A 72,089-nucleotide genomic window follows, 5' to 3' on the forward strand; every position below is an offset into this window, starting at 1 on the left:
CGAAAGCCAATGCTTCAAGAAGCGGTACATCTTGCTCAGCAGGAAGCTTAACCTCCTGTTCTGCTCTTACTTCAGGAAGATCTACTACTGCTGGCTGCAGTTAGTGTTGTCCACTTTGCTCAGTTTCCAGTGATGATTAGGTGCTAGTTTTTGGCTGAGACAACCCCAATTCAGACTCACTGCTCATCACAATGATTGCAGTAGCTGCCTCACTTAGAGACATATTTTAGAGCTTAGGTTGGGGTGATGCCATTGATGCAGGAGTGCTGCTTGCAGGAAGTAGGATGGTGCAACAAGCACACATTTATTGAAAAAGGTTTGGGGTGTCACGCCGATCATGGAAGTCTGATTCTTCTTTTTCTCCTCACTGGCCACTTTCTTGGCAGCACCTTGGGCCATCTTCAAGCTCTGTCAGTTGGCAGTGGCACTTAGCTGCACAGTTGGAAGAGACTGGAGAACTCATGTGTTGTGGTGGCATCACTTTGTGCCGCCCTTCTTTCTAGCAGTACTCTGTGGGTGATGTCTCTTGTGCACCTAAAAACAAACAAGCAAAAAAAAAAACAGTTAGTGAAACGTGTCATTTTTGCAGTTTTAGTTATTCATAGTAAAGACAATATAATTTATTATGATTAGTGTTTCCATTTCAAAGTCAAACCATACCACCATAACATAATATTTCATTTTCAATCAGGATAGCAACATGCAGTGGTGGGTGTTTGCATTAGGTGCATCTAAGGGGAGACATCTGTGGCAGGCATAGGGTTCCAGGGGAAATCGAATAGGCCTTAAAAATGAATGCTGGTATACCTCTATTGAAGGCAGGGAGTCTGTAGAAAATGGAATAATACTTAAAGAATAAATACTGGTGTGCACCTATTGCAGGCAGGGTGGTCCAGGGGAAAATGGAACAATCCTTTAAAAAATGAATGCTGTTGTGTGTACAGCTGTGCACCTACAGTAGGCAATAGGTCCAGAGGAAAATGAGTAAAGACAATCCATAAAAGAATGCTGGTCTGCGGCAAGCACCTATGGTAAGCAGGGGGTGAATGGAAGAAAAATGTAAAAAAAATAAATTACGTTTTTTTTTTAAAGGTGAATAAATAAATAATAAGCACAGAAATTAATTAATTACTTGCTGGTGTACCATGCAACTACGAGGAACCCATTGGGATTTGAGAAGCAAGGAGACACAGGTGAAAAATGAAATAAAATACATAAAGTATTAAACATTGTTTATATATATACTACAGTGGTCCTCAAGCATATTAAACTGATATCAGCAAAAAGTAAACAAAATGAACAGAAACAAAAAGTTACAGCCCTCTCCTATCAATCTCCCTAGAAAATCAATTTGAAAACTGGAAAAAAGATTTACACACTGGCTGGCTGCACAACATGGCCACTGGCCACATGGTCAACCAACGGCAACAACAAGCAAGGAGGCATGGGCACAACAAAGAACACATGCAGGAATATGGTAAAAGCACACTGGCTGCTACACAAATTGGCCACCGGCCACATGGTCAAGCAAATAGGAAGGAGGTATAGACAACAAAGAAGAACACATGCAGGCCTATGGCAAAAGCACAATGGCTGGCCGCACAAGCAAGGAGGCATGAATAACAAAGAACACATGCAGCATTTGGAATGGAGAGCAAAAAAGTTAAATGGTGGCCTATGGCAAACATTCACACACTGGCCAAACAAAGGAGGCATGGTAACAATGAAGAAAAACAGTACCATTGATGCCAAAGATGAAAACTAAGTGAGCTATAAAAGTTTTTACAACAAAACACATAAAAATATACTTTTTTGCAGAGAAAAGTGAAACACAAACAAACCCACATTTTTGGTCCAATCCAATTCCATCCCTGGCCGAAATGATATTTTAAAACAACAGATACCAAAGAAACACTTTTTTCATGTACCCTTGACTAATACTGCCTGGATGGCCTGTGGGCAAACTAATCCACATAGTAAAATAAATGAATAGTGTAAATTTAACAAACATGGAGAAATGCACTGAACTGTGCAACCTTTTTCCCTTACAAAAGATAAAAATGTAAACACATAGGAGGTCATTCCAACCCTGGCGGTCATCGACCGCCAGGGTGGATGACCACGGAAGCACCGCCAACAGGCTGGCGGTGCTTCCCTGCCCATTCTGACTGCGGCGGTAAAGCCGGGGTCAGAAAAGGGGATCCGACGGTTTCCCGCCGGATTTCCCCTGACTGGGCTGAATCTCCATGGCGGCGCTGCAAGCAGCGCCGCCATGGAGATTCCGACCCCCTTCCCGCCACCCTGTTTCTGGCGGTTTTTACCGCCAGGAACAGGATGGTGGGAACGGGTGTCGTGGGGCCCCTGGGGGCCCCTGCACTTCCCATGCCACTGGCATGGGCAGTGCAGGGGCCCCCTGACAGGGCCCCAGCATGATTTTCACTGTGTGCTTAGCAGACAGTGAAAATCGCGACGGGTGCAACTGCACCCGTCGCACCCCTGCAACACCGCCAGCTCCATTCGGAGCCGGCTTCTATGTTGCAGGGCCTTTCCCGCTGGGCTGGCGGGCGCTCCTTTGGCGGGCGCCCGCCGGCCCAGCGGGAAAGCCAGAATGGCCTCCGCGGTCTTTTGACCACGGAGCGGCCAAATGGCGGTGACCGCATGGCGGGCGGCGGTAACCGCCATAATAACTAAACCCCTATTGAAACTCCAGGCAATCCACCACAACCACAATCAAATTTAAAAGTTGAATATAAGTACAAATACATTTTGGGGTGTGCCCTCTATCAAACAAACAGCACCCTTATGGAAGGATTTTTCCACATACTTGCGATGTCACAAAATCAAGTCCTTAAGAACCAATGGTATATATTGAGTAGGTTTAGCTGCTTCTGGAGTAGAACATCTGCTCAAGAAGCAGCCGTGGCCTCTTGCACTTGCCAGAAATAATAGCAGAAGGCTCTGTGGCAACCGGAAGCTGTGCAAGCCATCAGCAAATCTTGTGTGTGTTAGCTAGTTGCTGGCAAAGTTTGTCAGGCTCACGAGCACACTAAAAAGCAAGTATTGTGCCTGCCATAATAAGTGTCGCTTGTGTGAATGGAAACATAATTCCACCAGACTCTGGAAGGTGGAATTAAGGAGGAATTCTGTGTTACATGCATAGTGCGGAGATCCAGAATTCCACCAACTCTGCAAGTGGAATTATACTTCTGTCCTGACCTAGTAGACAACAACTACTGGATCTTCTTGAAATCTTCTTCCTAATCATTAAATCATTACACATCATTTTCCCTTTTCTTTATCAGAAAAGCATTAGGCAGTATGAGCCAGGTTGTGCTTTCATGTCGGAATGCACTTGTTGTTCCCAAATATAGGAGAGAATGTATGGGCTGACTGAGCTTCTTATTTTGTAATCTTTAATCTTTAAACCTTTAATCTTGAACTCCCTCTTCCTGTGTCTAGAAAACAATTTTATCAAATTGAGGAAAGCCTTAAACACATGGAGGTTTTAAGCTATAACTCATTTTCAAATAATACGTCTAGTACATTTTGGAGGAGAGATCAGCAATTACTTAATTCTAACCCTGGTTAAGGTGACTAGACATTAGAATATGTACACATGCTTTTAGCAATGAATTTAATGGATGTTAGATAACAATGGCCATCATACACCAGTTGTACTAAAAGCTACAGTTTATGTGGTTGTGTGCACTTACACCTCCTTATTTGCCGAATGTAGAAAATGTTGGCCAGCTGCAGTACCCCTAAAAATATCTTACCAGAATAATCCATCTCCTGCTATAACGAATGGACAAATATAAATTAGCGATTGAACATCTGGAGACTAAAGTTCTACAGAAAGAGATAAATTGGCCTGCAATGTATGAGAGGATCATAGGAGCCTAAAAATCAATACATGCATGTTATCAGAGGCTGATGCAGATGAGCAGGCAGTATAGTGGAGTTTAGGACCCTGCAAAAGATGACTTTAGTGGATTTGTCACAGCATTCGTGTTGGCTTAGCGTCCCAAAATTAGTTCTCAAAGTCAGCAGAATGTAACATGTTGGCAGACAAAATCCATTGACAAAATACTTAAATATTGGAAGTATTTTAGTGATTGTTTTGTTGCGAAACAGAGGAAAAGTAAGGAACATTTGAAGGTAGAACATATTCAAAAAGGTGGGAACCTTTCTCAAATGTCAGAACATGTTTTTTTTCTCATTTTCATATGAGTGCAAATTTGGGTATGGATGAGGTTAATATGTGGAGTGATGTTATCAATTTATGCAAACTGAAAATGTTTTTCCACAGGGTAGAGGCAGAGGTTTTGTGAATATCTAGACCACGGTCAATTCTAACAAAAACATGCAGAAAAAAGCAGTATCCTGTCACATTTGTGAGAAGGTTAGGCATGGGAATGGAGACTATATTTAATTGAAAAGTAACACACCATGAGTGGCAAATGGTTCAACATGAATCAAATAACACAGAATGGGGTGCCATCAAAATCAATAACCCCAGCTGAAATGGCTTCCGTGCAGAACATGCAGAATCAAAGGTCATTCAATGAAAACTTACCTTTAGCCCCAATGATGCAACATAATATGCAAAAAAATGCAGAAGAATCACCAGAACCCTCATGTTCAACAAACCTCTTCAGTAGTGTTGTGGGGAAAATTAAGATTAAAAAAAAGACAAGACTCCTCTTGGAAATACAAACACAGTTTGTACTGTTATAGCAGGGAAAACAGCTATCTCTATACAGGTAAAGAGCTGGTCTCAATTTGCTGCTTCACAGTCAGCCACTTAAATAGCAACATGAACAATGCTTATTACAGAAGGTCAAATAGCACTTAGCAGTTACATGTTTGTTGCAAAGTGCCACATCACAGGTGTCACTAAATATTTAACCTATTTGTTACACATTTTTATTGGAGTTCTAATAATGTTTATCAAACTAAGGGGAAGATTTAAGAGCTGCTACCACCACCTTAGCGCTGGCATAGCGAAATTTTTGAGCGAGCGATATGGTCAAGCTAAAGTAGCATTTTCCCCACACCATATTTACAAAGTGGTGTTATGCTTGCATTGGGCCACTTTGTAAACCCTTGCACCACATTGTGCCTGTGCCAGGCATGGTGTATGCAAGGGGGGCGTTCCCCCTTTAGGGGGGTTAAACAAAATGGGGCAAGGAAATCTGAGAGATTTCCTTGCACCAATTTTTTCAGCTCTTTTAATGCCTACTTAGAGCAGACATTAAATGGGGGCTTCCATTATTTATACTGGACCCCTATGTACTCTGCAGGAGTAGCTCCAACATTTTGGCGCTTCTCATGCAGAGTACATCAATAGCGTAAAAATAAGTATTCTATTACCCACTACCCTGCACCATGGTGCGCTGTATTTTAAATACAGCACACACATGGTGGAGACGGGGGGCTAAGGGACGCAAGGAAATTGGCGCTGCACTTTTCATAAATCTGCCCCTAACTATTCAGCACTGTGCATGTGTATTAGTGTGTGTGTTTTATTGCTCTGCTCCCAAGACCTCTTATCAGATTCTGTGTACCTTTGCTAATTTAATCTCCTGCTACTATTCTTCAATCATGCTTTTAATTTACTGGGACAACAGAATGTGTCCCTGTGTGCTAAGGCCATAAATTCCTTCAAGCTCACAAACAAGGGTTTTCCTTCAACTAAGATCTCGCTGGTCATGCAATCTATTTTCAAGTGAACTCTTCACCTCTGTCTTATGAGCACAGATTTTAAGACCTGCACTGCTCTTTCACAACATATAATTTTATATTGTCTACCAATTTATGATATAGCGTAATTTCTCCACTTTTTGTTTCCTCTCGAACAGTAGATAGAGGCAATTTTTCACAAATTGCTGCAACACTCAGAGTTCATAATAGGTTGGGCCAATGACGGTGCCTGAAGGAGTGGAATATTGCATGTTTGTGGCAGTCCTTAGAGGTAGACCAGAATGGCCCATATGTAAATGGTGTGTTGAATGGCCACCCAGCTTTATCTCTGGTCCATACAGGTGCTCCCTGCTCTCTGGTTAGACTTATGAAGGTTTACAGCCTACCCCCGCTGGAATAGAAGCCCACAATGTTGACATTTGTAACAAAAATATTGATAATAAAGTGTCAATAAAGGTTCCAGTAAAAATTATCTCAAAAGAGAATGAGCATCAGTTCAGAATACATGACGAGTCATGTTAATTGGGTCATGAGCTGTTGTGTAAAATGAACTATGTAAGTGATTGTATACCTGATGGGGTAGCAATTCAAACACAACATGAAAATTTGTATTTCAGATTAAAATCACAAAAGTGAATCTGTTCCCTGTGCACACAAAAGAGGGCTTGCCTCTTCATTTAAACCATGTGAAAGAAGAGATTGAAGATTTTCCAGGAAAATAAATCGGGTCAGTACAAAGGTGCAGAGTCAGTGCAGATCAAAGTCAAACCAAATGTACTCCTCAGTGCAAACTTACTTGTGAAGCAGAGGAAGGCATGGCACTTGCCATTGAGAAAATGATTGAGCAATGCATTTTAAAAGAAGTGTTAGGAAGGCCTTGTAACTTCCTGATTACGGTAATTAAAAAACAAGCAGAAAGTAGTGAATAGTACATGACCAAATAAATTATGACACAGTGATAACCTGTCCTGTGGTACCAAACCATGCTGCCCTTTTGTTCCAAATCCTTTGAAGGTGGAGGGATTTACTATGATAGACTTGTGTGAAGCATTTTTCTTCATTCCTCCTCATGAAGATAGCCAGTGTGAGAAACTGGGTAACTATTTGAGGGGAATCAAACACAGCTCTGGTAGAAACCACAATCCTTGTCGGAGTGAGGCATAAGCAACCTCTGGTAGCTTGGCACAGAGCAGTCAGGCATAACTTAGAGACAATGTGTGAAGTATTTACGCATCACTTCAAACAGAATTAAAGTTAAAACACAACACAAGAAAAAGAAACACATCAATTTAGAAAAGTAAAGCTAATTTTAATAAATAAATCAAGACCAAAATGACAAAAAACAATCAGGTGAACTGGAGATAGACAATTTTAAAGATGTAAGTGAAATTAGCACCAATAAACCCTAATGCCACTCGTGGCTATCTGGTCATGTGAGACCAGGAGAGAGTCATAAATTCAAGCCAACCTTGATGGAGAGGGTTGGATACAGTGACCAGGTTAGTCTCACTGTAAAGTTACCTTCTCAATCCAGCGCAGAGTCCCATTCATGGTGAAGGGGACCCCGAAGGCCCGTGAAGAGTCATGGATGGTCATTGATGTAGTGCGAAGAGCAGGCCTGGGGTTGCAGATGGATGCTGCTGTAGTGCGGAGATCCTTTTTTTGCCATAAACATTTGGGTCAGAGCTATGCAGTGACCTCCCCATGAGCAATCACTGCTGTAGTGTGACGGGTCGGGTTGATGGAACTATGGCCCTCATTATGACCCTGGCGGTAAGTGGCAGTAATACCACCAACAGGCAGTTGGTAAGTACTGCCAAATTATGACCATGGCGGAAAGATCTCCGAAAGACAGCCAATGTACCACACCGACCTCCAGGGCGGAAACAACAGCCACCTCAGTGGTAGCCGCCTATAGCCAGGTGGAAGTCAATGTTCCGCCCACCATATTATGACCCTGCTAACTGTCACCTTTTCCGGGGTGGTACCAAGAACATCAAAAGCGTGGCAGAAACACTGCACAGAAGTGAAAGGACTCCCATTGGAGATAGGGAAGAACCACACCGCCATAGAACCAGAACTGCATGTGATTCTGATGACATTCTACGTTCTGCTCCACCACGAACACCAACGCCGGCGAAGATGACAACGGTGAGTACAGCTGCCTAGCACACAAGGGAGGGGGGAGGAAAACAACAGTGACACACACTCGCAACACACACACACCATACACACAACCAGCTGCCCAAGAAAACAAGTTACCCCCCTAAATCGGCTAAAAAATGCAAGGACAAAATGAATTCGCCAAGGTGTTTGTAATAAGATCAACACAGTAGAAATTAAAGGTTAGGCAATATAACATATATATACAAATTTACAGAAAAAGGGGCACAGCCCAGTCCTCAATTTGCGTGGGCCTCATGGCCACAGGTCAAAGTCCAAGGCCCCAGTTGTCACCTGCTACAACACAGAGAGAACACTGCAGGGGCATCAGTTGGTAAATAGGCAGGCACCCCAGGGGGATGGGGGAGGCACCTCAGCCGGGAGATGAAACCAGACCACTGGTTCTGGAGGGGGCAACCTGCCCTGTGCTTAATCCTGGGGAGTGATGGGCCACAGTCTGTTGAGTGAGTGTCTTGCCCACTGGTTCTGGAGGATGCAACCTACCCTGTGCTTGATCCTGGGGAGTGATGGGCCACAGTCTGTCAAGTGGGTGTCTTGCCCACTGATTCTGGGGGGGGCAACATGCTCTGTGCTTGATCCTGGGGAGTGATGGGCTACAGTTTGTCCAGTAGTGACTTGCCGACTGGTTCTAGAGGAGACAACATGCCCTGTGCTTGATCCTGGGGAGTGATGGGCCACAGTCTGTAGAGTGGGTGTCTTGCCCACTGGTTCTGGGGGGGCAACCGGCACAGCAGCCCATGAAGGCAGGCTTTCATTGAGCCCACCGGCGGTGATGGCTGCACAATGGTGGTGCTGCTGGTGGGGGGAGGCTCCTGCACATCCCCTGCACCCTCGGACGGCTGCATAATGGTGGTGCTGCTTTTGGGGGGGGGCTCCTGCACATCCCCTGCAACCTTGGACGGATGCACAACCATGGTTGGTGGTGTCACAGCTGATGGTCCAGGCTCCCTGCCCTTCCTGCCTGCTGGTGCAGGCTCCTTGACCTTTCGGGTGGCAGGTGCAGGCTCCTTGGCCTTTCAGGCTCATTTCCCTTTAGGCTGGCTGGTGCAGGCTCCTTCCCCTTTGGTACATTTGGCCTGGATCCCTTTCCACCACAAGTGGGTGCGGTTAGGACTGGGCCCATGTACTGTGTGGCTGAGGTGCTTGGCTGGGTTCATGATACCCTGGCCATACATGCAGGACAGGGGGAGGGTAGGGAAGAGGTCAATGGTGGATAGGAACAGTTTTTAGGGTCATTTGGGCGGGAAGAGGGAACAGGGAGAAGGAATGCAAGTGGCGGATGGGAGAGTGGTTGTTGGAGGTGTCTGCTGGATTTGGGTGCAGGTGCATGAGCTGTATGCTGTTGTGAGGTGGATGGCTGTTGGGTGTCTGAGTGCTTGTGTTTGTGTATTTTAGGAGGGGGCAGACACAGTGGGTGAGGACAAAGGGGACATGTGCATGGATGTTGTGGAGGTGTCTGGCAGTGAGGTGTGTGTTTTGTTTGGTGTGGTGATGATGCTGATAGTGGATATTAATGCAGTGCATGAAGGTGAGAGTGTGGACGTGGTTGAGAGGGATGTGGTGGAGGAGGAGGAGGGGAGACAGTGGAAATAGTGGATGTTGTTGTGTCTGCAACTGGATGGTGTTTGAGTGAGTGCCTGTGGGATGAAGTGTGGTGCTTGTGTTTGCCTGTGACCCTCATGGTCGTTATCTTGTGTGCATGCTCATCTGTATGTGTGCCTGGGATAGGTTGGGGTTGAGGAGAATGGGACTGGGCAGTGGAAGTTGCAGGGGGACGGTAGAAACAGGGACAATTGCTGCCATCAGAGAGGAGGCAAGAGCCTGGATCGATCTCTTTGGGCCACCAATCCAGTGTGAATGCCCTCTAGGAATGCATTAGATTGTTTCATCTGGGCTGCCAGCCCCTGGATGGCATTCACAATGGTTGACTGTCCTACAGAGATGGATCTCAGGAGGTCAATAGCCTCCACACTCAGGGCAGCAGGGCTAACTAGGGCAGATCCTGAGGTGCCTGGGGCGAAGGAGATACCCACCCTCCTGGGAGAGTCGGCATGGGCAACTCGATGAGGGACTGCTGGGTCAGCGGTGCTGGTACGGGGGTGGCAGCTCTACCTGTTGCTGGGGTGGTCACAGAAGTCCAGGGAGCATTCATTAGAGGAGGTATCTGTGTCTGAAGTGTCTCTTCCAGTCTCCACCATGGTGCTCCCCTCGCCCTCGGTCCCACTGGTGCCCTCACCGTTGATAGACTCCGCCTCCTGGGTACTGTGGGATGCAGCTCCCTCCATTGCGGTGCCTCTGCTCCTCTGCCAGATGATGCTAATGCACATAAGGACAGAATGACAAAACAAGAAAGTGGGGAAGAGACAAAGGATACACTGGGTCAATGGCAGAACCAACACCACCGTTGGCGTCCACAGCATACTCACACACAGTGAACAGCCCTACGCACTATGCATTGCACTACCAGAGGAATAGCTTACCACCAAGGCATGGGGAGGGGCACACACCACCAAATGCAGCACACATGAGACCCATGCAGCCCTGACCAGTAGTGGATGCCTGCGAGCTAGGTAGCAGGACTATCTCTTCAGAACCCTAGCCACCAGAGGACCTATGCTGCAATGTCAGGCCTGGCCTAGGGGCACCCACTGACACACATCCACCTCCCAGATACCACCCTACCACGTGTAAGTTGTAATGATGGACACTGTACACACCGTCTTGTGGCTGCTGTGATGCCCTCCAGCACCCATCCAGCTCTGGATAAGCCACCACCAGTATGCAGGCCATCAGTGGGTTGTCAGGGTTCGATGGGCACCTCTTCCTCGTTGGGAGGCCATCCCCAGCAGGGTCTTTACTGTCTTTCATGCTCACTGTCTCAGGTCCTCCCACCGTTTGCGACAGTCAGTGCTCTGCCTGCCATAGACCCCCAGGGTCCGCACCTCCTTGGCGATGGCATGCCATATACCCTTCTTTTGATAGGCGCTGACCTGAAGAGGCAATACAAATAGGAAAATAACATTAGACAAACAGTCCTGCCTGTTACACATTTGGCTTACCATACCTGTTCCCATCACCATTGCCACACACATGGCCCAGCACACAACCTGTACACCGCCAAGAGGACATCCACCCACTCCCTTTACATGAGGCCTTTGCCCACACCTCCATGCATTCATGCCACATGCATCGTGCCCACAGTGTATTCACCTGTTTGTCTGGAGGTTCATACAGCGGTCCGTACTGGGGTAGGACCCCATCCACCAGTCTCTCCAACTTCTCTGATGTGAAGGCTGGGGCCCTTTCCCCAGTCACACGGGCCTTGGTAGGTTCCAGATACAGGTCACAGCAGCATATGCAGTGTAGGTCCTCTCCTATGGAAGGTCAGGTAGCAAGTGAGGATTCTGATAGAAAATGGAAGTCACGTCTGCGGTGGTGCATACCGTCATCGTCTGCATAGATCATCATTGGCCACTGTACCCCATAGAGCCCAATGTTAACCAATGAGGAGTTGCACGGCGGTTCCCGACCGCCTTCCGCAAAGGCGCACAATGTCAGCGGAATTACCTCACTTTCACCTGTCCCTCCACACAGAACTGGCAGACGCCATTTCAGGGGGGCGGCAGGCCCTGGAATAATGCTGCGTCACAAGAGGTAGCAGTACATACTGGACAAATCACACTGACCATTACATGTTTACAGGATTCAAACTACTGTTGTAGCTCCTTTGTTCAGTTTGTGACCGGCTCCTCACTCTTTTGTCCCTTAAATTCCTACAGCTGTGGATGAATAGGAGATGGAGACATACCCCTGTGTACAGACCCCTGGTGGACTTGGCAGCAAAAGAAGATAGGCACATTATCCTCACCTATAGGCTTGACAGGGCCAAAATCACAGACCTGTGTGCCCATTTGGAACCTGACCTGATATCTGCTATCCGTCACCCCACTGGGATCCCCCCTCTTGTGCAAGTGCTATCTGTACTCCATTTCCTGGCAACTGGTTCTTTCCAAGTGACAGTGGGCTTGGCAGCAGGAATGTCACAGCCAATGTTCTCAGACGTTCTGACAAGAGTGTTGACTGCCCTCATAAAACACATGTGCAGCAACATTGTTTTCCCACAGGTTGAGGATTTGGCCACAGTGAAGGCCGAGTTTTATGCAATGGGACATATCCCCAACATAATTGGGGCAATTGATGGAACACATTTTCCATTTGTCCTCCCCGTCAGAATAAACAGGTGTTCAGAAATCATAAGAGTTTCCACTCCATGAATGTTCAGATGGTGTGCTTGGCAGACCAGTACATCTCCCACGTCAATGCTAAGTATCACGGATCAGTGCATGATGTCTTTGTCCTGAGGAATAGCAGCATCCCAAATGTAATGGGCCAACTTCAGAGGAACAGGGTGTGGCTAATAGGTGAGCTCTGGTTCCCACCCAGTAGATGCTGGTGTATGGGTATGATGTTGGCCATATAGGATAGTGTGTGGCTAAATGTTGTCCCTCAAAATTTGCAGGTGACTCTGGTTACCCAAACCTATCAAGCTGCTGACCCCTGTGAGGAATGCCAGGACAAGGGCACAAAAGTTTTATAATGAGGCACATGGGCCAACCAGAAGGATCATTGAAAGGACCTTTGGCCTCCTGAAGGCCAGGTTCCTGTGCCTCCATCAAACAGGTGGTTCCCTGTGCCCTCACCCAAGAAGGTCTGACAGATAATGGTGGTATGCTGCATGTTGCATAACCTGGCACTCAGACGCCAAGTCCCATTCCTGCAGGAGGAGGAGGCTGGTGATGCACGTGTGGCAGCAGTAGACCCTGTGGACAGTGAGGATGAAGAGGCAGAGGATGACGACAACAGAACATTTGTGATCCGGCTATACTTCCAGTGACACACAGGTAAGACAGTGTAAGTTTACATTTCAATGACTTTGGTTGTAATCTGTGTGGCAATGGCATGATGATTTTTCCCACTTCTATGCCCACTTACTGTTACTTTTTGCAATTCATTTGGAAATGTTAGTGACCTGACATAAACTCCTGGTGTGATCACTACATCCAGCTACAGGTCATTAATCTATGCTCATTCTCTGTACAGTTGATTTGCAATGTTTGTACCTGTTTCAATGAATACATATTTGAGATACATGACATACTCCAAATGTTTTTTTCAAAGGGTGTTTATTGAAGTGCTGATATATAGAGGGACATGTGCAATGGGATGGAGTGATGATGGAGGAAATTCCAGGGTATTGTTCCAGTCTATTTATAGCACAGGTGCATTGTCCAAGAGGACATAGGAATGGGAGCAATGGCAGTTCAAGGTGAACAGGGTGACTGAGTGGGACACAAGGGTGACAATCAGGAAAGTCTCTTTTCCTGGCGAGGGTCTTGGCAAGTGTCTCTGGCTTCTGTCTGGATAGCAGGGAATGTTTGCAGGGTGGTTCACCTTCTGCAGGGGGAGGGGTGCTGGTGGCCTGTGAGTCCTGTGGCGTGGCCTCCTGGTCATTAGCGGCGGAGGAAGTGGAATGCTGTTCAGATGTCTGGCTAGTGGCAGGGGCCTGCTGGTGTGAGACTGCCTCCCTCATAATGTTGGCCATGTCTGCCAGAACCCCTGCTATGGAGATCAGGGTGTTGTTGATGACCTGCAAGTCCTCCCTGATCCCCTGGTACTGTCCCTCCTGCAGCCAACTGTTCTCCTGCACGTTGTCCAGGATCTGGACCATCATGTCTTGAGAATGTTGATAGGCTCCCAGGATCTCGGAGAGTGCCTCCTGTAGAGTCGGTTCCCTGGGCTTGTCCTTCCCCTGGCGCACAACAGTCCTCCCAGTGTCCCTGTTGGCCTGTGTCTCTGTCCCCTGAACCGTGTGCCCACTGCTACTGACCCTAAGTCCCTGATTGTCTTGGGGCCGAGGTGTGCCCTGGGTTCCCTGTAGAGGTGGACACACTGCTGATTGACATGTCCTAGGGACAGCGGCATGGGTACGCTGGGTGGGTGCTGTGGTGGTGTTTCCTGAATGGGGAGGCTCTGTGGTGGAATTTGACTTGGCTTGGGGAACCGGACGTCCAGTGGTCCCTGATGGGCCAGGTAGGTCATCCAGATCCTGACGACCAGAAGTACTCTTGTGACTGGATAGTGCTGGCACCTCCTCTCCACTGACATTGGCTGAGGTACCTGTGGGGATGTAAATGATGTGTTATGGTTGAAATGTGACATATTGGACATCCGTGGCTTCCCTTCTATGGTTGGATTTGCCCTACCAGCTTTCACTTGTGTATGTTAGTGTATGGTGGGATAGTTAATTCTCTATGGTGTGCATGCTTCATTGATAAGTGCCCATGAAAGACTGTGAGGGTTGTCCATGAATTGGTGCAGCATGCAGGGCTTGGCATTGGGATGAGTGGGGTGTGTGTGGGATGTAGTGGAGTAATGGGGGTGAGGGTGATGGAATGTGATGGTATGCAGGATAGGAGGGTGATAATAGTGGAGAGTTGACTTACCAGTCTTCCTCCAACTCCGGCAAGGGACTCAGGATGCAGTATTGCCAAGAGTTGCTCTTCCCATGCTGTGAGTTGTGGGGGAGGAGGTAGAGGTCCACCGCAAGAACAGCGAGCTGGTGTCTTGCTGCTACGGAACGTGCCTTCCCGCATAGGTCGGTCCATCTCTTCCTGATGTCATCCCTAGTTCTTGGGTGCTGTCCCACGGCATTGGCCCTGTCCATGATTCTCCACCATAGCTCCATCTTCCTAGCCATTGATATCTGCTACACCTGTGCTCCAAATAGCTCTGGCTTTACCCTGACTATTTCCTCCACCATGACCCTTTTCTCCTCCTCTGTGAAACGGTGGTGTCTTTGTGGTGCCATGGTTGTTGTGTGATATGTGTTGGTGAGCGTGTGTTGGGTAATGTGTTGGGGTGTGTGATGTGGAGTGCGTGAGTGGTGTATAGGTGTGAATAGTGTGTGACTCTTGTGGTGTTAGTGGTCTTGGTGTCAATCTCCTGGCAGTAATTGTTGTTTGTAAAGGGTTGTGGGTAATGTGGGTGTGTGTTTTATAGTGGTGTGGATGTGTGGGTGTGTGGGTGTGGTGTCTGTATGGGTGTCAGGTTTGTGTTGTTTGATTTGTCCAACATGGTTTTGTTTTGTCTGTGAGTATCTATTCTGTGCGCAGCAGTATGTACCGCCAATGGTTTACCGCCGTTGAATGTTCGCCGTGGTGATTCGTGGGTCATAATGTGGTGGGTGTTGTTCTGTTGGTGTAACGGTGTGGGTTTTGATACCTCCAGTTTAACACTGACCTTTGGGCTGGCGGATTTGTATATGTGGCTGAATCCTGACGGATTGGTGTGTGTCATAAAATGGTGAATGGATATCCACTGCGCAGCGGTAAGTTGGCGGCCGTCAGAAAGTTGGCAGCCGTCAGCGTGGCGGTAAGTGGGATTTACCTTCAATGTCATAATAAGGGCCTATGTTTTGGTGAGAAGTCTGAGTGACAAGGTTTTGATGCCAATGGATCCATTTGCAGTCGCAAATAGCCCAAAAACCTCAGTTAAGCTCCACTGAAGTCACACCAAGGGCCCAGGACATGAGAAACACCACTTAGGGGTCAGGAACCTACTCAAGCATGCCTGGATCTGGGTGTTGATTTGGGTGGTTGGGAGCCAGTTATGTCACTGTATATCTGAACAGGAGGTAAGCAGAAGAGCCCTTGAATTCACTCTGGGAGTCCTGGGTTCAGGCACAGTCCAAATCCCTGAGATTCAGGCAGGCGGGTAGCAGGGTGTAAATATAGCTAGGCAGAAGTTCAGCAAGAGAGTAGTCCAGGAGGACAACAGTTCGGCACAGTGGCAATCCTTTCAGCAGCACAGCAGCCCTTCTTCCTAGCAGAGTCCCTGCAGGTCTAGAAGTATACTAAAGAATTTGTGTCTGACAGGTCCTGGGTACAGATAGTAGGGCTAACATGTAAGTTAAATGTGATAATTATATATAAACCATTTCTACCATGTTTTAAGGAGGGGGCACAAGCATTTTAGCACTGATTAGCAGTGGTAACATGTGCAGAGTCCTAAGGCCAGCAAACCAGTGTCAGCAAAACAGAACATTAAAAGGCAAAACATTAGGGGGCATACCACACCAAGGATGCCACACCATGGATGCAAGACCTAACAGCCAGTATTTCTGTGTGTTCAAATTTGACAAATAGAGTAATGGTCTTTTCTTGAATCCCACAGGGCTATACTGAAAGTCTGTTGACATTCTCATAAATTCTAAAGAAACTTTGCATGTACCCTGTTTTCAGTGCTAGTGCGCAAAACATTGACAGTCTGATGGTCACACCTAAAAAAAGGTGGTTTGCAAGCTTAACAAAACAGAACTGCTAAACCAACTTGCAGAAAATGGTCATAAATGTCTGAAGCAAAGCCAAAAGGAGGTGGTAATTTGGGTCTCAAAACCAAAAAAAAAGAGTGATGAAGGTTTACAAAGGATGCCTCTCTGTGATTCTGAAAATGTACCCGCCATTGACCCAAAAGGAAGTGAACACGTTTTTGGGAATGGTTCGCTACTTTTGTAGGTAGATTTCAAACTGTTACCTGACAGCAAACCCTTTCTAGAAGCTTGCTGACAGTGATATAAGTGATCTGGTGCCTTAAGGCAATCAATGTATGAATACCTTGCTAGAGCTCAGAGATTGCCTCTATACTGCACCCACTTTTAGAATGGAAAACTGCAAAAACTGCATTCATTTATTTTGTCATAAGAGAGAAGAGTGATCACTTTCAGTACTCGCTCAGCAACATGATGGAGCAAAGAAGCCATTAGCATACTAATCAGCTACATTAGATCTAATAGCCTCCACATTTTCTGGCTGAGGAACATTGCAGCTATCAGTCTTGCCATTTAGCAAAAAACGAGGAATTTGATGTGCAATACACTGATTGAGCTAATCCAACATTCATTTGAGATTTTAGTTACTCATACTTATTCTCTAACCCAGCATATGAGATGCAGTGGCTTGCAGCTGAGAACCTTTCAGTTAGACTCTGAAACACCCTGTCTCCTGCAACAATTTTGCCAATGCCTGATGGAAAAGATGCCAGTGATGGAGGCAATAATTTTGACCATGGCTTAATTGAGGTCACAGGTTGTATACCAAACCAAAACCAGACATTCAAGATGTTTCTCTTGAATTGGCCCATTTGAATTTCTTTCTAGATGGTTGTTGTCTGAGAGTCCATCTAGGAACACTGACAGCAGCATATGCGGTTTAGACAATACCATGTATTGTTGAAGCACCATACTTGTGTAATGTAACCTCACCACAAGTGGCAGAAGTGATTGCCATTACTAGAGCACGCTTTGTGATTAATGGATTCAGTGTTACAATCTACACTGATGGGCAATATGGTTTTGGAGTTGTCCACAATTTTGGGCAGCTGTGGTCAGAGAGGGGGTTCATGACTTTATCTTGCTCGCCCATAAATATAGGCCAATAGTTTTGGGTTATTTGATGCTTTGCAGTTACCAAAAGAGAATGTGGTCATGAAATGTGCCGCACATAACTGGGGAGATAATATGGTTACACTTGGGAACCGATATGTAGATAAAGCAGCAAAATACCGTGCTCTTGTTTCTGATACATTAAACTCAAACAAAAACTGTATTTCTGAGAAAGAAAGTGCAAATTGTTTCTCATCTACATCAATAGCGACTTTGGAAGAACTGAAAGCCTTGCAAAATAATATGCAAAAGTAGGTTACAGCAGGTTTTACAGAGGACAAAAGTCAATTATGGAAGTCTGTTAATGGGAGATTTGTTTTGGTGAATTGTGTTTTATACCAGTTGGACAGATACATACATGAATCTACTCATGTTGGATCTGATCGTTTTGGTTTAATGCTCATTTCAGAGCTTTAGCCAAATGTCTTTGTCACTGCTGTGTTACTTGTAAACAGTAAAATGTTTTAAAAAAGACACAAGAGGCCTGAAGTCACATTGGTAAGTCTAGGGATCCATTTACTAGACTGCAGATTTATCTTGTGGATTAGCCTCAGTGCAATGGACTAAAATGCATTTTAGCCATTGCCTTTTTTGCAATTAAGTCAAAGGTTACTCAACAAGAGGGTCTGTTAGCTTAACTGTAGCCAAGCTCTTTTGAGGGAGGTAAAGCCTAAGGGGCATATTTATCATTGAGTTGCATCGCACTTGAACTATGCAAGGGGGTGCAAGGGCAACACAACTGCTAAGTCAGATTTATCTAGCCATGCAAGGCCATCTTGCATTTCCCTGCATGGCTTCTTTTGTTTCTTCTAATTTGCTCTATTTTTCTAAACTGATGTGGATCTTTTTTGTGCTGTTTTCAACCTATTGCTATTTGAAGTGCTGCACAAACACTTTAAATATTACCTCTTAGTTAAGCCTAACTGCTCTCTGCCAACCTACAAGAAGGGTGAGCACGGGTTAATTTGGGGGTTATTTGTGCATACCCTGACTAGGATTGTTGTTACTGCTTGACCAGGGCTTACACCCCAATCAACCAACAACTCAATTTCTAACACAGTGGTTTGACATTCTTTTCAAATCCCAGTACCTCCACTTGATCTTCAAAGCAAATGTAATACAAATTCTAATGATCTGTAAAGACATCACTGATGTCAGAGCTATTGTAAACGAATATGGAAATTAATACTGTCCACAACTGTTGTGTAAGTGTAGACCATTGTACTTTATTTAACTTTCAATTCAGAAATATTTAAGGCACGTTTGATCTTAGACTCTGCCTGACATAATGCGCATGTTTAATTCAAATTAACATCTGCATTAGTTCTGGGCAAGCTTATATTAAAGTTTTCTGCCATCTCCATTATCACCAACTAAAAACTGTAACATGATGAGTCCTTTGGAGACTCCCTCACTTAGAATTTTTTTTCAGCCACTTTAGTACTCCAGTGATCCATTGCTGGGTCATTTCTCAGAGGGATTAATACAGTTCACTATAATCTTAGTATAGAATACCAAACACCCTTAACAGTCTGCAAATGTGCATGCTGTTGGGCCATTCCTCAAATTTTCTCTCTGTCCTACCTGCATGACTTCAAACTTATTTCAGAGATTTGGGAGTTATATTCCTCAATGCTGCAAAAAAGTGGACTTTTGGCTGTTCACCTGGACACTGTTACCACAGGGTCCATCTCTCAACCTGCAGCTTAGGCACTGAGGTAGTGAGTTTACTCACTGGCACATCCTCTGGCCATCTGAAGCCTAAGATATTTCTAAAGATAAGCAATAAGGCGGCTCTGGATAGTGTTCTAAATCAATGTGCTATCTAGGGGGATAAATGTCTGAAGGCATAATTAAGTACACTGAAAATGATACAGCTCCTAGTTTCAGCCTCTATGCACTGGTAAAATACATCCTCATATCTTAACGTTTCTCCCCCAGCTGACATGCATTGTCCTTCACTTCTGCACAAGCCTGACATGATAGGATGCTCTGGATAAATATGGAACAATTACCACAAGAGAGGCTCAGCATTAAGTAAACAACGCAATGTGGCCTTGGTACCCTCCTTTAACCGGTTAAAATCTGTCATACTTTAGAACACTAACTTCAACCCTGCAAAACAGCAATCCTATGCAAAAAATTTAGACCATAACGAGCATGAGGGTTTACATATCCTCCTCCTAGAATATTGCATATATGGAATCCTTCAATGAGACTTAGGGGGTCATTACAACCCTGGCGGTCCAAGACCGCCAGGGCTGTGCTGACGGAAGCACTGCCAACAGGCTGGCGGTGCTTCCCATGGTATCATGACCACAGCGGAAGTGCCGCGGTCGCACCGCCGGGACTGGCGGTTTACGGCCACGTTTGTCCCGACGGATTTAATCCGCCAGGGCAGCGCTGCTGGCAGCGCTGCCCAGGGGATTACGAGTCCCCCTACTGCCAGCCTTTTCCTAGCGGTTTTCACTGCCAGGAAAAGGCTGGCGGTACGGGGAGTCGCGGGGCAGTGCAGGAGCCCCCTGACATGGCCATGTGAAGCTGAAAAGCGCGACGGGTGCAACTGCACTTGTCGCACGGCCGCAACACCGCCGCCTCCATTTGGAGCCGGCTCCTGTGTTGCGGCCGAGATCCCCGCTGGGCCGGCGGGCGGAAACTAGGTTTCCGCCCGCCGGCCCAGCGGGGATCTCCTAATGGCCGCGGCGGGAGTGCGGCTGCATTGGCGGCCGCCAGCGGTCCGATCTTGGCGGGCAGCTTCCGCCACCCGCCAAGGTCGTAATGAGGGCCTTAATGTTGGCTATACAGTAGGTAGCACATGCAGTCTCATCATATAATTACCAATAATATCCCACTTTTATTGCCTTTCATTATCGTCATTGATAAACAACCAGTTTATCCACAATATTTATTTCATCCAGCATCAACAGAGGCTTTATCACAAGTTTTATAATGTAAAGTCAACCATCGCTTACCTACTAGTTCATTGGGACCTTAAACTGACAATATAATTATAGCTTCATTTCCATGCTGTTTAATCGTATTTGTTTCTTACTTACATCGTTGGTGTTCTGTGAACCTATAAATGTTTGTAGAATTAAAATGTCTGGCATTAATGTCGTGTGTTGTTTTAAAGAGAATATCCATAAGGTATCTTTTATCTGTGTTTCTAATGCCACTTAGGTGTTCTGCTATTGTGGCTTTTAATTGATGGATAGTACTTTCCACAACTAATGAAGAGCATTCACGTAAACTACATAAGTACTCTGACAATTTATTAATAGAAACTTAAAGAGTTTGACATTCAAATATATTATCTGTTTTCATTTTTGTAGCCCACAACATTAACAGTCAGATTTGGCTATGAGGTTGGCATTTCAAACAATACAAGGTTAACACAACTGTCCTCAGATGCACATGAAGACAAGTAGACAGCTAGCTTTAGTAGAATCAAAATGTTGCTGCAATTTTTCAGTGCTTCACATCCCTGACGAGGCACTAATGCACTTTTGTTGGATGGATAACACACTGCTGCTTGAATATTGAATTTTATTCTCTGCCCTTATTGTGTAACTTTTAAGAAGTAGGGCCCAGATTTAAGAGGGCCTAGTGCCAGTCCAATGCGATATTAGCATAATTATTTTCATGGTAATGTGGTGCTGGAAGGCCAAAAACACTGTGCCATGTTTACAAAGTGGCTCAATGCTTGCATTGTGACACTTTGCAACCCCTTTGCATCACAATGTGCCTTCCCAGGCATGATGTATGCAATGGGGGTGTTCCTACAAACAAAATGGCGCAAAGAAACGGAAAAAAAAATTATGCATCATTTTTATCAGCATTTTTATCTCCTGCTAAGAGCAAGTGTTAAAGGGAGGCTCCCATTGTTTTCAATGGGCCTCTGGGTGCTTTGCAGGATTAGCGTCAACATTTTTTATGTTAATCCTGCAAAACGCTGGACTAACATAAAATATTATGACGCTAGTACCCCTGACTACTGCCATTGTGCGCCGTATTTTAAATATGGCGCTCACATGGTAGCATTAGGGGGGCATTAATGGGTGCAAGAAAAGTGGCGCTGCACTAGTTGTAGCACCAATTTTCATAAATCTGCTCCTATTTTTTTTTTTATGAAGCATGCTCAATCCTACATCTCTTTTAAATATATGTAGGAAAGTAACTGCTTTTTAGGGTCAAGCGCACAAGCTCTCTAGCCTACTGTAATCTCTCTGTAGGCTTTTAACCTTGCACACCGCATGCCCATCAGTTTTGTTGGTTCGTGAGCTTGCCTTTTAAAATTCACTTGATTTCATAAGTGAAAGGCATGCATATGTCATGCCTTTTCCTGGTGTTTAGCCCTTCTCGAGTGCACCAACCAACTACTGAAAACATACAAGGCGCCATGTTTTCCTCATGGCTTCTGGCCTACTTTTTCTTTTCATTTCCTATGTAGCCAATCTCACTGGGCTGGATAATTGCATAGCTGCCGATAGGTTTGACTGTGAGCGAACTTCTGTTTCCTTTTCTGTCTCTCCTTTGTGCTTCATGCTCATACGGTGGCGCTTTAAATCAACTCGCATACGTGGTACTGTTTTACTTTTCATTTTCAATTTATGTGGCAAGAAAAGTCCGGTTAGGTCTTTAGAACACTAAAATTCTAAGTCGAGCAAATGCGAGGCCCACTGTATTGCAAATGCTTGTTACTATTTGGTGCAATTATTACTCCATGATCCCTGAAGACAGTAGATGGCTATAAAAATAAACAATGCATAAAAAATAATTCCTAACCACTAACTCGGTAACATATTCATAACACTCTGCTTCTTGGCCCAGGGGGATTCATTAAACATATTCTGCTCTTTTTACTGCTTGTTTTATTTTTAGCTAAATAACTCACTCACAGTGAGGACAAAGCCTTCTTCTACATCAGAAGACTGAGGCTTCAAATACGGAAATGCAGTATGTCTCTAACAAGGTACTGTTTCAAGGCCAGTCACCACTTTTTGAAATACAGTAGGATGCAAGATGCCTTGCTATGCTGCCTACAAAAAAAACGGAACGTAAAAAAAAGGGAGAGGGATTTACCTTTTACATATTCAAAATGTGCTCTACTCTGCAAGCCTCTGGTGAAACATTTTATCTTCCATGACTTGGAGATAAAGCATGAAATGTGCTTTATCTTGTTCCCATGTATCATATAAGACATCAGGATATGGATATGACAAACTGAGAGATAATGTCAACAGTCCAATTCATACCTCATGTATTACTTGGCATGCCTTTCCACAATTGTGCTTTTTCTTAAAATATATGTCCCATAAAAAAGCCTTGCTCAGTTCATATTTCAAATATAACATCACTGTTTTCTCTCCATTCGATCTTTCTGGGACTGTCTGGCAACATGAGTTCTTCGGGGTTTTATGTCAACAGGCAGTTTGTGGTTAAAATAACAACGAATCTGCAGAGAGCTCCATCCCTTCGTCATGTGTAATAAATTCCGTCGTGCCCCTAATTTTATCATCTGATAAAAGTCAACATCTAACATGCACCAGGAAGGGCTCCCACAAGAGAAACAGCCTCGCACTGACACCTTCTCTCTGTCACCTTCAATTGTCTGCCATAACAAGGACAGTTCCATACGATATGGATCATTCACTTCAAATCTGCTCAACTCATTTATGGCAAACACAACTAGCGGAGCATGGGAACTGCTGAATTGGTTTTCATTACAGTAGCACATCGGCTCCAGAGTACAATGGTTATGATCATCGGTGGCTCTCCATACAGAGCACTTCTAATGAGCAGTGTCGGAGGGAAGCTCCAGTCATGCATGTTAGATACTTGCCAGCTCAAGAAGCAAATGGCAGCACATTTCTATATAGCTTTCTGTGAGCTCTTGCATATTGTCCCTGCACTCGGGTTGCCTAAACATGTGCAGCAAGTAAAGCACATGAACAAACTTCTGTTAGCATCAGCCAACTTAATATAACACACACTCGTACACAGTTAGCTTTCTTTATAAACATAGATGGAACCCACACGTGCTAGGTCTCAGTCTGCAATTTCTGTAGATTTTAAACGTTTCGAGATTCAAAGAAACCCAAAGAGTTTGTCCTGAAATCTACAGAAGACATTGATTTCTTCGATTTCCTGCAGGAATCCTACTCCTCAACACTTATGTCCGTGTCATGTGCATATTGCAGGTAGGCATAGTGCAGGCGTAACTATGGCAGAATTGTCCATTTGTATATATTCGTTCCTCAGTAGGAAAATAATCTCTCCCTAGTCACCTTCCTTGACAGCTCCTGAACATATGGTAGCTTCAGTCGTGGCTCGCTGCGCTCTAAAGGGCAGAGCAGCGTGCAGAGGGGGGGAATACAAATATTTAATTAAAAAAAAATAAAAAAAACGAACCTGCTCTGCCACTGCACCACTCCTCTTTTCCTCATCACTGCAGGTACATGCTCCAGACCTGCTCTGCAGCCAATCCTGAGGCTACTCAGAGCAGCAGTAGGATTGGCTGGAGAGCCGATCACAGTGCTGGGCTGCACAGAGCACAGTGCGCATGTGTGTTTGGCCGGCCCGAGATGGCTGTCCAAACACACATACGCACTGAGGGAAGTGCACAGTGCACTCCCCTTGTACCCGTCATCCCCCATGGCCCACCCCTTTAACAACAAAACGATAATAAACAAAGTTATTTTATCATTTCAATATTAAAAGCTCACAGCTGCTGCTGATTGCGTGGATAGGGAGTGACGCTGACAGAAGAGCCCCCGCTGGTTAGCTTACAGGAGATTTTCATACGCACTTGAACACTTACTGATAAAACATAAGTACGACGTTTAGCTAAATGGAGGTTACGAGCAGTTTACTTTCAACAAGCAAAATCCCATAAAGAAAGGAGCAATCAGGATGTAATGCTGCACAAGTGATGTAGTGTGCCCTGCGTCTTCCAACTAGCCCTCCATCTGCTTACCACACCAATTCCACTCCATCATTCCCATTCTATCCTTTCATCATTATGGTGGTCATTACAACCTTGACGGACGGTGTTAAAGGTGCGGTAATACCGCAAACAGGCCGGCGGACAAAAAAAGGGAACCATGACCCTGGCGGAAACCGCCAACAAAGACAGCCACTTTAACACACCACCCGCCACGGCGGTACAGACAAGCAGCGCGGCGGTTACCGCCAACAGACAGGCGGGAGACAATGTACCGCCCACACTATTACAACCCGCCAATCCGCCACCTTTTCTGGGGCGGATTCACCACGGATAAAAACACGGCAGAAACAGCTTTTGCTATGGGAAAACGCTCACCTGAACACATCCCACGAGGAAGGAGGACACCATGGAGCCGGAATTACAAATCCTACCTGCCCTTGTTTTTCTGCTCCTTTACGACCAACAGCTACGTAGGCGCAGAAGATACCGGTGAGTACTGCACCTACGACACGGGGGAGGGGGAGGCAAAAGTTAGGGGGACACCCACCAAACACCCCCACCCTCGCATATCACAACATACACACCAATGCAGTCACAAAAATCACAGTAACAACCCACAATCCCCCCGGAAGAATGCAAAGACAATGCGAAATTCGGGCAAACATTGTAATGTGCCAATATACATGTCATAAAAAAAGATACAGATATATATATCTCAAAATCACTCTTATTTACACATACAATCCGAGAAGTAGTGCAGATATGTACACAACAATGTCCGTGCACCAACAGTCCAAAAATGCATGGGCGAGGCCCACAATAGATACCTGACCAAAATCGGAGAGAACACTGCCGGGGCATCAGATAGAAACACTACAGGCACCTCAGGGGGAAGGGAAGGGGGGGGCACATCAGCCAGATGAATGCGAAGCCAGATCCACGACGGGGCTCCATGCCCATTGATGTATCCTGGGGAATGCAAAGCCACAGTCTCTCAAGTCACTACAGTGGGTGGGTTGCCCACTGCTTTATCCTGGGGAGTGCAAAGCCACAGTTTCTCAAGTCTCTACAGTGGGTGGTTTGCCCACTGTGCCATGCTGGGGAGTACAAAGCCACAGTCTCTCAAGTCTCTACAGTGGGTGGTTTGCCCACTGTGCCATCCTGGGTCGTGCAAAGCCACAGTCTCTCAAGTAGATGCAGGTCTCCACTGGTTCTGGAGGGGGACTGGTGCCCAGACTGGATGAGTCTCCACGTGAAAGTACCTGTCCTGTCACTGTCCCAGCTGCACATGGGATAAGGATGCCTGATGTGGCGGCCCATTCATTCCTACACGGTGCATGCCCTGTTCAGCGGTGCTTTGGCATGGTGGTCTTTGCCCTGTTCAGCGGTGCTTTGACAAGGCGGTTCTGGACTGTTCAACGGTGCTTTGCCATGGCGGTTCTGGACTGTTCAGCGGTGCTTTGACATGGCGGTCTTTGCCCTGTTCAGCGGTGCTTTGCTATGGCGGTTCTGTACTGTTCAGCTGTGCTTTGCCATGGCGGTCTTTGCCCTGTTCAGCGGTGCTTTGACATGGCGGTCTTTGCCCTGTTCAGCGGTGCTTTGCCATGGCGGTTCTGTACTGTTCAGCGGTGCTTTGCCATGGCGGTCTTTGCCCTGTTCAGCGGTGCTTTGCCATGGCGGTCTTTGCCCTGTTCAGCAGTGCTTTGACATGGCAATTCTGGACTGTTCAGTGGTGCTTTGACATGGCGGTCTTTGCCCTGTTCAGCGGTGCTTTGCCAAGGTGGTCTTTGCCCTGTTCAGTGGTGCTTTGACATGGCGGTCTTTGCCCTGTTCAGCGGTGCTTTGACATGGCGGTCTTTGCCCTGTTCAGCGGTGCTTTGCCATGGTGGTTCTGGACTGTTCAGCGGTGCTTTGACATGGCGGTCTTAGCCCTGTTCAGCGGTGCTTTGACATGGCGGTCTTTGCCCTGTTCAGCGGTGCTTTGCCATTGTGGTTCTGTACTGTTCAGCGGTGCTTTGCCATGGCGGTCTTTGCCCTGTTCAGCGGTGCTTTGCCATGGCAGTCTTTGCCCTGTTCAGCGGTGCTTTGACATGGCAATTCTGGACTGTTCAGCGGTGCTTTGACATGGCGGTCTTTGCCCTGTTCAACGGTGCTTTGCCATGGCGGTCTTTGCCCTGTTCAGCGGTGCTTTGACATGGCGGTATTTGCCCTGTTCAGCGGTGCTTTGCAATGGCGGTTCTGGACTGTTCAGCGGTGCTTTGACATGGCGGTCTTAGCCCTGTTCAGCGGTGCTTTGAGATGGCGGTTCTGATACGGACATTGGTGTGTGGCATGACGATCTCTACACTGGGCATTGGTGTGTGGCATGGCGATCTCTACACTGGGCATTGGTGTGTGGCATGACGATCTCTACAATGGGCATTGGTGTGTGGCATGACGTTCCATCATTGCCCAGCGGGGCTGTGGCATCCTGGCCCCTCCTGGGCTGTGACTCCGGTGGTGGTCTCTGGACCAGTGACGATACTTGGGCCCTCCTGGGCTGTGACTCTGGCGGTGGTTTCTGGACCAGTGACGATACTTGTGCCCTCCTGGGCTGTGACTCCGGCGGTGGTCTCTGGACCAGTGACGATACTTGGGCCCTCCTGGGCTGTGACTCTGGCGGTGGTCTCTGGACCAGTGACGATACTTGTGCCCAACTAGGCTGTGACTCTGGCGGTGGTCTCTGGACCAGTGACGACGTTGCTGGTGGTTGTGTCTGGACCGCCGGAAATGATGGCGCACTTCTCCGCCGTGACACTCACAACAGGCTGGGCAGACTTCCTCTGGACCCTCCCCACCTTTGTTGGAGTTACAGCTGACTCACCAATCGCCTTCGATCCCATGTCACTTGTTGTCCCACCAGGAGTCTTAAGACGGTCCCGTCGTCCACTCTCTATTTTCAGAGCCTTTACAGGGTGTGGACTGCCAGTGCCTTGGCTCCGGGTCCTACTGCCTGCCCTGGTGGCCGGTGCACTCCAAAAACCTGGAACACGCACCACTGGTACTGGAGGCTTTTTGGCTGAGGCTCTACGACGGGACTGAGGAATTGGAGGAGAGGGTGGGGGCAAAAAGGTCAATTTGACAGAGGGACAGTTTCTGACGGACACTGGGATGGGTAGCTGGAGGGGGTCTGGGAGTGGAGGAAGAGGAGGTGGTTGTAGGAGGTGTCACTTTAGGTGTTTTGGGTGCAGGTGCAGGTACTGGAGGCCCTCGTGAGGTGGATGGATGTTGGGTGAGTGATTGCTGGTGTTTGTGTACTTTGGGAGGGGGCGTCACAGACACATTGGGAGAAGGCACAGGGGACGTGTAAATGGCAGTGGAGGTGGTGAGTGCAGGTGAGCGGCTTGTGGTGCTGGGTGTCCTGGTGCGAGTCCTAGTGCCTGTAGATGTGGTGCACGCAGGTGTCTGTGTAGACGAGACTGGGAGGGAGAAGGGAGAAGAGGAGGAGGGGGACACAGTGGAGACAGTGGATGTTGCTGTGTCTGTATGTGGGTGAGGCTTGCGTGAGTGCCTGTGGTGTGTGTGGTGCCTATGTTTGCTTGAGCTACTTGTGTGTGTTGACTTGTGTGCATGCTGGTCTGTAGGTGTGCTTGGGATGGGCTGGGGTACAGGAGATTGGGTCTGGGTGGAGGAAGTTGGAGGGGGAGGCTAGACACAGGGACAATGGCTGCCATCAGTGCTGAGGCCAGAGATTGCAGGGCTCACTGAAGGACAGCCTGGCCAGAATGAATGCCCTCCAGGAATGCATTACCGTGTTGCAACTCCCTTTCCACACCCTGGATGGCATTCACAATGGTAGACTGCCCAACAGTGAGTGACCTGAGGAGGTCAATGGCCTCCTCACTGAGGGCAGCAGGGGTGACTGGGGCAGGGCCTGAGGTGCCTGGGGCGAAGGTGATGCCCACCCTCCTGGGTGAGCGGGCACGGGGCGAACGCTGAGGGGCTGCTGGGAGGGCGGTGCTGGTAGGGGGGGTGGCAGCTGTACCTGTAGAAGTGGGGCGCACAGGTGGTGCCGCCACCACAGGGGAGCTCCCATCGGCGGACGAGTCCGTGTTGCTGGTTGGTGATCCGGTGGCCGACATGAAACTCCCCTCGCCCTCCGTCCCACTGGTGCATTCAGAGTCTGTGGTGTGGCCCTCCATGGCCATGTGGGATGCAGCTCCCTCGTGCTCCAGTGCCACTGTACCTCCGCCTGATGATGCTGATGTACAAAAGGAAAGGGAGAGCAGGAAAAGGGGGGGACACAGAACAAAGAGAGTATTAGTGCATGACATGCCGCTACCGTTGGCGGACAAGACAGACGCAGCAGCCCCCTGCATTACGCCGTGCTCCTGCCCTCTGCACATGCAATTTCTGGGACATGGCCTACATGGCATTGGTGGAAATCTGCGCACATGGATGCCACAGGGGCAACTATACCTCAACTTGGCACTCTGCTGAGGTGGGGATGAGTGCCACATGGCCTACATTACGGAGGGGCCTTGCCTACCTAACTCGCCCTGGCCTAGGGACACCCACAGCCCACCTCCCCCACCCAGACCCCTCCACTGCACGCAAAGTCCGCTGAATGAGGTTGTACTCACCCCCTTGTGTCTGCTGTGATGTCCTCAAGCGCCCATCCAACTCCGGGTAGGCCACCGCCAGGATCCGGAACATCAGGGGGGTCATGGTGCGACGGGCACCCCTCCCACGTTGGGAGGCCATCCCCAGCTGAGCCTCCGCCGTCTTCTTGCTGCAGCGGCGAATGTCCTCCCATCTCTTACGTTAGTGGGTGCCCAGTCTCTGTTGGGCCCCCAGGGTCCGGACCTCCTTGGCGATGGCACGCCAAATGTCCCTCTTCTGGTGGGCGCTGACCTACATGACATGCACAAGGAAAGAGGAACAGTCATTACCAACTGCACCGTCGTTGTGAGTGGCCCCCTCCCTACTCTGGCCATGTGGCCCATTCATTCCCATGCATTAATGTTCTATGAACTCTGGCCCCTTCCCTCTTCCACCCAGCCCTCTCCACCCAGGCCTAGCCCATACAACGTGCTCCCTGTGTACTAACCTGTTGGTCTGGAGGACCGTAGAGTAGCGTGTACTGGGGGAGGACACCATCCACAAGTTTCTCCAACTCCTGAGCAGTGAAGGCAGGGGCCCTTTCCCCATACGCAGCAGCCATCGTTGCTTCCAGACCGAGGTCACAGCAGCACTAGCAGTGTAGGTCCTCTCCAGTCGAAGGTCAGGTATCTAGTGAGTGAACAGATAGAAAATGCCGGCGCACCTGTTCATTGGCTCCTGGGACTCATAGGGTCCAATGTTAACCAATGCAGCATTGCACCGCAGTCTACGACCGCCTACTGCGACGGTGTGAAACGCCAGCGCAGTTACCCCACAATCCCATTGTCCCAGTTTAGAGGTCAGGCAGCCGCCATTTCAGGGGCCCACATTGCTTCATTTACTACTGCGTCACGCATAGCTAGGCCTATACTCAACACACATACAGGAAGGGTTTTTTGTCTGGAGTAGTCTTGTGTGTAACTGTGGGTACATACCTGGTGGAATAGTGACTGGTTCTTCGCTGTTGTCCTTCTTAGGCACCGTCAGCTGTGACATATGAGAAGATGGCGGAATCCTCCAGTGTACCGACCACTGGTGGACCTGTTGACAATGGAAGAAAGACATATCATCGTCACCTACCGGTTTGACCGTGCCACAATCCAGGAACTATGTACCCAGTTGGAGCCAGACCTGATGTCACCAATCTGCCATCCGACTGGAATTCCCCCTGACGTGCAGGTGCTGTCAGTGCTCCATTTCCTTGCAAGTGGGTCTTTTCAGACAGCAGTGGCCATGGCATCAGGGATGTCCCAGCCTATGTTTTCCAACGTGCTGTCCAGAGTGTTGTCTGCCCTGCTGAAACACGTAAGGAGATACATCATTTTCCCTGAGGTGGAGGATTTGCCTACAGTGAAAGGTGACTTCTATGCCCTTGGACATATCCCGAACGTCATAGGTGCCAATGATGGGACCCATGTAGCTCTCCCCCCCCGCAGGATTGAACAGGTGTACAGGAACAGGAAGAATTATCATTCGATGAATGTCCAGATGGTCTGTTTGGCAGACCAGTACATCTCGCAGGTAAATGCAATGTTCCCTGGCTCTGTGCATGACGCCTACATCCTGCGGAATAGCAGCATCCCTGATATGATGGGTCAACTCCAGAGGCACTGTGTATGGCTATTGAAGGACTCTGGTTACCCCAACCTTTCCTGGCTATTGACCCCAGTGAGGAATCCCAGGACCAGGGCAGAGGAACGGTACAATGATGCCCATGGGCGGACTAGGAGGGTAATCGAACGCACCTTCGGCCTTCTTAAGGCCAGGTTCAGGTGCCTCCATATGACAGGTGGATCCCTATTCTACTCACCAAAGAAGGTGTGCGACATCATCATCGCCTGCTCCATGCTCCATAATTTGGCATTGCGATGCCAGGTGCCTTTTCTGCAGGAGGATGATCCAGATGACGGTGTTGTGGCAGCTGTGGAGCCTCTGGAGCCAGTGGACAGTGATGAGGATGAAGCTGAGGATGAAGAAAACGACAACAGGGAGTCAGTCATACAGCAATATTTCCAGTGACACACAGGTGAGAACATTTTTTGGTTTAACATTACATTAACTTTCACACGCCTACCTCTATCCTGTACCTACATTTCACTCACTATTTGTAAATTGAGTTGTACCCTTCCATTTCAGTTTCACAAGTGTGGTAACCTACGTGTCAACTGCTTGCATCCTTGAAGGGCTTGTGATGTGTGACATTGGTATGCTAGCCTTACAATGGGTAACCCATTATGACACTGTAATTGATAATACAAAGTTCCAAATCATAGACTGACTCCAGATTTTTTGGGGTTTCAAGGGTGTTTATTTAAGTGCTAAAAAAATCAAGGAAGGTTGTAAAATGGGGATGGGTGATGGTGGAGGAATGTCCATGGCAGAGTCCAGTCTATTAGTCTCACAGGTGCACTGCCCATCTGGGCATTGGAAGTGGAGCTGGGGCAGTTCCAATCTGGACAGGGTGACAAAGTGGGACAGTGGGGGGACAATCAGGGTGGTCTTATTTCCTGGCGGGGGTCTTGCCATTTTGCTCTGTCCTGTTCCTGGATCTCAGGGCCCGCTTGCGTGTTGGTTGTCCGTCTGCAGGGGATGGGGTGCTGGTGTGGTGGTCCTGTGGCAGGGCGTCCTGTCCACTAGCGCCGGCGGAGGTGGTGGGCAGTTTGTCATCCTGGCTAGTGTCAGGGGCCCCTTGGAGTGCCACGGTGTCCCTCAAGGTCTTTTGAATGTCCGTCAGCACCCCTACGATGGTGCCCAGGGCGGAGCTGATGGTCCTGAACTCCTCCCTGAACCCCAAATACAGTTCGTCCTGCAGACGCAGGGTCTCCTGCAACTTGTTCAGGACCGTCGCCATCGTCTCCTGGGAGTGGTGGCATGCTCCCATGATGGAGGATAGGGCCTCGTGGAGAGTTGGTTCCCTTGGCCTGTCCTCCCTCTGTCGCACAGCAGCCCTCCCAGTTCCCTGGTGTTCCTGTACCTCCATGGACCGTGTGCCCACTACCACTGCCCTCAGGTCCCTGTTGTTGTTGGGAGGGTGGGTTACCCTGGGTGCCCTGTAGTGGTGGACACACCGCTGATTGACCTGTCCTGGGTAGGGAGGTTTGGGCCCGCTGGGTGGGTGCTGTGCTGGTGTTACCAGAGGGTGGCAGCTCGGTGTTGCGCTGTGGCTGGGCAAGGGGAACCAACTGTCCTGAGGCCCACGATGGTCCGGGCTGGTCATCAGGATCCAGTGGGGCAGAGCTGCTGTCGTCACTGTGGGCCTCTTCTGGGGGGTGGAGCGGTGTTGTCTAGACCCTCTGGTGTGGTGACGTTCCTTCGGGTTCCTGCAGGGGTATAGGAGCATGATTATTGCATGTGTGTGTGTAATGGTGTGCAATGGTTATGTGTGCGTGATCCCCAGTGCAGGCATTCCTGTGTGGGGGCTTGTGTGGTGATGGTTGGGGGGGTGTTCTGGGTATGTGCAGTGGGCATGCTTTAGTGAGGGGTGTCCATGCTTAGTTGTGTCATGCAGGGCTTGGTGTTGGGATGGGTGCTTGGTGTCATGGGTAGATTAGTGAGGATTTGGGGTGATAGGGGAGGGTGTGAGGGTGGGGGTGTCTGATAGCATGCAGGTAGGGTGGGAGATGTGATAGTTAAGATTTGACTTACCAGTGTCCCATCCTCCACCGACTCCTCCGAGGACCTCTGGATGCAAGATGGTCAGGACTTGCTTCTCCCATGTTGTTAGTTGTGGGGGAGGAGGTGGGGTGCGCCGCCAGTCCGTGCACCGCGATGTTGTGCCTGGAGACCGTTGAACGCACCTTCCCCCATAGGTCGTTCCACCTCTTCCTGATGTCCTCCCTATTTCTTGGGTGCTGTCCCACAGCATTGATCCTGTCCACTATTCTGCGCCATAGTTCCATCTTCCGGGCTATTGATGTGTGCTGTACCTGTGAGCCAAATAGCTGTGGCTCTACCCGTACGATTTCCTCCACCATGACCCTGAGCAACTCCTCGGAGAAGCGGGGGTGTCTTTGGCGTGACATGGGGTGGTGTGTGTGATGTGTGGGGTGGTGTATGTGTTGATGAGTGTGGTGAGTGTATTGGTATGTGGTGTTTTATGTGTGGATGTTGTGTGGGTGATGGTGTTGTGTGCCTCTGTGTGATGGGGTTGTCAATAGCTGTGCTCTCTCTCTGGCCTTCTTTCAGAATTTCTGGTTGTAGGGGTTTGTGGGTGATGTGGGTGTGTATTTTATATTGTGTTGGGTGTGTGGGAGTGGTGTGTGTATGTGTATCAGGTGTGTGTATTTGGAATTGTCCAATGTGGCAGTGTTTTGGAGATGTGTGTGTATTTTCAGCGTGGCGGTGTGTACCGCCAATGGAATACCGCGGTTGAAAGACCGCTGCGTGGATTTGTGGGTCGTAATAGCATGGGCGTGTTTCTGTTGGCGTGGAAGTGGAGGATTTGTTTCCGCCAGTTTATCGCTGACCTTTGGTGTGGCGGTGTTGTGTGGGTGTCTGAATTTCGGCGGATTCTGTGATGTGTGTCATAATAGCTGTGGCGGTCTACCGCCGCCGCCGCGGTGTATTGGCGGTCTTCTGCACAGCGGTAAGCGCCTTATACCGCCAATGTTGTAATGACCCCCTATGTTTCTTAATCCAAACTATACCATACTCGTGTTCCATACGTTCTCATCCACACACAAGCCAACACCACACACTTGCCTCCCTAACAACACAAAACAACAAAGGAAAGTTCTAATGACAAATAAATAGCAAGATAAAACATATTCCCTATACTTCTCAGGCAATGTCTTGCATTTCGTGCTCTGTCTCATCAGTACCCGAGAGATGACACCAAGGATCAATATCCACAATTGTAGCAGCCCTTGCTGGCATAACATCCTCATCACTAGGATCTCTTACTTCATCTTCCACAAATTAACCTTAACTTAATTGGTGCCTAAAACCAGGAACCTCAATGTCTGATCAGGTTCGACATAGCTACCCCTTCTACTTTCACAGTACCATCCAGTGTATCAATAACCATGACTGCATCTGACCTTTTTGAGCCCACAGTACCATGTCCTCCAGGTAAATTTACAGTTGCCAGCTGTCCCCACCCTATGGGAAAACCTTTTTGGTACCAAACATTGTTCCATCTTCTTTATACACATCCACATAGTGAAATACCTCTTTATAGATGGATTCCCTCTGTACTCCTATATCCCTAACGTTTTCAGATCTTTCTTTCTACCATCAAGGTGCCAATCGGTATCCATGTTTCCAAACCTTAAGTAACTCAAACTTTTAAAAACCTAACCTGTATTGGATGCAGCTCTGTTAGAGAGTAGGATTACCTATAATGATTTTCTCTAGTTGAGTCACCCAATAGCTGATAATTTGATGGCTTCCTCAATGATGCAGGTAAAGCGGTCTACCTATCCATTGGCGTTAGGGTGACAAACCACAGTTCAGCTATGTGCAATGCACACCTTGTGAGATAAGCTGAAAATGTAGACCTTGTCAACTGAGGAACATAATCCAAAACCAAGGATTGTCTGAGGCCTTCCCTACAAAGCATATCCTCGAAGAAAATGATCACCACATCCGTGGTCACACTTTCAACATTTTTCACCTCTGGCTACTACTTGTAATAGCCCACTAACACTAAAGCATACATTTCTCTCCTGGTTGGTGCTGTGAAGGGCTCTTACAACCCTATACATAGGGGGTCATTCCTACCCTGGCGGTCCGAGACCGCCAGGGTAGGGGACGGAGGAAGCACCGCCAACAGGCTGGCGGTGCTTCTGGGGCTATTCTGACCGCGGCGGTAAAGCCGCAGTCAGAAAAAGGAAGCCGCCGGCTTCCCGCCGGCATCCCGCTGCCCCTGTGAATCCTCCAGGGCGGCGCTGCAAGCAGCGCCGCCATGGGGATTCCGACCCCCTTCCCGCCATCCTGGTTCTGGCGGTTTTCACCGCCAGAACCTGGCTGGCGGGAACGGGTGTCGTGGGGCCCCTGGGGGCCCCTGCAGTGCCCATGCCATTGGCATGGGCACTGCAGGGGCCCCCTAACAGGGCCCCACATTGATTTTCAGTGTCTGCTTGGCAGACACTGAAAATCGCGACGGGTGCAACTGCACCTGTCGCACACCAGCAACTCCGCCGGCTCCATTCGGAGCCGGCTTCCTCGTTGCTGGTGCTTTCCCGCTGGGCGGGCAGGCGGCCTTTTGGCGGTCGCCCGCCAGCCCAGCGGGAAAGACAGAATGACCGCGGTACGGTCTTCTGGCGGTTCCAGCCAGGCGGGCAGCGACCGCCGCCCGCCAAGGTAGGAATGACCGCTATAGTGTCCTCCACAGCCAGGGAGCAGGTTTCATCACAAAAGGTTTGGCAAACTTCCTGCTACAAAGCACCCATTGTTTCACTGTTAGTAATTGGGTCTCTAGTTGGCAGAGGTTTGCACCTGGTCCAAGTAGGCACCACAATCCAAGTCAGGGTAAGTAAGTTACACTCTCTAAATTGATCTGAGCTCACTGTCTGGTACCTTGGTATAGAGCAGTCAGGCTTAAGTTAAGAGGCAATGTGTAAAGTATTTGTGCAAAACACACACACACACACAGTAACACAAAAAATAGAAAAATAGAGATTATGTATCTGAGTAAAACAAGACAAAAATGACAAAATCCAATCAGTAGAAGTTGGGTTATTCATTTTTAAAGATTAAATGTGAAATAGTGCTTGGAAGTCATTAGCGGTCAAAAGGTTACTTGAGGTCGTGAAGGACTGGTGCAAATGCAAAGTTCAGGCTGAGCGGATTAAAGGGTGTGCTGGCTACAGGACCCAGACTGGTCCCACTAACAAAGTACCTTGGATGGAGCTTTGGTCGACGACGAGATCCCACTGTGTCACCTTTGAGCCGCGCAAAGGGGGGTCTCGCATTATCATCAAGGTCTCTTGGAGTCAATGCAATACATTGTCATCGAGCTGTACAGTGTTGAGCGTAGTCATCGAGATGTGCAAGCTGTGGATCCGATGACAACGAGCAGCCTCCTAGTCGAAGGGCAATGCAGCAAAATTTTACATGCACTCGAGGCGATGCATCAGTTTTTGCAGGAATTAGCTGCAGAACCGACTTCAGACACCAATCTTACCATGTTTAGGGGCTAAGCATATGCACTTTAGCACTGGTTAGCAGTGCCCAGAGTCCTAAAGTCAACAAAAGGTACAGCATAAACAGGAGGTGAATCACAAAAATGCTGGGGTAAGAGCACTCAAGGCTGCCAGGGCCAACACGTTACCTCCCAGCTGAAAGTGAGGAGAGCGAACCAACCTCCAGGTAGTTCTCATCACTAAGGTGAAAAAACCTAGCTAGACCATCAGCAATGGTGTGGTCTACTCGAGGGCTGTGTTCCACCCTGAATTCCATACCCTGCAGGGAATTAGACGACCTCAGAAGTTTTGGTTTTTTACCCTTCATGAGACACCTGAAGAGCCTGTAGTTAGTCTGAACCAGTAAGTAAGTGCCAAACAGGTCTGGCCTTAACTTCTTCAGAGCCCAAACCACAGCAAAAGTTTCTCTCTTAATAGCATTCGACCTCTGTTCCTGGGAAAGCAATCTCCTAGTGATGAAGGCTACAGGTTGGTCCAGTCCTTTTTCATTAAGCTGTGACAAAACTGCACCCTATGCCATGCTCTGAGGCATCTGTTTGAACAATAAACTCCTTGTAGAAGTTAGGGGCCTTGAGCACAGGGGCTATGCATACAGCTTGCTTCATGGGATCAAATGCTTTTTGGTATGCCTTCATTCAAATCATACTTCTGGACTGCTTTTTAGAAGTCAATTCAGTCAATGGGGCAACAATGGGGCCATATCCCTTGACAAACCTTCCATATTATCCAGTAAGGTCCAAGAATGCTCTGACCTCAGTCTGGGTTTTGGGGGCTTCCATGCCATGATAGTTTCAGCCTTGGGCTGGAGGGGCTGCACCTCTCCCCTGCCCATCAGGTGTCCCAAGTTCACAACTAACCCATGCCCCAGCTGGCAGTTACTGGCCTTCATAGTCAGGCCCGTCAGTTGCAGGGCCTGAAGCACTTCCCGGAGGTGAAAGAGGTGGTCCTCCCAGCTTCTACTGAAGACAGCTATGACATCCACATTGGCAGCTGAAAAGGCCTCAAAACCAGCAAGGACGTGGTTCTCCAACCCTTGGAAGGTGGCAGGAGCTTCTTTAATCCAAAGGACATCACTCTAAACTGATAGTGGCTCTCTTGAGTGGAGAAGGCTGGCATCTCCTTGGCTCCTTCTGTTAGGGAGATCAGCCAGTACCCTGGTGTAAGACCAAACATACTTAAGTACTGGGCAGCACCAAACAGTCAGGGAGCTCATCCCCCAGGGAATGGGATGAGCATAGGTCTTTGTTGCAGAGCTTAGCCCTCTATAATCCACCCGGAACCTCAATTCAGAGGTGGTGCTCAGTGGGGCTGCTTTTGGTACCAGAAACACAGGACTGGACCAGGGGTAACTGGAGGGTTCTTTCACCACCAACTACAGCAACCTAGAGACTTCACTCTTGATGCTGGCCATCACCTTATCTGACAATCGGTAAGATTTATTCTTGACAGGGAGGTTGTCCCTTGTGCCCACATCATGGGCACACAGTTGGGCAATCCCAGGAGTAAAGAAGAAGAGAGAGGAGTACTGTTCCAAAACTTGCTGACAGTCCTTCTCCTGTTCAGGAGTCAGAGTGGCGGAAAGGATTGCCCCATTGTTAGGAATGGGGTCTTTGGTTGACAGTCAGGTTACCCCCTGTTCAAGCAAGGACCCTCACTCTAGTCAGGGTAAAAGAGAATCACCCTCAGCTAACCCCTGCTTACCCCCTTGGTAGCTTGGAAGAGCAGTAGGCTTAACTTCAGAGTGCTAGGTGTAAAGTATTTGTACCAACACACACAGTAACTTAATGAAAACACTACAAAATTACCCAACACCAGTTTAGAAAAATAGGAAATATTTATCTAAACAAAACAAGACAAAACGACCAAAATCCGGCATACACAAGTCAAGTTATGAATTTTTAAAGATTAAACTAAAAAATAGCACTTAGAAATACAAAATGCTTCGATGAGGTGTTAACACGGCGTCGTGACGGAGTCGTTCCCAACAATCTGACACCAGCGGCGCCGGACATGGAGTGGCGTAGACCCCCAGGGACAGTACCTTGGTGAAGAAATGAAAACAAGCTGATGCGCAAAGTCGGGGATTGCGGCGTCTGTGTGAAATGTTGAATCCGCGCACTTCGAGTCGCGTCGGTCACTACGTGGTGCCGCAACTTCCACTGAGTTGCAGACTTCAGCGGGGCTGCAGCGAGGTCAGGCCTGCGAAGGTCGTCACGTTCCAGCAAAGATCACGGATTCGGTTGTAGGCGGCGTCACCTGATTCAGCAGTGGCGTCAGTCCGAAGTCAATTTCCTTGGATTTCCACCAGCTTTCCTTTCAAGGGCCCAGGGACTGGATATGGCACCACTTGTCAGAGCAGGAGTCTCTCCAGAGACTCCAGGTGCTGGCAGAGAGAAGTTTGTGCTGTCCCTGAGACTTCAAACAACAGGAGGCAAGCTCTAAATCAAGCCCTTAGAGATTTCTGCACAAGATAGAAGGCACAAAAAGTCCAGTCTTTGACCTCTTACTCTGGCAGAAGCAGCAATTACAGGATAGCTCCACAGAGCACAGTCACAGGCAGGGCAGCACTTCTCCTCAGCTCTTCAGCTCTTCTCCAGGCAGAGGTTCCTCTTGATGTCCAGAAGTGATCTAAAGTCTGTGGTTTTGGGTGCCCTTCTTATACCCAATTTCTCCTTTGTAGTAGGCCTACTTCAAAGTAAAGTCTCTTTTGAATGTGAAATCCTGCCTTGCCCAGGCCAGGTCCCAGACACTCACCAGGGTGTCGGAGACTGCATTGTGTGAGGACAGGCATAGCCCTTTCAGGAGTAAGTGACCACTCCTCCCCTCCCTCGTAGCACAGATGGCTCATCAGGAAATGCAGACTACACCCCAGCTCCCTTTGTGTCACTGCCTAGTGTGAGGTGCAAGCAGCACAACTGTCAAACTGACCCAGACAGGGAATCCACAAACAGGCAGAGTCACAGAAATGGTATAAGCAAGAAAATGCTCACTTTCTAAAAGTGGCATTTTCAAACACACAATCTCAAAACCAACTTCACTAAAAGATGTATTCTTAAATTGTGAGCTCAGATACCCCAAACTCCACATTTCCATATGCTCCCAAATGGAATCTACACTTTAATCAGATTTAAAGGTAGCTCCAATGTTAACCTATGAGAGGGACAGGCCTTGCAACAGTGAAAAAGGAATTTAGCAATATTTCACTGTCAGGACATGTAAAACACAGTACTATGGGGGTCATTCCGACCCTGGCAGTCATGGACCGCCACGGCCGGGGTTGGAGGATGCACCGCCAACAGGCTGGCGGTGCATCAAGGGCTTCCCGCCGGTTTTCCCCTGCCCCTGTTAATCCTCCACGGTGGCGCTGCAAGCAGCGCCGCCATGGGGATTCCGACCCCCTTCCCGCCAGCCTGGTTCTGGCGGTTTTCACCGCCAGAACCAGGCTGGCGAGAACGGGTGTCATGGGGCCCCTGGGGGTCCCTGCAGTGCCCATGCCAATGGCATGGGCACTGCAGGGGCCCCCTAACAGGGCCCCACATTGATTTTCAGTGTCTGCCTAGCAGACACTGAAAATCGCGACGGGTGCAACTGCACCCGTCGCACACCAGCAGCTCCGCCGGCTCCATTCCTCGTTGCTGGTGCTTTCCCGCTGGGCGGGCGGGCGGCCTTTTGGCAGTCGCCCGCCAGCCCAGCGGGAAAGTCAGAATGACCGCCGCGGTCTTTTGACCGCGGTACGGTCTTCTGGCAGTTCCCGCCAGGCGGGCGGCTTCCGCCGCCGGCGGGGGTCAGAATGACCCCCTATATGTCCTACCTTAACCATACACTGCATCCTGCCCTTGGGGCTACCTAGGGCCTACCTTAGGGGTGCCTTCCATGTAAGAAAAGGGAAGATTTGGGCCTGGCAAGTGGGTACACTTGCCAAGTCGAATTTACAGTTAAAACTGTACACACAGACATCGCAGTGGCAGGTCTGAGACATTATTACAGAGCTACTTATGTGGGTTGCACAACCAGTGCTGCAGGCCCACTAGTAGCATTTGATTTACAGGCCCTGGCACCTCTAGTGCACTTTACTAGGGACTTACTAGTAAATCAAATATGGCAATCATAGATAAACCAATCAACCATACAATTTACACAGAGAGCATATGCACTTTAGCACTGGTTAGCAGTGGCAACGTGCTCAGAGTTCAAAAGTCAAAAGCAGCAGGTCAGAAAAAATAGGAGGCAGGAGGCAAAAAGATTGGGGATGACCCTGCATAAGCAAAAAAGTCCAACACACATCCACATACCAATCCTTCTCCTTGGAGGCTAAAAGGTCAAGGAGAGATGCACTCCCCTACTTCTCAGGTCCAACAGTTACCAAAAATATTGTGAGCTCAGGCATCTCAAAATATGATTTGAGGCAATTGATATGAAGCACATTGTGGGGTCTCTATGGGTCTTAAGGTCTACCACGTAGGGTATTGTACCATTCTTCTCAATCACCTCATAAGTTCCAGTCCAGTGGTCCTGAAGGGCCCCAGGTTCCAAAGGTTCTATAACCCACACTTTCAGCTGAGGTTAGAATTCCATAGTGGTGGAATTCCGGTCATACTACTCTTGCATCACAGCCTGGCTAGCTCATAAGATGTCAGAAGCTTGCTTCCATACCTTAGCCATTTGTCCTCTGAAGGCCAGCATGTAGCTTACTACATCTTGGGTAACTTTCATAGGAGCTTTCTCCCACCCCCTACCTTCACCAAACTGAGAGATCCTCTAACTGGGCATCCATAAAGAAGCTTAAAGGGGCTGAAACCCACTCCCATTTGTGACATCTCCTTGTAGTCAAGCAACAGTGAGCCACTTTTTCTTCAGGACCTCAGGCAGACGTCTGATCATGCTGTTCAGGGTCTTCTTGAAGCTTTCAACCAGCCCATTTGCTTGGGGTTGGTAAAGGGTGGAGAACTCGTAAGTTATTTCACACACTTTCCAAATGGACTGCATATATGCAGACATGAAGTTTGTGCCCCTGTCAGACACAACTTCTTTGGGTAACCCACTTGGGTAAAAATCCCCCATCGTAGCCTTTGCTACCGCAGGTGCAGTGGTGGTCCTCAGAGGGATGGCCTTTGAGTCCCACAGAGCCTGATCCACCAGAACCAGCATCAACCTGTGACTAGAAATAGTCTTAGAATTCATAGGTCCAACAACGTCGAGGGCCACCTTTTCAAAGAACAGGCTAGGGGAGCTTTTAACTTTTTTCCTGTCTTCCCACCGAAATGGCAGGTCACACAGACCCTGCAGAACGTGTCTGAGGAAGTCCTGATCTGATGCCAATAAAAATGGGGGAAAAGCCTTGCAAAGGTTTTGTCTTGACCAAAGTGCCCTGCCAAGAAATGTTCATGAGCCAGCTCTAGTCAGAAGGCTCAGTAGCATTGGCGCAACACCAGGGCCCTTGTTGTCCCATGTATAGGAACTTCAGGCTCACTGTAAAGGATGTTGTCCTCCCAGTGATTGCTCCCAGAGACATTATCTGCTGCTTGGACTTTGGACTATTTCTTCATGCCGTCAAGGGTTGGGCACTCCCTCAGTACCCCACACAACTCCTCCTTGGTGGGTCCTCCTTTTACATGCCAATCAGCAGGCGTAGGCAGATTACTGTGGGAAGCAGTGCCCTCATAAATAGACTTCAGGCAGTCATTGTAAGCACCCCATCCATGTCACTGGGTGTACACTCAGGGGCTGGTTTCCCACACCCTCTGCATTTCCCTTTTTTAGCAGCTGGCTCAGCCATTGTTCCAGGTTCCAGCAATTCTTGACTGCCCTCCCGGGCAGCTATGTACCTTGTCTTTCCACAGAGTCAATGAGGTAACACCAACATCTTCTCATGAGCCTTGAGTTTCACTTACGTCCAGCTAGAAGACTCAAGATAAATACCTAACAAACAGTCCACAGGACTGGCACGGCTCATGGCAACCTTCAGCAGTTCTGAACCCCACAGATTAAAATGGAACACAGACCATGGGATATTGAACCTCTCTGTTGTCAGCTACCACAACTTGATGAATTTATTTGGAATCACCTGCTCTGGGGCCACCAGCTGACGTTTCACCCTAGTCATGCTGGCACTTGTGTCCCTCAGAGCCTCAACACCTTGTACATTGATGGTGACCCATTGGTTATACTTGGTGGTATTTGATGGCACATGGATATTATGAACCATCTAATTGTCACCCAGGGACACTAGGGTAACTCCACTAAACTCCCACCATTAACTGAGACAAACTACTCCTCCCCCAGCATTACACTAACCACCACTGGGTTTTTACCTTCAGTGGGAGGGTGAGCTCTTTGTGGACATTTGGGGTCCCTTTGCAGTGTCCAAATGCACTGCACTCATAGCACTTTGGAGTTTTGGGATGCTGACCTTTGTCAGGGTAGCTTAGCTTCTGGTGGCTAGATTGGGAAAGAGAACCCTGTGAGTTGTTTTGGGGGGCCTTTGGAGAACTCCTTTTTTTTATCTCCCCCTCTTCCTTCTGTTGGGAGCCCTGACCATCCTTGCGTAAGTCCCCCCAAAATATCCTCTTGGACACTCTGGTGCTGACCCAGATTTCCACCTCCTCAGCAAACTTCCTGGGGTCAGTAAGATTGCTATCAACCAGGTATTGGTGCAGCTCTCCAAAATAAGAATTAAGCATGTGCTCCTTTAAAATCACGTTGTACAGCTCTGTATAAAGCAACATCACAAAATAAAATAATAGACTGAGTGTTGAAACTTTTCAAACATTCACCCCCAGTCACAGATCTGGGTTTAATTGATAATATTTTGTTTGCCACGTCACTGCAGTTCAGACCCAGCCATATGCCAATCAGTCTTGACCTTGCTCCCTCTGGAAAGAGTCTGGCCCAGACTGATAGACCAAGTCCTCCCTAGACTGGAAATAAGCAGCCTGAGACCAGTTTCACCGTTCATCAACCAGACTAGCTTGAATTCAGTAGCACTGCACGCAAGGAACCCACGTCTGGGCATACACTCGCCACTTAGGGTGTACAAAGCATCATCACAAAATAAAAAGATGGATGGTGCGTTGAATATTTTCAAACACTCACCCCCAGTCACAGATCTGGGTTTAATCCATCATTATTTTGCTTGCCACATTGCCCCAGTTCGGACCCAGCCATGTGCAAATTAGTCTTGACCCTGCTTTCTAGGGGAGCAGTCCAGGCTGAATTGCCAAGCCAGGTTCTCCCTACACAAAATTCAAGCATTCTGGGACCTGTTGCAGTGTATAACTCTTCATCAGTCAGGCTAGCTTAAATCCAGTGGCACAGCAAGCAAGTAACCCACGTCTGGGCATACTCTAGCCAATTAGGGTGCACACAGCAACATCAAAAAATAAAATGATTGACGGAGTGATTAAACTTTTCGAACACTCCCCCCCAGTCACCTAGGATGCTTGTTTCTGGTCCAGGGAGGACATGGCCTGGCAGTTTTGGGCTGGACTATTCCCATGAGGAACAGGGTCAAGACTGATTTGCATACGGCTGGGTCCAAACTGGGGATGCACTGTGAGCAAAAGAACTATGGATTAAACCCAGATCTGTGACTGGGGGTGAGTGTTTGCATTGTTCAACATTCCGTCCATCATCCCTTTTTGTTGCTAAATTGTGAAGGGTATGCCCAGACATGGGTCCCGTGTTCACTGTGCCACTAGATTCAAGCTAGTCTTTCTGATACCCTGTAACTGGTCCGAGGATGCTTGTTTCTGTTCAGGGAAGACTTGTTTTGGCAGTTCATGTTGGGCTGTTGTCATGAGGAACCAGGTCACGCCTGATTTGTAAATGGCTGTGTTCAAACTGGGGTAGCATGGTAAACAAAAGAACAATGGAATAAACCCACATCTAAAACTGGGGGTGAGTGTTTGAATTGTTTTGCATTGCTAAAGTTGTCTTAAGTGGGAAGGGTAAACCCAGATGTGAGTTGCGTGCTCCCTGTGCTACTGGTTTCAAGCTAGCTTGGCTGATGAAGGGTAATATTGTGAAATTGGTCCCAGGATTCTTGTTTTTGGTCCAGGGAGTACCTGACCTGGCAGTTTGGGCTGGACTGTTCCCATGAGCAACAGGGTCAAGACTGATTTGCATATGGCTGGATCCAAACTGGGGTTGCATGGTGAGCAAAAGATAATGGATTAAACCCAGATCTGTGACTGGGGGTGAGTGTTTGCATTGTTCAGCACTCCATCCATCTTCCATTTGTGTTGCTTAAGTTGTCCTAAGTGGGAAGGGTATTCCCAGACGTGGGTCCCATGCCTACTGTGCCACTGGATCTACAACTAGTCTGTCTGATGAAGGATGATACCCTAAAACTGGTCTAGGATGCTTGTTTCCAGTCCAGGAAGGATCTGACCTGGCAGTTTGGGCTGGACTGTTCCCATGGGGAACAGGGTCAAGACTGATTTGCATATGGCTGGGTCCAAACTGGAATGGCATAGGCAGCAAAAAAACAATGGATTTAGGCCCAGATCACTGTACTGGGGGTGAATGTTTGACAATGTTCAGCATTCCGTCCATCACTTGTTGTTTTCGCTTTGTCGCCCTAAGTGGGAAGGGTATGCCCAGACGTGGGTCCAGTGCTTCCCATGCCACTGGATTCAAGCTAGCCTGGCTGATGAGGGGTGAAACTCCGAAACCGGTCTCAGGATGCTTGTTTCCAGTCCAGGGAAGACCTGGCCTAGCAGTTCGGGCTGGACTGTTCCCATGGGGAACAGGGTCAAGACTGATTTGCATATGGCTGGGTCCAAACTGGAATGGCATGGGCAGCAAAAAAACGATGGATTTAGGCCCAGATCACTGTACTGGGGGTGAATGTTTGACAATGTTCAGCATTCCGTCCATCACTTGTTGTTTTTGCTTTGTCGCCCTAAGTGGGAAGGGTATGCCCAGACGTGGGTCCCGTGCTTCCCATGCCACTGGATTCAAGCTAGCCTGGCTGATGAGGGGTGAAACCCCGAAACCGGTCCCAGGATGCTTGTTTCCAGTCCAGGGAAGACCTGGCCTAGCAGTTCGGGCTGGACTGTTCCCATGGGGAACAGGGTCAAGACTGATTTGCATATGGCTGGGTCCAAACTGGAATGGCATGGGCAGCAAAAAAATGATGGATTTAGGCCCAGATCACTGTACTGGGGGTGAATGTTTGACAATGTTCAGCATTCCGTCCATCACTTCTTGTTTTTGTTTTGTCGCCCTAAGTGGGAAGGGTATGCCCAGACGTGGGTCCCGTGCTTCCCATGCCACTGGATTCAAGCTAGCCTGGCTGATGAGGGGTGAAACCCCGAAACCGGTCCCAGGATGCTTGTTTCCAGTCCAGGTAAGACCTGGCCTAGCAGTTCGGGCTGGACTGTTCCCATGGGGAACAGGGTCAAGACTGATTTGCATATGGCTGGGTCCAAACTGGAATGGCATGGGCAGCAAAAAAACGATGGATTTAGGCCCAGATCACTGTACTGGGGGTGAATGTTTGACAATGTTCAGCATTCCGTTCATCACTTGTTGTTTTTGCACCTCTTTCACATGACATAATGTATGGGAGTACACAATGTACTGCAAGTCTACAAAAATACCGCTGACATACGGTCAATCAGCCAAACACCAGTTCGGATAATGAAACATCCCAATGCCGATGGTACATCCTAGAAGCCTAGGATTCCACACAATAACACAAACACAGATGAGTCACAGACAACACAAGAGAACAACTGCCATGCAAAGTGATAATCATGGTGCAAGGTCCATCAACATTTTTCAGTAATTTTCTCTTTCAGCTGATCAGGGGTATGGGATCCAGCCATGGATCATGACCCCATTTGCAAACCCAAGCACAGCATCAGTGCATGCCTATAATAATTCGCATCGGAGGACAAACACCATAGTAGAGAGGACCTTTGGCATCCTGAAGTCAGGATTCAGGTGCATCACTGGAGGCAGCCTCCTATACTCACCTGAAATGGTCTGCAAGATCATATTGACTTGTGCCATCCTGCACTACATTTGTGTAAGGAGGAACATTCCCCTCTATGAACCAGACCCACAAATGCCTGAACAGGAGGAAGAGGAGGATGTTGTCCATCAACATGAGGGGGACCATCCAAACACTGTTGCAGGATTTCTTTGGAGACAACACATTGTACCAAACTTCTTTTAACTCTAGTCACCATCACCACTGTCTTACCGAATGTCAGTAAACACCTATTATAATCTCTAAATCATGGTCTGGGTAATTATTTATGCATCACATTATCCCTAGGATTCCTAATCGGAGTTTAGACTCATGGAGCATTGCAGATATACAGATTAGGATACTGAAAAATCCACATCACATTTGATGGGCATGAATGTACACCCAACTTCACACACAGTGTACTTGACATATATCCTGTCAATTTCACATTTGAAGGTCAATATCAGAGGACCACAGCTATGGCAGACATACATGTTGGCAACATGGTTCATTGCAGCATATGGCACACAACTAAGACACCATCATTCATAAGGTAAAAAACTGCTTCATACATGAGGAAGTGGATGTGCTATTGCATTGGTAACAAGAATGTATGACCAGACCCTTGACAGCAGTAAGTGTGACATCAGCTATCTCTGCAAGGAGTATGTGTGACAAGAAGTCCATGTAAGCTGCAAATGGATAGCACGAGTGCGCCAGGTATGACAAGCATTGCTCACATGACATGCTCTGTGCATGCCATCCCAGGTCATAAGTCCTGCCACTGCCATGTTTTCAGTCTCTCCCCAGTCTCTTCTCTAGGGGGCACTGGAAACGGACTATTTGTACCCAGATAATCCTTCATCTACCCAGACTCACATTCTGACTCCAGTGTGCTTCCATCTTTAGTATGGTATGCCATAGTCGCTGTTCATCTGTCTGCATCGACTTCAGGTCAGATAATGCACTGCCTGGAAGTCTGTAGGATCTGTATTCACCTGTCCATTGCTTCCCATGTAAAAAGGTACTGTTGGCCCTTTGAACTGGATTCTCACCTACAGGACTTGTGAGAGACTGAAACTGCACACACCTGTGAGCACTTGCATGCAGACCAGCCATTTGAACCTTCACTGCCCTTGCTGCTGCCTGGAATGGTGTAGAAGCTGCCATTATATGTATATCCTGTTATGCATTGCCTTATAAATCACTTGTGTGTCACAGGCTTTGGGTGAATGTGTAACGTTGCAGCCCATAGGACATATACAGTTTTCATTTTCCACAGTGTTGTTCCAGCTTTTCCCAGTCTCAGTCTGCTCACTGTGTATTTGCCTTGTTCATGTTAGTTTCTGACAGAGCCTCCATCCTGTTAGCCTGATTGGTTCCCGTCTTTCTGTTACCATAAAGGTTCCCTGTGGCTACATTTGTCTCATAGTTGCTTTCCATGCCCTCACTTTCCTCCCGGGATATTGTGTCTGGTAGGTCTACAATGAATCCTCAAATAGATTGTATAGCATAATCAGTTTACTTATCGTATCATGGTGTGGGACATGTCTTCAAATAGCCTAATCACAGCCCATCCCTTGCCTGGGTTTCATGTATGCACAAGTGACAACCAGTGACAGTGTACCATGGCTGTATGCAAGGTTTGGGTATGGTCCCTACAGCACAACAAACAACGTTTGCTAATGTGCATGAAAGGACAAAATATGTTTGTGCCCTGACGGTCTACACACAGATTCACATCGGCCCCAACCTATTGATAGGGCTTGATGTGGTGAATAGCTGTGAGAATAATCAGCACAGAGACACTGATGTTCCCGGTTGCAGTGTACCCAAGCACAGCATCAGTGCATGCCTATAATGATGCACATCGGAGGACAAACACCATAGTAGAGAGGACCTTTGGCATCCTGAAGTCAGGATTCATGTGCATCACTGGAGGCAGCCTCCTATACTCACCTGAAATGGTCTGCAAGATCATATTGACTTGTGCCATCCTGCACTACATTTGTGTAAGGAGGAACATTCCCCTCTATGAACCAGACACACAAATGCCTGAACAGGAGGAAGAGGAGGATGTTGTCCATCAACATGAGGGGGACCATCCAAACACTGTTGCAGGATTTCTTTGGAGACAACACATTGTACCAAACTTCTTTTAACTCTAGTCACCATCACCACTGTCTTACCGAATGTCAGTAAACACCTATTATAATCTCTAAATCATGGTCTGGGTAATTATTTATGCATCACATTATCCCTAGGATTCCTAATCGGAGTTTAGACTCATGGAGCATTGCAGATATACAGATTAGGATACTGAAAAATCCACATCACATTTGATGGGCATGAATGTACACCCAACTTCACACACAGTGTACTTGACATATATCCTGTCAATTTCACATTTGAAGGTCAATATCAGAGGACCACAGCTATGGCAGACATACATGTTGGCAACATGGTTCATTGCAGCATATGGCACACAACTAAGACACCATCATTCATAAGGTAAAAAACTGCTTCATACATGAGGAAGTGGATGTGCTATTGCATTGGTAACAAGAATGTATGACCAGACCCTTGACAGCAGTAAGTGTGACATCAGCTATCTCTGCAAGGAGTATGTGTGACAAGAAGTCCATGTAAGCTGCAAATGGATAGCACGAGTGCGCCAGGTATGACAAGCATTGCTCACATGACATGCTCTGCGCATGCCATCCCAGGTCATAAGTCCTGCCACTGCCATGTTTTCAGTCTCTCCCCAGTCTCTTCTCTAGGGGGCACTGGAAACGGACTATTTGTACCCAGATAATCCTTCATCTACCCAGACTCACATTCTGACTCCAGTGTGCTTCCATCTTTAGTATGGTATGCCATAGTCGCTGTTCATCTGTCTGCATCGACTTCAGGTCAGATAATGCACTGCCTGGAAGTCTGTAGGATCTGTATTCACCTGTCCATTGCTTCCCATGTAAAAAGGTACTGTTGGCCCTTTGAACTGGATTCTCACCTACAGGACTTGTGAGAGACTGAAACTGCACACACCTGTGAGCACTTGCATGCAGACCAGCCATTTGAACCTTCACTGCCCTTGCTGCTGCCTGGAATGGTTTAGAAGCTGCCATTATATGTATATCCTGTTATGCATTGCCTTATAAATCACTTGTGTATCACAGGCTTTGGGTGAATGTGTAACGTTGCAGCCCAAAGGACATATACAGTTTTCATTTTCCACAGTGTTGTTCCAGCTTTTCCCAGTCTCAGTCTGCTCACTGTGTATTTGCCTTGTTCATGTTAGTTCCTGACAGAGCCTCCATCCTGTTAGCCTGATTGGTTCCTGTCTTTCTGTTACCATAAAGGTTCCCTGTGGCTACATTTGTCTCATAGTTGCTTTCCATGCCCTCACTTTCCTCCCGGGATATTGTGTCTGGTAGGTCTACAATGAATCCTCAAATAGATTGTATAGCATAATCAGTTTACTTATCGTATCATGGTGTGGGACATGTCTTCAAATAGCCTAATCACAGCCCATCCCTTGTCTGGGTTGGGTGACAAACAGTGACAGTGTACCATGGCTGTATGCAAGGTTTGAGTATGGTCCCTACAGCACAACAAACAACGTTTGCTAATGTGCATGAAAGGACAAAACATGTTTGTGCCCTGACGGTCTACACACAGATTCACATCGGCCCCAACCTATTGATAGGGCTTGATGTGGTGAATAGCTGTGAGAATAATCAGCACAGAGGCACTGATGTTCCCGGTTGCAGTGGGAATTTTAGAGGCCACCCTGTGTACAAATGTTGTGATGAATCTTGCTGGTTTAGAATTACTGATTCAGCAACTTTGTGAGCACTCCAAGGTGGCCCTGTTGTCAGTCTCATTAAACATTTGCAGTGCAATAGCTGGACTATCCCCATGTGTGTTTTCAATTCCTCTTTGGCTTTCGTTCAATTCTGCTTTGAAGGATACTTTGTTAATGCAGGGAATGGCTCCACAGACTCATGACTAGACCTGCACATAACTATGACAACATGGACCCCAATAATGACACAGGGTACACATGGCCACACACTTGAACTGGGCACCTTTGTGCAATTAAGCACTGGAAATATGTGAACACATGCTACTTGCTCTGCTGGTCCTCCACTGCCACAAGAGAAACATAGGTCATTTATATGACTCAAACTGTTGAGTGACATTACATTTTTGAATTGGTTTTGGGACTCTGTGTCACAAACACTGTACATACATAGCATTTTCAAATGCCTGACTCATGGGTAGTATCCAACCAAGTGACCAGGAAGTGGTATCCAACATTCCAGTACATGTGATAGCTTAGTCTTGTAACATTGCCACAATCACTCGTCCTCTATCTATCCTGTGCATAGTTTGTCATGGGATTTGCTTTTGTCCCAAAAGTCAGGGAAGTTCACACAGCATTTGTTGCTACGTGTATGACAAACACTTTCCTGACTCATTTCCACAATGAATAGCATCTGATGGTTATCCACATTTACAACACATGCATACAAGCACATTTATGAAAACACGTCTTGTGATGTTCACACAGAGGGCCAACTAAAATTGAAAATTGAAATAGCCAATTCACAGACATTGACACACAGGCAATAAGTTAATGTGTCAAGTTGCGTAGCCTTGCTATCCTCTATTGACGTACAACCTGCTCAAACTGGGTAATACCAATTTGTATTCCAAAAGTTTGGGTATCTATTGCGTCAGTGAAGAGTGCAAATCTGGTACAACAACTAGAGGATCATGGTCCACAGTAGTGTGATCTGCCAGATGTGCCCAAACACTGGAATGTGCAATATAGGTGCAAACAGCCTATCTCTGTATAGTTACAGCTGTCATGTACTATAAAAATGTGAGAAATGATGAAAACCCAGTAAAAGACATAAATGTTGACTCATACGCATCAAAAAAGACGCATATGCGTCAAAAATTGCCTCATATGCGTAGGAAAATTATGCTCACAGCCGTGACACATCCATTGGCCCGAGCGGTAATTCCTTCACTGTACCCCATGAAATTGGTTACCAATGCAAAATATTTGGAATTATGGATGCAGGGTCATTTTTTAAGCATGTGCTTAAAAACAAATTGACGCACAGACTGTAAGCGTCATAATATTTTGACGCATCATAATAAAAACATTATTTGAGGCAAGAAGTGATGTAATAGGATATCCTGTTTACAAAATTGGTACAGTGGGTGTACTTTCACTTTCACTTTGAAGTCTGTGATTTTTCTAGACTGTGTGGCTGTGCTTTGAGTTTTGCCTGTCCCAATTGTGAATTTGTCTCCTGTGTGCCATCCAATTTGTCATCTGTGTTATTTGTAATTGTCTCCGTTGTTTATTGTAGATGTTTATTTGTCATTTCCGTTGTCTAACTTTGTCTTTGTACGGTTGGGAGTCTGTTGTGGGTCTTCTTAGTTTGGGGATAGTTGGGCTGTTTTAGGGTTACTTTTATTTCATTTTCTTCCCTCCTTTCCCTTTGATTTTCATATTATTTCTGTCATGTTGGGTAGGCCACATATGGGGGAATGGGTGAGGAGGATCTAGGGGGATTCATTTGGCTGGTGGGACACTTCCTCTCTTTGATGATCGAAGCAGGTGGCAAGGTGACACAGGGGTATCACACAGAGGCGAGGAGGCTCCGGTGGTCAAAGGTGTTGTACCGTCTGCGTCGCGTCTACAACTTACCGCGCAATGACCACCAACTAAATCCCCGCTGGGCTGACCTTGTTACCAGAGAGCAAGATCTGCTGGACCACCTGGGTATTGTGATTGGTGGCCCTGTTGGTGAGTACAATTCAGAGTAATGTGCACATTCAAACGCTCTGTAGTGACAGTAGCAGATTTGTTGATATGCTGCAGGCAATGTTTTTGGACATGTGAAATGCAAGTTAAACATACAGTGGCCCTGAGTTATTCAATAATTGTTATACATTACTGTCATTTGTTGACGCAACAGCTGCACTAAGTGACAAAACCCAACTGGAGCTTGTAAATTAGTGTTGCCTTCATGTCAATAGATGAGGCAAATGTGGCTCTAACATATGTTTTATCCATGGTCTGTGAGTGTACCAGGAAAGAGATGTTTTTCACCAGCTAATCCAAAGAATTAATGTGTTCCCCAATTATTTTTCGAATACATGTCTGAACTCTATTCTGGCCCTTATGTACCAATTTCTTTCTAACCTCTGGTAATATCTTAGGCTGATAGTTTGACTTGGTTGTGCCGCAATTAAATTAGGAATGGCGGCCAAAGTAATGCACACGGGTTCATTTCTAAATGTTTGGTGCTACTTTCTATAGCTGTAGCATATAACATGAAGCAAATTATACAAATTGAGGGATACCAACTATCCCTGGCCCTGTGTTCATTGTACCTGTGTGTTTTAAATTGGTCTTTGGCACAATAACTGGAACAGAGCTAATGCATTTTCCATCTGTGTTACTCTATAGCCATGCACTTCTCATAAGTTATGGGGCCATCATGGGATACCTGACGTTGGGGAATGCATGGTCACAATGTAGTACGTGCATGATGTGGTGCAAGGGACCGCTGACCAATTCCATCAGACATATGAAGTTCCCTAATACTTTGCTAGTTTATGTTTGGTACACCCCTACTGATCTAGTGCAGCATATGTACAATAACTAACTTTCCAGTATGGAGGCTATCACAGACATGGGTGTATGCTAAGATCAGACAACCAGCCTTCCTGTGACTGCTGCCATTCCGAAGGTACATACAATTTGAAACCTACATTATCATGATTGGCACAGTAGTACATTTACTAAACCATGTTTCAATATTGTGACAGAGTCAGTTTGCTGTATACCCGCTGATCTCCCAACTTGGCAAATGTAAGATGATGAATGTGGCTAACTGTGATTTCCAAAACCCATTATGGGTACACAGGGCAATGAGTGACACATTCCAGGTGCAATCACTACACCTTTGCCCATGCATTCTGTCATGGATGACCACAATATACACTGTCAGCATATATTTCCTTGTTGTATGTAAAAGTGGAAAATGGCCAATCCATGTTTTGCCTCAAATTGTCACCAAGTAACGCACAGGATCCCTCCCATTATGGTGTCATAGGGGGCATATGTGACTCAGGGTACACTGTTAATGTAGCATATGTTACCTACACACAACACAGGCCCTACATGTAAGGGACCATAGAAAGCATAATAAATCATGACCTTCAATCAACCCACATGAGCATCACACAGTAACAGATTGTCCCGTGATGCACAAGCCACAATACCTGACCGACTAGTATTGCAGTGCTCCAGGAATGTGGCTTTGCATGTCTCTCATTGCTACAAATGATGAAAGGAGTACACTCAATAAATGAGTCTGCAACCAATTGATGGATCATGTTTGTCACACATGATAGTTAAGGACACTGCATGTGTGCATATGTGTGTGTATCACCCACTAGAGTGACAGGGTTTATACATGTTTGTTGTGCTATGTATGTTGGAGTATCATCATGCCTGAGAGGCGAGACTTTCTGATATGATGTCACACACAGTTATGTTATTTGAAAGTGTTGTACAGTGCACAAACATTGATCACATTTCACCCTTCCATGGTTTACAGGTGGATCTTCCCCTTACACAATTGGCGAAGTGGCTGGATTTGGGGACCCATACATATCCAGTAAGTGTTGATATTTCTGTTTGCAGCTGTTGTGTGGTTGACTCCTGTGTGTTGGACATATATCAATGTATGACATGCTCGCACATGATCTGATATGTAACTTGACTGGAGTTTCACTTTTTATACCATATTTGAGTTGGACAAACAGTGGCGTATAGTTATATTTTGGGATTGTAGTGCAGCCCTGTAGGCATGGCCATGTGAATAGGGTGACATTTGTTGTTAAATTTATAGTAAAGAAAATTTAGCAGAGGGCCGTATCCATGATTTAGTCAGCAAGTCAGACCCTGAATCTCACAGAATTGGGTTGCGGAAGTCTTACCCACAGACTTGAGCCTCCCTGCTCACTAATGAACATGTTCAACTGTATGTCTGACTTCCTAGCAGCGTCTAGCTCCACATGTTGTGCTACGTGTATGTGGCACTTGAGTACAATGTCATAGGTGTGCATGCAGCTCCTGCCCAAATGTGTGGTTGCATCTATCTTCTTGTTGTACCAGAGGTATTGGTGGTATCAAATGATGTTGACAATTGCTTGCAATTACAAACATAAATGTGGATGGGATTGTCCAAGGCTTATGTCTATCTTAGTTGGACAGCCTCTTTACCTGTGGTGGACTGACTAAACCCATGTACAGCTGTCCAAAGCTTCCTGGGTGTCCTTGATGTTTGAAAGTATATGTTGCTTGTCAACCCCCCCCCCCGAGGCACAGGCTTAGGGTTATGAAATGTGTACCTAGGTGTGATGATCCAAGTGTAGTACACAGGCACGTAAATCTGTAAATCAACCTAGGATACCCACTCTTGATTTGCAACTGCATACCATCCTGTCAATTCCATTTACAAATCACAGATCTTGTGGCCCTTGATTGTCATCCAGAAGATAGTCATTAGTTGCCCTGGCACATGTAGAGGACTTGCAGCATTTGTTATGTGACTAATGGCTGAACAATGATGCTTAGATCATTTAAGTTGGTACACATCTTTTAGAGCATTGCTCTGCTGTTAGCTGGGACATGTGTAGGCTGCATTGGCATGTACTTCCCCAGGGAGAATCTGTGATCTGTAAGGTGATATGGCCTGTTTCAGCTATATTAGATGTATTATCTGATTCTCATTAATAGCTGTATCACACAATGATGTACCTAATGTTTGGCTTTATCTTTTTAACAGCAGCCAACATGGATGCCTGCCAGATCCGTGAATTTCAGCGGCGGGTGATGCGTTACCGCCACATTCTGGATGTGGAGTCTGGGTTCCACCACATGGCACAGTATTATCGCCATGAAAGAGCCTCAGGGGTGTGGAGGGCATTTGCCCAAGGGGACCCTTCCTTATCAACAACAGCCGCCAGCACCACCACCACGACCCAGGTGGCACCAAGGATGTCAGCAACCAATCCAGGACCTTTAACTTCCTCAGCTCCAGGACCACTGACAGCAGCACCTTCACCTCCCCCTCCAAGCATGACACCACCCAGTGGCCAACCAACAACAATTGGCACTCAGACCACCCCTGCTGCAGTCATTGACACTGCTGATTTTCGTGCTCTGCAATGTGACATGCAACAGATGTTGCACAGACTGGACAGGCTGCAGCAGGAGGTGTTGCAAGTAAATAAGAGGGTGTGTGCTATTAAGAAGACCCTGCAGAGGGCGAACTTGTGACTATAATACCCTCACCCATGTTTCCCTCCCCTCCCTCCTCTTTCCTGGTTCTTTTAATTAGTGGGTTTAGCTGGCTTAGTGTTAGGGTAGAATAGGCTGTTAGTTTAGGTAGTAGTAGTGGGTTGGGGGTGGAGGGTTTGATCTTTCTACATGTTTTTTTTAATGTGTGTAGGTGGGTGGGTGGCGGATGATGTTGAGGTTTTTGTGTATAAATAAATATATATATATATTTCAAATATATATATATATATTTGTGTAGTATAAGATAGTATGTGTTTATGTAAGTATATGTTGTCCTCCATGTGTCCCGTCATATAAGAGGGGGTGGGGGTTGATGTTTAGAGTGTTTAGTTAAATGCGATAAGTAAGTTTATCTTAGGGTAGTTAGGGCCAGTTGTGGGTAATATGTATTTAGGATAGGTTTGGTTAGTTAAGGTGTTTCCTCTAGTTTTATTATCCTTTATTCCAGTTAAATAAATATGTAGGTATTCCTTTACAGTATATGTCATATGCTTGGGGATCAGGGCTTTGGCATGGGTGAACAGTGACAATTTAGTATTTGCATTTGTGTTCCATCCTGCATCCAAATCCCAACTGAGCTGTCACATTGGCAGCTACACCAAAGCTACTTCTCTATGCATCTGCCATCCATTGCACCCACCACTCACGGTTACCATGGATCCCAATGTGTTGTTAGGTTTGGATGTATGTTTTCAATCTGACATACTTTGAGACCAGATTTGGTATTGAGGACACTGTGTTACATCTGGATGCAGCCTGATAAGGTGAGTGGTGGTATAATCTCATGTAGTATAGTATACATGACTAACACCTATCATTTGTTGCATTGTACAGCCAGGTTACTTGTTTGTACGTACACTCATACACATCCATTCCTGCTGTATGGTGTGTGTGATGAAAAATTTGAGTCAAATGTCACATACGTAAAGATTGTCTGGAAGAAAAATTTGAAGACAATATTTTTGTGCTTAGACATCCCTTGAAGAAGACTTAGGGGGTCATTCCGACCCTGGCGGTCAGTGTTAAAGCGGCGGCCAACCCGCCAACAGGCTGGCGGTCCAAAAAATGGAATTCTGACCCTGGCGGGAACCGCCAACACAGGCCGCTGCTTTAACACTCCGACCGCCACGGCGGCACAAACAAACAGCGCGGCGGTCACCGCCAACAGCCAGGCGGCAGACAATGTACCGCCCACCCTATCACGACTCACCAATCCGCCACCTTTTCCGGGGCGGGAGCCCCGCCGATAAAAACACGGCGGAAACAGATATTTCCAATGGAAAACGCTCACCTCGACACACTCCACGCGGAATCGGGACAGCATGGAACCGGAACTCCACATCCTCCCAGCCATTGCCTTCCTGCTCTTCTTCCAGGATCACGAACGTCGCCGCAGACGACAACGGTGAGTACTGCACCTACGACACAGGGGAGGGGGGAGGAGGAAAGGTTACGGGCAAACACATACGCCACACACCCACCCCCACCCTCACCCCCACCGAAATACCTACACACCAATGCAGATTAAAAAGTCAGAGTGACACCCCCAAACCCCCAAAACAAAAATGCAAAGACAAAAGGCAATGATTGTAAAAATAGAACTACAGTATATTATAGCAATAATTAAGTATAGCGAACTTAGCAATATATAAAGATTTATTACACATCTAGAACTATATATATACAAGTAGCAAAAGTCCGGCACAGTTTTGCAAAGTTCAAATGTCCGTGGGCCAATGTGCAGCAACACATGGGCAAAGCCCACACATGAGATCGAGTCCATTGGAGAGAACACTGCTGGGGCATCACAAAAATAAAATACTGGCACCTCAGGGGGAAGGGAAGGGGAGGCACCTCAGCCACATGAGTCCACGACGCCAGATCCACGAAGGGCCTCCATGCCCACTGTGCCATCCTGGGGAGTGCAAAGCCACAGTCTCTCAAGTCTCTACAGTGGGTGGATTGCCCACGGCGCCATCCTGGGGAGTGCAAAGCCACAGTCTCTCAAGTCTCTACAGTGGGTGGATTGCCCACTGTGCCATCCTGGGGGGTGCAAAGCCACAGTACATCAGGTGGATTACAGAGTCCACTGGTCATGGAGGAGGCATGGTGGGCAGAGTGCCTCGTGCAGCCCTGCCCGACACAGAACCGGGCCTGCCAATGGGCCAGGGGTGCTTGACAGGAGGGCCCAGCAGAGCGGTGCTTGAGATGAGGGCCCAGCGGAGCGGTGCTTGACAGGAGGGCCCAGCGGAGCGGTGCTTAGATGAGGGCCCAGCGGAGCGGTGCTTGAGATGAGGGCCCAGCAGAGCGGTGCTTGACAGGAGGGCCCAGCGGAGCGGTGCTTGAGATGAGGGCCCAGCGGAGCGGTGCTTGACAGGAGGGCCCAGCGGAGCGGTGCTTGACAGGAGGGCCCAGCGGAGGGGTGCTTGACAGGAGGGCCCAGCGGAGCGGTGCTTGAGATGAGGGCCCAGCGGAGCGGTGCTTGACAGGAGGGCCCAGTGGAGCGGTGCTTGACAGGAGGGCCCAGCGGAGCGGTGCTTGACAGGAGGGCCCTGTTCAGCGGTGCCTGTCTTGGCGGGGCCCTGTTCAGCGGTGCTCCTCACGGCGGGGCCCTGTTCAGCGGTGCTTCTCACGGCAGGCCCTGTTCAGCGGTGCTTCTCACGGCGGGCCCTGTTCAGCGGTGCTCCTCACAGCGGGGCCCTGTTCAGCTGTGCTTCTCACGGCGGGCCCTGTTCAGCGGTGCTTCTCACGGCGGGGCCCTGTTCAGCGGTGCTCCTCTCGGTGGGCCCTGTTCAGCGGTGCCTGTCTTGGCGGGGCCCTGTTCAGCGGTGCTCCTCATGGCGGGGCCCTGTTCAGCGGTGCCTGTCTTGTGTTTCGAGTGAACCACACCTGGCCAATACTTCCCACTCAGTCAGCATCGGACCTTTCCGTTGCGGGGCCCTCCTGTGATGGAGTCCTGGGGCCCTGGGTCTCCTCCGATACCCCTGGAATGGGGCAGGTGGGGCCCTCATGGCCAGGTCGGCTGCTCCCTGCCTTTTGCGCTTTGCTGCTCTTGCCCTCCTTGGCAGACTCTCCGTGGCCCTTGGCTCCCATACCCGATGTGGCAGGTGACGGTGCAAGGCTACCCTCCTTGGGGGCAGGCGTATCAGGCCTCTCGCGCCTGCCCTTCAGTTTTTTGCTCCTCTTCCCTGGGGGGGGCTGGCTGTGCCTTTGCTGCTGGCCGATGTCCCTGCCCAAGGAAAGGGTGGACTCCAAAAACCAGGCACGACGTTCTTGGGAGTTGCTGGGCTGGTGGTGGCTGAGGTGTTTTTGGAACTCTTACGAGATGGAGGGGGTGGGTCAGGTGAGGAAAAGAGGTTCACTTTAGAGAGGAATAGTTTTTTAGGAGCAATGGGAAGGGTAGCTGGAGTGGGTATGGGAGTGGAGGAAGAGGATGTGGTTGTAGGAGAGTCAAGTCTGGTGTCTTTCGGTGCAGGTGCTTGGGCTGGAGGCTGACGTGAGGTGGATGGCTATTGGTTGGGTGCCTGCCTGCGTTTGTGTGGTTTGGAAGCAGGGGTGACAGACACACTGGGAGAGGACACAGGGGACGTGTACATGGCAGTGGGGGTGGTAAATGCACGTGTGCGGACTGGTCTGGAGGGTGTGCTGGTGATGGGTTTACTGGCTGATGGGGGTGTGCATGCAGGTGTGAGTGTAGACGTCACAGGGAGGGAGGAGGGAGACGAGGAGGTGGGGGACACAGAGGAGGTAGTGGCTGTTGGCATGTCTGCATCTGTATGTTGCTTGTGTGAATGCTTGTGTGTTCTGTGGTGCTTATGTCTGGATGAGCTTCCCTTGGGCGTTGAGGTGTGTGCAGGCTGTTCTGTAGGTGTGGATGGGATAGGCAGAGGAACAGGGGAGTGGGACTGGGTGGAGGGAGTTAGAAGAGGGAGGCTGGAGACAGGGACAATCGCTGCCGTCAGTGCTGAGGCCAGAGCGTTGAACAATCGCTGCTGGGCAGCCTGACCCGAATGAAGGCCCTCCAGGTATGCATTGCTTTAATGCACCTCCCTCTCCACACCCTGGATGGCATTCAAAAGGGTAGACTGCCCAACAATGATGGTCCTCAGGAGGTCAATGACCTCCTCACTGAGGGCAGCAGGGGTGACTGGGGCAGGGCCTGAGGTGCCTGGGGCGAAGGAGATACCCGCCTTCCTGGCCGTGCGGGCACGGGCCGAAGGCCGAGGGGCTGCTGGGAGGGCGGAGCTGGTGCGCTGGGTGGCGGCTGTACCTGTAGTCTCGGTGGGCACGGATGTTGCCGCCACCGCAAGGGAGCTCCCATCCGAGTACGTGTCGGTGTCGGTGTCACTGACGTCTGCACGGGTCCCCGTGGTGGAGCCCCCCTCGCCCTCCGTCTCACTGGTCATGTCGGAGTCCGTTGCATGGCCCTCCGGGGCCATGTGAGATGCAGCTCCCTCTTGCGCCAATGCCACTTCTCCTCCGCCTGATGATGCTAATGCACACATTCACAGAAAAACAAAGAAAATGGGGTTGGGGTGGAGAAATAGTGGGGTACACTACTTATTCACTGGGACATGCACTACAAGCCTATGGGCGACAACTGCCCACACAGAATACACAGGTCCATGAATAGCGTTACTAGGCACCCTACAGAGGTGGGGGGCGGGGGCACAGGACCATACCTCACGGAGGGGCCTAGCCTACAGAAATCGCCCTGGCCTAGGGATACCCACAGCCCTCCTCCCCCACCCAGGCACCTCCACTGCGCGCAAATATAGCTGAATGTGCTGGTACTCACCCCCTTGTGTCTGCTGTGATGTCCTCAAGCGCCCATCTAAATCGGGGTAGGCCACCACCAGGATCCGGGACATCAGGGGGGTCAAGGTACGACTGGCACCCCTCCTAGGTTGGGAGGCCATCCCCACAGAGCCTCGGCGGTCTTCCTGCTCCCGCGGCGGATGTCCTCCCACCTCTTGCGGCAGTGGGTGCCCCGTCTGTTGTGGACCCCCAGGGCCCGGACGTCCTTGGCGATGGCACGCCAAATATCGATCTTCTGATGGGCGCTGACCTATGTGACATGTACAGGGGGGGAAAAGAAACATCATCACTTTTCTGCATGCTCGATGTGAGTGGTCCCCCCTCCCCAAACTTGCCATGTGGCACATGCTCTCATCTGTCGTGCCATGCATTCGTAATTCGCTCCCCTCCCCTCCATCGTACATCCACCCCACTCATCACAGGCATTGCCCACTATGCATTGGCCCCCGTGTACTCACCTGTTGGTCTGGAGGACCGTAGAGTAGCGCATACTGGGGGAGGACCCCGTCCACGAGCTTCTCCAACTCTTCGGAACTGAAGGCGGGGGCCCTTTCCCCAGTCGCAGCAGCCATTGTCACTTCCAGACCGAGGTCACAGCAGCACTTGCAGTATAGGTCCTCTCCTGTGGATGCTCAGGTCTTGTGTGATTAAGCAGAGAGAAAATGGTGGTCATGCCCGCGGCGGTGTGTACCGCGGCGGTGCGTACCGCGACCTCCGGCGCACATCGTCATTGGCTCCTGAAACCCATAGGGTTCAATGTTAACCAATGCTGCTTTGCGCCACGGTCTCCGACCGCCTACCGCCACGGCGTGCCACGCCAGCGCAATGACCTCACTTCACATTGTCACACTTCACAGGTCAGGCAGCCGCCATTTCAAGGGCCCACATGGCTTAATTCCTACTGCGTCACACATGGCTAGGCCTTGCATCGACACTCATACAAGCCATTCAATCCAGAGAGATTCGTGTACTGTGCAGGCTGTGGGAACTTACCTGTGGGTTGATTGACTCTGTTCTTCATGTTGTCCTTCCTAGGCAGCGTCCGCTGGGACTTGCGAGGAGACGGAGGAATATTCCCGTGTACAGACCGCTGGTGGACCTGTCGACAATGGAAGAACGACATGTCCTACTCACCTACAGACTCAACAGTGCCACTATACAGGAACTGTGTGCCCAGCTGGAGCCAGACCTGATGTCACCCATCCGCCAACCCACAGGGATTCCGCCTCTAGTGCAGGTGCTGTCAGTACTCCATTTTTTGGCTAGTGGATCATTTCAAACTACAGTGGCCATTTCATCTGGGATGTCTCAGCCTATGTTTTCAAGGGTATTGTGCAGAGTGTTGTCTGCCTTGATGAAATACATGCGGAGCTACATCATTTTCCCTGAGGTGGGTGACTTGCCTACAGTGAAGGGTGATTTCTATGCCCTTGGACACATTCCCAATATCATTGGTGCCATTGATGGTACCCATGTGGCTTTGGTCCCCCCAAAAGACAATGAACAGGTGTACAGGAACCGAAAAAGTTATAATTCGATGAATGTCCAGGTGGTCTGTTTGGCTGACCAGTACATCTCCCATTTAAATGTCAAGTTCCCAGGGTCAGTGCATGACGCGTACGTCAGGCGAAATAGCAGCATCCCTTATGTGATGGAACAGCTACAGAGACAGCGTGTGTGGCTAATTGGTGTCTCTGGTTACCCCAACCTACCTTGGCTATTGACCCCAGTGAGGAATCCCAGGACAAGGGCAGAGGAACGGTACAATGAGGCCCATGGGCGTACTAGGAGGGTGATCGAGTGGACCTTCGGCCTCCTGAAGGCCAAGTTTAGGTGCCTGCATATGACAGGTGGATCCCTAATGTACTCACCAAAGAAGGTGTGTCATATCATCGTGGCCTGCTGCATGCTTCACAACCTGGCTTTGCGACGCCAGGTGCCTTTCCTGCAGGAGGATGGTCCAGATGGTGGTGTTGTGGCCGCTGTGGAGCCTGCGGAGAGTGAAGAGGAGGAAGACGAAGAGGACGACACAGACAACAGGGACACTGCAGTATTTCCAGTAACACACAGGTAAGAATCTACTCCTGCATTTTATTATATCTGTAACAGTACTGGCTCTCTACTGTCTGACCTTTCACCCCAATGTATGGTAACTTAGTTGTGAATTTGCCTTCCTATTTCAGTGATCTGGTCCCCACGGAGTGCCCTCTGGTTTATTTCACCATGGACTACCGCTGTGTGACACTGGTATGTTGTCATCACAATGTAATTGGACATTTTTGGTTGGTTATATCGAATACATTTGGTTTAAAAAAAATAATAGCAGACTCCAGATGGTTTTTGTGCAATAATTGTGTTTATTGAAGTGCAAAAATTGGTGTATAGTTCAAAAAGGGTGATGGGTGATGGTGGAGGCATGTCCATGGCAGAGTCCAGACTCTTGTTCGCACAGGTGCATTGTCCATATGCCTGTGGAAGGTGGAGCAGGGGCAGTTCAAGGTTGGACAGGGTGAACAAGTGGGACAGTGGGATGACATCCGGGGGGATCCGTGCATGGCGGGGGTCTTGACATCCTACTCTGTCTTCTTCCTAGATCTCAGGCCTTTCTTGCGGGGTGGTTCTTGTTCTGCAGGGGGTGGGGTCCGGGTGGCCCGTTGCTGTTGTGTCGGGGCCTCCTGACCACTAGCACCGGCGGAGGTGATGGGCTGTTCTTCCTCCATGCTAGTGGCAGGGGCCCTTTGGGGGGCCACATGGTCAAGCAATGTGGTGACAATCTGGTTGAGTGCCACCACGATTGTACCCATTGCGGAACTGATGCTGCGCAGTTCTTCCCGGAACCCCATGTACTGGCCCTCCTGCATGGCCTGGATCTCCTGGAACCTGGCCAGGACCGTCGCCATCGTCTCTTGGGAGTGGTGGTACGCTCCCATGATGGTGGTGAGGGCCTCTTGGACAGTGGGTTCCCTAGGCCTGTCCTCCCTCTGTCGCACAGCAGCCCTCCCAGTTCCCCTTTGTTCCTGGGCCTCTGTCCCCTGGACGGTGTGCCCACTACCACTGCCCCCAGGTCCCTGTTGTTGTTGGGGTGGTGGGTTGCCCTGGGTGCCCTGTAGTGGTAGACACACCGCTGCTTGACCTGTCCTGGAGACAGAAGCATGGGCCCGCTGGGTGGGTGCTGTGCTGGGGTTTCCAGAGGGGGGTAGATCTGCTGTGGCCTGTGGCTGCCTGAGGGGAACCGACTGTCTAGAGGTCCCCGATGGTCCGGGCTGCTCATCAGGTTCTAGGTCGACAGAGCTGCTGTCATCACTGGGGGCCTGTTCTGGGGGTGGGATGGACATTTCTGGACCCTCCGGGCCGGTGTGTTGGCGTTCGGGCCCTGCACGGGTAAAAGAGTATGGTTATTGCTTCTGTGTGTGCCATGGCGTGCGATTTGTGGGTGCCCTTGTCCCCCAGTGCTGGCATTCCCTTGTGGGAGGAGTTGTGAGGGTGGTTTGGGGGGGGGATGGGTATGTGCAGTGATCATGCTTAGGTCATGGGTGTCCATGGTTTGTGTTGGCATTCAGGGGTTGGTGTTGGTTTGGGTGGGTTGTGCTGGTGAGACATTAGCAGGGAGGATATGTGCTGGGGGGTTGGGGGTGAGGGTGGGGGTGTGGGTTGGCATGCTGGTGGTTGGGGGGGGGTGAAGTTGTTGAGATTAGACTTACCAGAGTCCATTCCTCCGCCTACTCCTGCGAGGCCCTCAGGATGATGCAGGATCTTCAAGACCTCTTGCTCCCATGCTGTGAATTCGGGTGGAGTGGGTGGGGGTCCGCTGCCAGTCTTCTGCACAGCGATGTTGTGTCTTGACACCATCGTCCGCACCTTCCCCCGTAGGTCGTTCCAGCGCTTTCGGATGTCTTCCCGATTTCTGGGATGCTGTCCCACAGCGTTGACCCTGTCGACGATCCTTTGCCATAGCTCCGCCTTCCTGGCTATTGTGGTGTGCTGCACCTGTGTGCCGAAGAGCTGGGGCTCTACCCTAATTATTTCCTCCACCATGACCCTGAGTTCTTGGTCCGAGAACCTGGGGTGTCTTTGGGGTACCATGGGGTGGTGTGGATGAGGTGTGGGGTGGTGTTTGTGGTGATGAGTGTAGTGGTGTGTGGTGTTTTGTGCGTAGATGTAGTGTGGGGGATGATGTTGGGTTCCTGTGTGTGTTGTGGTTTGCGTTCCCTGTGCTCTCTCTCTGTGTATTGCGCCTTGTCTCTGAATTTCGATTTGTGGGGGTTTGTGTGTGATGTGGGTGTGTGTTTTATATCGTATTGATTGTGTGGGAGTGGTGTTTGTATGTGTATTAGGTGTGTGTATTTGTAATTGTCCAATGTGGCAGTGTTTTGTAGATGTGTGTGTATTTTGACCGCGGCAGTGTGTACAGCCAATGGGATACCGCGGTTGAAAGACCGCCGCGTGGATTCGTGGGTCGTAATGGCATGGGCGTATTTCTGTTGGCGTGACGGTGGAGGTTTGGTCATCTCCAGTTTATCGCTGACCGCTGATGTGGCGGCCTTCAGTGGAGGTCGGGTTTTTGGCGGTTTGGCAGTTGTGGGTCAGAATGACCCAGGCGGGTTACCGCAGCCGCGGCGGTGTTATGGCGGTCTTCTGACCGGCGGTAACTGCCTTTTACCGCCAGGGTCAGAATGACCCCCTTATTCTGTCCAGCACAGCATTACACTGTGTATTTTCTATTTCCCTCAGAATTAACCCTCAGGAAGGGCAGATGATGGTACAATCCAAACCCCAGTGCATAGGTATCAGCCCACAATCTTTCCAGACAGTTGTATTGACATTCTATGGGCATTGACATGAGGCAAACATCACTAATCTCCCTCACGTTTGATGTGTCATATTACACAGAGACAAAGTGGTTGTGTAAGTGCTATTTATTTTTAAGTGCTTCAGTGCTATATTTACATAGTCCATTATTATGAGTCCATTAGTGTGACACCTTCCATTGTGATCCTACACAGGTGAAAAAGGACATGTCATTGGACATGCTGGGGTGAAGTGTCATACAGTGCAGAGGGACATGAATTACCAATGAGGTAGTGAGAGACAATCACAGGGCACAGTGACAAGGTAAACAGTGCTGGAGAACAGTGCTTGTGAGCAGCTGTTGCAAGACTGGCATGTTACAAAGCACAGGACCTTGGTTATAAGTGGCCAGGTGGCAGGGGTTAAGGTGACCTGTTCCACGTCCTCATCTTCTGATGTGTGAGTTGCCTCCTTTGCCCTTGGTGGTGGTGAGTGTGAAGCGGCAACACACACTTCAGTGTTTGAAGATGTGGATTCAGAAATCCCGGTAGCTGCCAACTGTGGGGCTATTAAGGGCAGTACTGCAGCAAGGAGGAGCTGCTGGTTCCTAAGGATAGCAGCCTCATCACTGTGGTAGGCAGCCAGGTCGGCCCTGAGGGGGTCAACATTGCATTCGTGCACGCGTTGAAAGGTTTGTTGTTGGAGGTGTTGTGTCAACTCTCTTACTGCTGTGCTGATTTCCTTCACACTTTTTTCAAGATCTTGCAAGATTGATGTTCACCCTTGCATGGCTGCTGCCTGTTCCGCAGTTGACATCATGCACGAATGCACCCCCTCTAGGCTGGCTACCATATTTTCCATCCCCACCCGCACCTCCTTTGCCAGCTCCCACTATACTCCAACTACAGTTCTCTCAAAGCTGGTGTCAGTGTTGTCAGAGTCCTCAGTTGGGTTGGAGCTGGCAGGTCATACCCCTGGGGTGGTGGGTGGGTCCTCTGTGATGGCTGCTGTATCTGTGCTCCTCATTGCGACTGAAGGTGGGGTCTGGAGGGTTCCAAGGACATCTTGGAGGGTCTGCTGGCTGATGTTGGTCAGCTCGTCATCCATGTCATCAGGGAAGTCCAGGACAGGCATATCCCCAGGAGATCCATCGTCCTCTGCAACAAGATATTATAAAATGAGTGTGTCTGTGTTGTGGCATTTGTAATGTGACGTGCCTGCCTTCCTATTAGTTGCACATTGTGATATTAGTTCCTGTTCATTGTTCCTGTCCTTAATATTAGCATTCTCCCAGGCCTATGCCCCACCTGCATGTCACATGTATTGTGGGCAATTCTGACCCAATTGTACATTGCCAACTTCTTGTCCTACTCAACCCTCCGTCTACTTCCATTCTCATGTTGCGGCATTGAACTGGCTGTGGGTGTTCTGATGGCACTTGCACCACACTTAACAATATGGAACCTCCCCATTCTCTGATATTTCACATCCAGCTATATGTTGCTGAGACCTAGCATATACTACGTATAGCATTGGCATGTCACACTACATATGTCAGCATTGGTAGTGTGTAATGTTGATGTTGGGGAATGTGTGCTACATACGATTGCACTCATGGTCCTAGCATTGTTCCATTTCCTCTTCTGACTGTGCAGGTGTATTTCACCAGCCGGTGACATATGTCCTCCCCCTCAATGCTGTTGTCTGAGCAGTAAAACAGTTGGGATGTTGCATGGTTTCATTGGAGCTATTGTGACCAAGGCACAAGGTGGACCCTGATATATGCAGCATGGGTATGACATTAGTGCTGTGTACCTCATAATGTTTATGACAATGGCTGATGTTTGTAGCAACTATGGACATTCACATTTGACAGGATTAGCACATTTGTATTGATTACAGGGGATTGATAAAGTTGTCATCCTGAACCCTCTAATTTGGGTGTGTTTGATCCATGGGCACGTAACTGCCATTAGCTACTTGACCTGCACACACAGCAGAGGTGGTAGTGGCGACTGTTGTCAATGTTACTTTCCACTTGCGGATAGGGCCTGAGACTGTTAATTTAGCTCTAGCTCATGTAGGGAGAATACCGCTGTTGTGTGACAGCAGGCCAGTTTTACGTTGTACCCTACCCTCCTGGACTGGCTTTACCTTTCCAACATCCTTGGCATGGCAGCATACCCCCATGGAAATGTTGTTGGTGTAGTGTAGTACTGTGCCCCAGGTTTCCTCTGAACAGGCCATGCCCCAGTGCTGTGCCCTTTTACCCATTCCACTCCCTGAATATCATGACTTACATGCATTGTGTAGTAGGTATGTCCACCCCTCCTGCATACAGGTAACATTTGTGCATTTTACTTCCCCATGCCACTTACCCTGCATCTGTGTTGTCTCCTGTTAGTCTGTGCTGTCCTGTCCTTAAATCCCTGTGACGATCTCCTCAGGGATGACGGCTGCCACCATCTCCTCCATGTGGTCCATGGCCTCCTGCAGTACAGGACTCCCACCTCCAGTCTGCAGTGCTGCCTTCCTTTTCCTGGCCATCTTTTCCTTGGTCTTGCACTTGCAGTCAGGCCAGCGTTTCTTGCACTCGATGACTGTTCTCAGTACTTCTGCCACACTGTTTATCTTGTCAACAATTTGTTCCCATATTGCCCTCTCCTACTAATTGGCAATTTAGAGGTGACAAAAAGTTGGTGCTGGTGTTCCGTCACCTCTTTCACCAGTATTTCCTGATCCTCTGCACTGAACCGACACTTCCTTTTCTTCTTCTTCCTTTCCTGGGTCTTGTGTGGGTCCTCCTGGCTGGTTCCTGGTCTGTTGTCATCTTCCTGGGGTCTCTCAGAACTTCTGGGATCCATTTTGGCTCTCCTTTGCATAATTTGCTGTGTTTGCGCTGCTTTTTGACGCAATTGCATTAAAAAAAACGTGTATCCGTTTTGCGACGTAGTAAACGTGCTCAAAGTCATTTATGCCGCATTAACGTTGTTTTTCTTTACGACTTGACGCATTGATTTGTGTAAAAAAAAAAGACTCACACCAGTGGTTTGCGCCGCCATGCGTCAAAGTATAAATTTGACGCCCGAGCGGTGCAAAGAAATGGCGTTAGCCGGCGTTACATTTTTTGGCGCAAAACTGTGTTGGCGCAGTTTTGCATCAAAAAGTATAAATATGGGCCTAAAGGTGCAGGTTGTTTTGGTGGTTTTAGTTCTGTATTTTTTTGTTTGGGTTGTTGAGATTGGAAAGCATCAGGAGAGAAGTGCAGAAAATATGAAGGACAGCTGCACCTGGAGCATGCAGAGACAAGATAATTTGCAGACAACAGCAACAATCATTCTTTTGGGGCAATAAATGTAGTGGACGTTGTATTAAGGAAAGCAAGGCATTGAGGTTGTGAGTAGTGTACTGCGATTAATTCTGGCCATTCATGACCAAGTGCCATCATTGAATCATATTGATCGAAAGATCATAATACCAGTTCATTCTGTTGACTTTCTGGAGCTCCTGGTGTTCGGAATGAATGTGGGTTTCTTCTATAGCTGTTAGTCATACCGCCTTCAATGTTAGCACTTTTAGCTAGTCCTGACATTGTACCCAACATCTTATTGCATTCTGAAACTTGCTTTTTTATGTTTAGCATTGCACATATGGATTAAAAATAAATACAAACATCGAAAGTTCTGCTGGCTAAATTCCCACAAGTGATTGAAGCTTTCAGAGTTGGAATGGGGGTAATTTGCAACTAAGGGCACAATTTAGAGTTTGGCAGACAGAGTATGCCTTCACAAATGTGACAGGACACCCTGCCCACCACTCAGTCTACCTGCATCATTTAGAAATAAGATAACTTTAAGTATTTCATCAAGAACCACCATTTGCTTCATTGATGGATTACTTTCTCCATCAGTCTGAATGAGTAGCAGTCACTAGAGGAAGGGCATTACACCATCCGACCTATTTTTTCCTGTTCATCACCAGGAAAAACCCTCTAGAGGGGGACAGGAAAACTCCCAAACAACCCCCACATACTGGGATCCCAGGGTGTGGGGGTCATCAGGTTTTCGTTCAGCAACAAACTCCCACTTTGAGAGATTGTTTTTGAAACACAAACAACTTTTGAAAAGTTTGTCAGCAGTCCATCAAGGTTGATGGCACCATCCTTCATCTTTTCCTGCATTGACACTAGCCACCATGATGGCAGTTCCTGTCAAAGTAGAGAGCTGTCCATGAGGTGGACAGAATCTCTAAATTTGGAGGGCAGAAGTCCCTTGGAAATGTGGAGGTAATGTCCATCTCCTTTCTGGTGGAGTAAATATGGTTGGCCAAACCCTAAATGGCTCTCTGCCCCTTTGTTTAATCTTTTTGGGCACCACTGTACACATTTTGGCCAGTAGCAGTTATTTAGGTATGGGGACAAAATATCAAGGAAAAAATATTGTGTTGATAGCATATTTCGTCAAGAATATCGATTACAAATATATCATGAAGGAAAGTTTCTATGGGAAAGCAAAGTTTCACTGTACGTACTCCATATATACATACCTTTTCTTTAAACTGTATTTATTAGGGTTTATAGAATCAAACATACACAGCATTACATGCCCCGAAGAAGGGGAGATCATGATGTTCCATGATGTTACAATACAATTGTATGGAAAAATAGTTGTTCGTATGCAGGTCCGCTTGCAAGGTTCGTAGACGTGTGTGTTTCACCATTAAAGGGCAGAAGTGCGGAAGGTGTGACGTAGCTGTTTCAGTAACTCCAGATATACGTACCTAAATGATATATATATAGCCCTACCCGTACATATATGTGTAATCAAGAATTGTAAATCTATCCTTCCCTACTTACCTTCTTGATATTTAGGTCCTCGATATTTTTCACTTGATATTCTGCCCAAACAAAATGTTTGTCTTTGATCTTCTATCAGATATCCGTTATTTGCTTTATTTTTTAACTAGTATCCTATACAAAATGCGATGGAAATAAGGCACAAATTTGAAGAACAATACTTTCTGTCTATAACTCAATTATGCAGGGTAAGGCTGAAAATAGATGCTGTGTTTTTTCGGGTTTATTCTTTAATAACTATATGTAGAGATATATGTTTTTTGTGAGCCATAAGTTTACTATAGGCTATTTCTTCTGCAGGTTAAAAGATATATTTCCTTCACAAAGTTAACATGTCTGACTGGCCATTCACAGCTACCCTAAAAAGAAAATATATATTGTTTCCCACAGCACAAACAATGTACAATGAATTTACCTCATAGAGAAGGCAGTATCCGTTTTTGAGTTATAACCAAAGACAGGTAGGGCAAGGGCCAATACCGTGGTTCTGCTGCTGGACGTCATTGCTCAAAAAGTGACTTTTATTTGCACGGCAGGATAATACAACATAATTCTTATAAAACGTAATAGAGTACAATCATCCAGAATGATTTACTTTTAAAGCTACTAGCTGTTTTATTCAACCATGCAAATGATATACATTAAAATGACTTGCAGGGGAAAAGTAGAAGTCTCTTAAACTGTCTCCGAGTAATGACCTAATAAAGTATCCCAGAGTCATGTTACGTTATTGGTAGATAGATGGATCTATTTTTCTTAGTTGTCCCTTATTTACATTTTACACCTTTTACTTGGGAGCTAAGATGTATCCTTAGCCAGATCTCCACTGTTTCACACTTGGGCCCATATTTATACTCTGTTTGCACCGGATTTGCATCATTCATTTTGGTGCAAATGTGGTGCAAACCTAACTCCATATTTATACTTTGGCGCTAGACCCGTCTTGTGCCAAAGTTATGGAGTTTGAGTAATTGTTTTGTATGTGAAAACCTACCTTGCGCTAATGAAATACAAGGTAGGCGTTCCCGTGCAAAAAAAGACTCTAAGGCATGTGCGCCTTGTTTATCCTCTGGCGTCAAAATGACGCACAGGAGGAGGCAGGTCTTAAAACAAGGCACCTAGCTGGATTGGTCTGAGTCAGGGCAGGCATTAAGGGGCCTGTGGGCTCATTTCCATGGTGGGAGACAATGGAAGCAGTCTTCAGGTGCCCTTCCCTGCACCCAGGGACACCCCCTGCCACCCTCCCCCACCCCTGGAGAACACCCATGGATGGGGGACCCATCCATGGTGAGTGCAGGTAAGTATATATATATATATATATATATATATATATATATATATATATATATATATATATTTTTCTATGTGGCATTGGGGGGCCTAACTTGGGCCCCCCTACATGCCACTGTGCCCAATGGCTGTGCCCAGGGGACATAACTCCCCTGGGCATGGCCATTGGGCAGGGGGGCATGACTCCTGTCTTTGCTAAGACAGGAGTAATTTCCACGGGGGTTGTGAGTCAAAAAATGGCGCTAGTCATGTTAGAGCCAATATTTTTTACTCTAACCTGACTTGCACCATTCTTTGGCACACAAACCCCAATCTTCCCTTTGCCCCTGCTGCCCGGATACCATCATTTATTTTGAAGCTGACCTGGCTGCAGCGCCGGCCAATGTCATTCCATAAATAAAGTGCCTGGCTGGTCAGGAGTCATGTCCATGGGGTTCTTTAAAAAAAAAAAATCTTTTTATTGAATTATTTTAATGAACAGTTCTTACAGTAGTTTAACAGACAGTGTTAGATGTAGTAACATTGTGGAGTTCTTTTTCCACTATCTTGCATTTTAGTTTCTTATGTTGTTGGTTGTTTAGTGATTCCCAACCTGTATCGTTGTTACATTTGGATAAATAAGCACAGTAAGAATGATAAAGAGAAAATAAAAAAAAGAAGGGGAGAAGATATGTAGCAGATTGGTGGGGGGAGGGTTGAGGCAAACGGGGGAAGATGCTCTATTTGAGGACTTAACAACATCTTTTTGGGTGCTTGGTGGGACGGTGGGGCCCGCGGGGATACTGGGGGTTCAGTGTAGAAGTTGCATGTATTTTCCTTTAAGATGAGGCAACGGGCAATG

Source organism: Pleurodeles waltl, chromosome 1_1 (assembly GCF_031143425.1).
Source record: "Pleurodeles waltl isolate 20211129_DDA chromosome 1_1, aPleWal1.hap1.20221129, whole genome shotgun sequence".
Taxonomy (NCBI): Eukaryota; Metazoa; Chordata; class Amphibia; order Caudata; family Salamandridae; genus Pleurodeles; species Pleurodeles waltl.